This window comes from Hevea brasiliensis, chromosome 4, assembly GCF_030052815.1.
Source record: "Hevea brasiliensis isolate MT/VB/25A 57/8 chromosome 4, ASM3005281v1, whole genome shotgun sequence".
Classification (NCBI taxonomy): domain Eukaryota; kingdom Viridiplantae; phylum Streptophyta; class Magnoliopsida; order Malpighiales; family Euphorbiaceae; genus Hevea; species Hevea brasiliensis.
Window position 1 is genome coordinate 115,926,637 of NC_079496.1, and position 53,771 is coordinate 115,980,407.

The 53,771-nt window shown below is 31.3% G+C and overlaps 5 protein-coding genes, 1 long non-coding RNA gene and 1 pseudogene across 14 annotated transcripts; 4 read left to right on the plus strand and 3 right to left on the minus strand.

The window, feature by feature from the left end:
- Positions 1-8,459: 8,459 nt before the first annotated feature.
- On the minus strand, positions 8,460-13,003 carry LOC131179359 (replication protein A 32 kDa subunit A-like). 2 transcript variants are annotated; one of them, XR_009148405.1, is made up of 11 exons: positions 12,767-13,003; positions 12,312-12,422; positions 12,097-12,194; positions 11,823-11,864; positions 11,617-11,694; positions 11,183-11,261; positions 10,976-11,083; positions 10,813-10,892; positions 8,803-8,871; positions 8,590-8,718; positions 8,460-8,489 (listed from the first exon to the last, which is right to left on the minus strand). XR_009148405.1 is itself a non-coding variant. In XM_058146166.1 (10 exons), the coding sequence occupies exons 1-10, from the start codon at positions 12,974-12,976 to the stop codon at positions 8,643-8,645; spliced, it is 951 nt and encodes a 316-aa protein (XP_058002149.1). In that variant the 5' UTR covers positions 12,977-13,003; the 3' UTR covers positions 8,460-8,642. The 2 variants fall into 2 exon arrangements, 1 of the variants encoding a protein (XP_058002149.1); XM_058146166.1 differs by having other exon boundaries at positions 8,460-8,718.
- A 2,462-nt stretch (positions 13,004-15,465) lies between these two features.
- On the minus strand, positions 15,466-19,982 carry LOC110657272 (uncharacterized). Of its 2 annotated transcripts, none has more exons than XM_058144792.1 (7): positions 19,830-19,982; positions 18,458-19,366; positions 17,785-17,845; positions 17,441-17,556; positions 17,099-17,189; positions 16,947-16,994; positions 15,466-16,005 (listed from the first exon to the last, which is right to left on the minus strand). In XM_058144792.1, the coding sequence occupies exons 2-7, from the start codon at positions 19,336-19,338 to the stop codon at positions 15,961-15,963; spliced, it is 1,242 nt and encodes a 413-aa protein (XP_058000775.1). In that variant the 5' UTR covers positions 19,339-19,366; positions 19,830-19,982; the 3' UTR covers positions 15,466-15,960. The 2 variants fall into 2 exon arrangements, with proteins under 2 accessions (XP_058000775.1, XP_058000774.1); XM_058144791.1 differs by having other exon boundaries at positions 18,458-19,414.
- A 2,322-nt stretch (positions 19,983-22,304) lies between these two features.
- LOC110657315 (pentatricopeptide repeat-containing protein At5g24830-like) lies at positions 22,305-23,587 on the plus strand (annotated as a pseudogene).
- Positions 23,588-24,035: 448 nt separating this feature from the next.
- LOC110657316 (uncharacterized) lies at positions 24,036-27,109 on the plus strand. The gene is made up of 2 exons (XR_009148406.1): positions 24,036-26,098; positions 26,218-27,109. It is a non-coding gene; the product is annotated as an uncharacterized LOC110657316 (long non-coding RNA).
- Positions 27,110-28,372: 1,263 nt separating this feature from the next.
- LOC110657314 (RNA-binding KH domain-containing protein PEPPER) lies at positions 28,373-32,828 on the plus strand. The gene is made up of 6 exons (XM_021814470.2): positions 28,373-28,867; positions 30,529-30,793; positions 30,910-31,058; positions 31,139-31,405; positions 31,743-31,937; positions 32,389-32,828. The coding sequence occupies exons 1-6, from the start codon at positions 28,586-28,588 to the stop codon at positions 32,584-32,586; spliced, it is 1,356 nt and encodes a 451-aa protein (XP_021670162.2). The 5' UTR covers positions 28,373-28,585; the 3' UTR covers positions 32,587-32,828.
- Positions 32,829-41,928: 9,100 nt separating this feature from the next.
- On the plus strand, positions 41,929-44,240 carry LOC110657312 (NAC domain-containing protein 92-like). Of its 5 annotated transcripts, none has more exons than XM_021814467.2 (4): positions 41,929-42,030; positions 42,392-42,596; positions 42,893-43,164; positions 43,472-44,240. In XM_021814467.2, the coding sequence occupies exons 1-4, from the start codon at positions 42,028-42,030 to the stop codon at positions 44,012-44,014; spliced, it is 1,023 nt and encodes a 340-aa protein (XP_021670159.2). In that variant the 5' UTR covers positions 41,929-42,027; the 3' UTR covers positions 44,015-44,240. The 5 variants fall into 5 exon arrangements, with proteins under 5 accessions (XP_021670159.2, XP_058002150.1, XP_058002151.1 ...); XM_058146167.1 differs by having other exon boundaries at positions 41,965-42,063; XM_058146168.1 differs by having other exon boundaries at positions 41,965-42,063; positions 43,475-44,240.
- A 1,847-nt stretch (positions 44,241-46,087) lies between these two features.
- LOC110657311 (uncharacterized) lies at positions 46,088-52,133 on the minus strand. 3 transcript variants are annotated; one of them, XM_021814464.2, is made up of 15 exons: positions 51,840-52,133; positions 51,110-51,237; positions 50,907-50,978; positions 50,713-50,826; positions 49,582-49,650; positions 49,437-49,493; positions 49,176-49,229; positions 49,040-49,102; positions 48,806-48,868; positions 48,340-48,504; positions 48,108-48,263; positions 47,821-47,901; positions 47,641-47,702; positions 47,386-47,516; positions 46,088-46,366 (listed from the first exon to the last, which is right to left on the minus strand). In XM_021814464.2, exons 1-14 carry the CDS (start codon positions 52,012-52,014, stop codon positions 47,435-47,437), a joined length of 1,341 nt encoding a protein of 446 aa, XP_021670156.2. In that variant the 5' UTR covers positions 52,015-52,133; the 3' UTR covers positions 46,088-46,366; positions 47,386-47,434. The 3 variants fall into 3 exon arrangements, with proteins under 3 accessions (XP_021670156.2, XP_058002154.1, XP_021670157.2); XM_058146171.1 differs by having other exon boundaries at positions 47,424-47,516; positions 48,195-48,263; positions 51,840-52,114; XM_021814465.2 differs by having other exon boundaries at positions 47,424-47,516; positions 51,840-52,110.
- Positions 52,134-53,771: the final 1,638 nt, after the last annotated feature.

Consider the following 53,771-nt stretch of genomic DNA (forward strand, 5'->3'; position numbering starts at 1 on the left):
TCTCACCAATCCTAAAACCTTTCAAGGCAAAATATTAGCTTATACTTGAAAAGAGAGATGATTAGGCATACGTTGACTTAAACCTCCTTATTTTAAACCTTTAGCCTTTTCTCCTCATTAAAATTAACTCTTACAAACCCCTTTAATCCTACATTACACCTGAATTTTCTTTAAAATGTTTATTGTTACCTAGCCAATGAACCAAATACTATCACCCTTTTATGAGAATAATTATGCATAATATTTAGTATACTCAACTCAACTCAACTAAGTCTTTATCCCAAAAATTTATTAGGGTCGGCTATATGGATTATCTTTCTTCACTCTAAACGATTTTAGGTTAAATCCTCGGAAATGTGTAGTGCTTCTAGGTCATATTGTACTACTCTCCTTCAAGTCAGTTTAGGTCTACCCCTTCTTTTCTTTCTATCCTCTAACCCAATGTGTTCTACTTGTCTAGCTGGAGCCTTCATATGTCTACGCTTCACATGACCAAACCAGCTCAACTCCCTTCTTTCAACTTATCCTCAATTGGCACCACTCCTACATTTTCTCTAATACTCTCATCACGGACTTTATCTAATCTAGTATGCCCACTCATCTATCTTAACATTCTCATCTCCGCAACCCTTATCTTAGATACATACGACTTCTTCATTGCTCAATACTCACTACCATATAATATGACCGGTCGTATGACTGTATGGTAAAATAATATTTAGTACACTATCCAAAAAAAAAAAAAGAAGAAAAAGAGAGAAAAGACAAAATAAAAAGGAGATGTCTATCTTATGTAAAAGCGCTAGTACATATTTGCTTTTCATTGTTGTTATTCAAATTGAATGAAATCCACCCAAGTATTAAAGAAAATGAGATTAGGAGTGATATTTTTAGGGACAGTTATAAAAAGAAGATACAAGATGCAAATATTAAAGTATCAAAGTAGTCCCTTTATTTTATGCACTTTATAAAAAATTCTCATTGTGTATTTTTCTCATCTTTAAAAAAAATTAAAAAATGAAAAAAAGAAAAGAAATAAATAAATAAATAAGAAGTATACCTTATGTTTTCAAGATTGAAAATATTCACATGCTTTAAATCTTTTTTACTCCTTTTCTTGTTAGCCTCATTTTGAGCCCTATAGCCCAATTACATCCCTAAAAGTTTTTTAATCTCTTGATTGTACTTGCTACATTAGTAGAGATAGGGATAAGAAGTTTGCTTATGGGATTGGAAATTTATTTATTCTTTCATCAAGTTTCATTATTCTATATAAAGACACTTTAACTATTGATTATCCTAGAGTTCTTTTTTAGCATGACTTTCTTTTTTTGATTAGTCAGTTTAAGATTTTTAGTTGATTAATTGACTTGAGGCTAAACGGTGAAAGTATGAGTAAGTATTAGATTCTTTGCATTTTATATAATGGGTATATAAATTATTAGTATGGCTAGAGATGAGTTAGATCACTCTAATAAGTAATTTTCATATTTTTTGGACAAAACACTCCAAAGTTACATTGTATTTTAAGTTTGGGAATAGTGATCTTCCCATCCCTCTCTCTCTCTCTCTCTCTCTCTCTCTCTCTCTCTCTCTCTCGTTCTGTATTTGAAAGGAAAGAGTCGCTATCGGCTGCTGCGTTTCCAAATAAAAAGGACATGCAATTGTTCTAGCATAGGTGTGCTAGCACGTTTATCTCTCTCTCTCTCTCTCTCTCTTGTTCTGTATTTGAAAGGAAAGAGTCGCTATCGGCTGCTGCGTTTCCAAATAAAAGGACATGCAATTGTTCTAGCATGGGTGTGCTAGCACGTTTAATGTGGACATGGATCAGAACCACCGGTCCTTGGATCAATAATAGCAAGTGTTTGTCGGAAGGATCTAGGACGTGAAGCGTTGGAAGACCGCAAATACGACAATTTTTTTTTTGTTTAATTATAATTAAATATATTTAATACATCATAATGTAATTAATTTTTTTTATTAAATCTCAATTATTTGTATATTTTTAAATTTAATTAAATTTTTTCTTATCATAATCGACTATATTTCAGATATTAACTGAAATTTTAACCAAATTTCAAAATTAATTTGAAGTAGTGTATCTCAATTAAACGCTTTACTCAATTTAAAAAAAAAAAAAATATATATATATATATAATAAATTATTTATTAAAAATATAATAATATATAAAATTCCAATATAATAATTAAAAATTATTTAACAACGGATCTCCAATTATTTTTTACAATCAAGTTTTTACAATTTTTATTACTGAAAATGTCCTTTCAAAAAAAAAATATATATATATATATATATACACACACACTTTAAAAAATAAATTTGCCCACTAGTTTTATTAATATAAAAATGAAAAAATAAAATCACTAAAAATGAGAGAAGAAAAAAAAAATGCGACAGTTAAAAAAAAATATTCTGTAAATATAATATGAGAGAGGAAGATATAAAAGTTAAAAAAGAAAGAGTTAGTAAGTAAAAGGTACATCTTTTAGAGTTTTTATAAGATAGATTTAATTTTTAAAAAAAAAATTATTATTTATTTTAAAAAATTAAAATAGTAAGTGTCTACTATAAAGTGTCAAATAAGTCTGAATTTATTAAATATAACAATATTTTAAAAATTTTGATAGATCAAAAATTATTTTGTTGAATCATATAAATAATTTTATGCATAACATATATAGGAAAGTTTTATAAAAAGGAAAAAATTAGAGTTCTCAACATATGGATTCACCCATGAAAATTAATGATTTCCTTACCTATATTAAGATGTATAAACACTCCAACAATAGAAAATTATATAAATATATTTTTAAGTATGATTTTAACTGAATGATAATTATCAATTAATTAGATACATTATCTTACTAAGAATTGCTCGATGAAAAATACAATTAAATTATTTGAATATAAATTCATGAAACTTAAAAGGCACATCATTGAAAAAAAAATTTACAATAATTTCTCTATAATTTATTAACCAATAATTCAGAAAAGAACATGCAAAAACCCATATCATAACAGTAATTACAAGTTCGATCTTTTCAAAACCTCCTCGTAAAAGGTCTTTAAAGTAAAACCATTGAGGTAGTTAGATAATTATATGTTTATTGTTTTAAAATATCTCTGTTATTTCGTAACAATACAATAAATTTTATGCAAATAATATTTATATTTAATATTTCATAATTGTTCAAAAAAATAATTACATATTTATAGATTTTTGTATAAAATTTAAAAAATAAATTGATTTAATAAATATCAAAAAAATTTAATTTTAAATACTTAAAATTTAATTAATTTTATTTATTTATTTATTTATTTATTACATTAATAAATATTATAATTAATTAATTTTTTTAATGAGCAAACTATTCACCCACTGATCATAATTTGGTCTCTCTATCTTGTGAACTTCTGAACCAGATTTAGGGAGTGTTTGGTTCACATGTTGAATACAATTGATAGCTGATAGGTAACTGATATGGTAACCATCAGTTACATTTTGTATCAGCTCTATTTTTAGAACTATTTTTTATTAGCTGATAGCTAATTTTATTTTATTTTTTATTTTGATCTTATTATCCTTTTTTATTTAACTCAAAAATTAATATTATTAATATTTTTATATTTTTTCATTTATAATTTTAACATTTTAATTAACACATTTCAACTTTATTAAAATATTTTTTATTAATAACATAAAATGTAAAATATTTATTTATATCTAAAAACTTAAAATTAATTATAAGCTTTTTCTTTATCAACAATAATAATTACTTTATTATTTTATCTATATTTTTAAATTATTTAATTATTTTTTTAAAAATTTAATTATTTTCTTATTTCAATAATAAAATAAATAATATAATATAATAGATTAATAATTATATTTTTATTTTAATAATATAATAAATGATACAATATATTAATTTGATAATTATATATTTAATTTAATAATAAAATAAATAATATAATATAATAAATTTATAAATTTATATTTATTTTAATAATAAAATAAATCATATAATAAATAATGGTCATTTCACATATCAACAGCAACAACTAAATATAGTTTTACCAAACACTCAACATGAATCAGCTATCATCAGCTACCAGCTATCAGCTATCAACTAATAGTAACAGCTATCAACTAACAGTTATCGGCTGTATTCAACAGTTAAACCAAACAAGTCCTTAATAATACCGGTAAGTTCTATTAGTAAGCTTTAGAGCACATGTTTGAGTTTGACAATTGTTAACTATGATTTTTAAATTAGTCGCATGATTAAAGGCCTAAGCAGTTTATTATATTTGATAATAGTAAACTCTTTTTTAGTAAATTTGGTTTTATATAAGAATAAATTTAGTAATAATCATATTAAATATTTATAATGAAATTTGTATATTCATTTATATATATTTTAATTAATTATATATTTAAATATCAGTATAAATATTCTATCTACAAATAATTAATTTTGTTTTTATATAAAATTAAGTTTATATTAAGCACATCCAATAAGAACTATTTAATTCTTGTTTTTGTAAATGATGCTTCCGTGAGACTCGAAAAATCAGCTCAAGTGTCAAGCCAACCTGAAAACAGAGAAAATGGTGAGATTAATAGTCTATTAGCTAGCTATTTCGATGCTCAAGTTAGAGATTTTGTGCCAGTAGAGAATGTAATAATGAAAGTTTCAATAAATAATTTGGCTGAGTAAGTATACCTGATTAATATCTATTATTTATATTTATATTTTGAAGGCTAAATAACCGTTGTAGCTATCTATAAGAATCACAGATATTTGACTAATATCTCGATATTTTCTCTTAAAGATTCAACCTTATTATTGACTAATATTACTGATGCTTGGTATAATTGGTGCTTGGTCTAATAGGTGAGTGTTTAAACTTACTTTGTCATCATTGTTTGTGTTTGTTTGGCCTAACTAACTCGAGCACCCTTTTACTTGGTCTAAGATACTTGAGCTATTTTTTACTCAGTCTGAGTTGTCCAGACCTTACATGCTCGATACAGTTAACCTGAGGCGTGTGATAGCCAATTTGGCTCCCTAGTGATGACTTTTCTTTTTTGCTTTGATTTTTTGATTGGGTATTGACATTTTGACTGTCACGTTAAATTTTTTGACCAAATAGTAATTTTTTGACATGATTTTAGACAAATAATATTAGTAAAACTGCCAAAAAAAAATTTATAAATGTACCAAATCAATAAATAAATGATTGTTAGATATGAGTAAGTATATAACCATCAGTAAATCGATGAATTAAGTACTTAAAATACATGTTAATTACTATTGGTAAAAGGTATATGATATAATTAATTTTTTTCAAAATAATATATTTAATGTATGGCATTGTAGGGTGTATTTGATGTATTAAAAAATAGTGCATCTATTAATCACAAAGAAGCAATTGTTCTTTAAATGTATGAGTGAGACTTGCTTTTATTGTGAGTCAGGATAAGGATGCACATATATATCAAAGTATTTAATAATATGTGAACTCAAAATTAATTATTTATATTGAGATGTGTATAAAATTAATTAAATATATATATATATATATATTTATATAATGCATTCATGCAAGCAAATGTTAGCTATTAAAAGGTTAAAAAAATCAAGGCATGTTGCCAAACGAATAGCTGTGTGTTCAGTAGCAGAACCAAAAATTGACATTAGGGGGGCGAGTGAAAATTTAATAATTTTGCTTTCTCTTACAAAAAGAATAGTAATCACTTTTAATTGAAATTAAGAAAATAGCTTATAAATTTTAAGAATTTCTTTTTTTAAAATACACATAAATAATTTTATTTTTACTCATAATGTTAACTTTTTAATTTTACTAACTTCAATTATTATTAGTTCACCATTCAAACTATAAAGTAACGATTTTATAAATTCATAATTTATGCACGAATATAATTATCAAAATAAAACACAAGTTATTATAACTTAATAATCATAAAATTTTGCTTCCATCTATACTAAATACCCTATAAATGAAATTATCAATTTTAATTATGAAATAAAATGAAAAAAAAAAAGAGAATAGTAATAGTTAATGAATGAGAAAGAAAGTTGAGTTTTGAGTCTTGAATCTGGAAATCATGAACTTATAGAATATATATATATAAGTAACTATGATTTATTATTTTGATCGACTAAAATATTTATTTAATTAAGAGTTTAAATTATGAAATGTGCTAAATTATGATTATGACAAAAATTAGATTTAAGTATGATAAATGAATTAAACCAAGAGTGCGGCACTAATCTAATTAAGAAGGGCACAATGAATACACAAAAATAAAATCTAAAAAGCTCTTGAACTTTCTTTTTTTTTTTTTTTTTTTTTTGGGGGGGGGGGGGGGGGGGGGGCAATGACCCCTATTGGCGCACCCCCTAATTCCGGCATTGCGTTTGACTATGTTCGTCTAACTGTCATAGCCGTTTTTCTCCCTCCGAGCTAACATTTCCGCAACCCCCATTTTACACTCTTGAAAGTTGGTTGCCTAAGCTCAATCCAAATCAGAAATTATTTATTCATGAGTTTAATTCAATGACTGAAATGAAATTTTAAATTTAAATCTTAATTAAAATTAATTACATTAAAATAAAAGAAAATTTATTCAGCACTTTTAAGCATATATTTATTTTTCTTGTAAGATTTATTCTATATATATTTTAATAAGATATATATATATATATATATATATATTTTTAATACAACTGAAATATTTTATAAATTGACCAAATCAAGTACTTTACAACAATTACTCTTCAATTTTGTCATAAGCTAAACAAAGTGTCAAATGTTGTTTAGGACAAACCGAGTCAATCAACTAATTATGTACGATATATTTTAAACCTTTGCATGTTAACGTCAATATTGCTCCCGACAGGTTAATAATTTAATATCATGATGGAGAAAGGTTAATTTTGTGCTTATTATACAATAACATTTTAGGCTTATTACCTTATCGATAACAGTGATAATTAAATAATAGAGTTAAAGATTGAGTTGTGAAAATACATTAAATACTACATAATGTTTAAATTTTAAAATTCATTCATTTAGTCTTTTAAATTAAATTATCTTTTACTATATGGTATTAGAGTCTAATATATATATATGTACTTTAATTTATACCTGTACATCATATTAATCACTACATATTAATAATGTCTGTTTAACATTGCATTTAAAAGTTCAAAACTGTTTTTCTGAATAAAAATATTATTTTAAATGCTGTTAAAAAATAATTTAAAAAAAAATTATTTTATAATTTTAATATTTTTATAATTAAAATTTATCAAATTTAATTTTAAATTATTTTTAATACTCTCTAATTAGTATATCTAAAAAAAATTATTTTTTCAACAGCAATACTAAATATGCCCTAAACATGTTAATCTAATTAATCATGTTTTTGGACACTACCACTCAATAATTCAATTACATCAAATATTAATAAAATTTAACACGTATTAAAAACATTTATTAGAAAAATATTTCACATATTGAAAAGCACAAAATTAAAACTTAATATGTAATATTTGATTCTCGTCATTTATTAATTTAAACTTTGAATTAATTGAAGTGTACTTTCTTATAAATAAAATATAATTATTATTTTATTTTGCTAATGAAAAGTTGTTGGATTATAGAGAAAATAAAATGCGTTGAAATTTAGATGAAAGAAGAGATTTCTGAGGGCCACTTGAAATTTGGGTACAGGAATGGGCACTGTCCCTCCTTCATAACTTTATGGAACCCAAGCAGCCATGACGCTAGAGTTATTAACAAATAATTTACATTTAAGGAAAAAAAAAAAAAGCGACATTATTTTTTAAAAAGTTTTTCAGCTAAATTATTTATGAGACCTGATGCTGCCTAGTCTAACTTATCTTCTATCGTCATAATTAAGCGTCCGAAAAAGAGAGTAATAGAGAATTTAGCTATTAAATTATATAACATTTATCCATCACATAAAGTATCCAAATTTTCTACATTTTGACTAATTATTAAGATTTTAAATAAAAAAATTAAATTAACAATTTATAGTTATTGTCTGAAATTTAAATGAATTAATTAAATTGATAAAAATTAATTTGACTCTTAACTTGTTACATACTAATTCCTGATATTTATTCATCTTTAATTTTACTTAGGCTAATTCAAAATGATAAATTAAAAAAAATAAAAATATATGAAAAGAAATAGTTGAACATGCTAACTTAATCGAGCCTAAACTAATCATGAATTAAGCTGAAAGCAAAACATCTCAATGGTATGGAAAAAGAAGAGAACAGTCGAGCCAAATTCCTACTGCGAGTCATCTCCACAAATAAATGTGGACCACTTCCATGATTTAGCACGCTAACAGTATAAGCAACGTGAACACGCAAAATGTTGAACTTTGGACTGTCAATTCCATGATCTGAAAGGACAAAACAATGCATAACATGTGCTTTAGTTCAGGGATCTGATAAATATCTACAATTTTTCACTAGTCTCCAACAGCAAGTACTATTCATTACATAATCATGTCACCAGAAGCAGTCATATCCCAGGCAACAATTTAACAAATTTGTCAGGTTGCTTTGTAGTGAAATTCATCGATTGTAGAGTAAATCAGGCCTTCATCTTCAAGTGACCTAATAGATCCCCTGGCAAACACAACACAGTAGATAGTACAAGAAATTTCTTAATGACAATAGTTGGAGGAAGAGGCAAGTAGAGAGAGAGAATACTTTATCTTCTCCATGGGAAGCCTTAGCTGCTGGCAAAGTTCATCGATGTGTGTGCCTTTTTCTTGCCCCCTGTAAACAGAACAAAATTCCGAAAGTTTGGTACTCATATGGCAAGTGACTGACAAGCTAATGTCAAGTGAAAAAAAATAATTGCAACGAACGTTCAGAAAATCGGTTAGCACCATAATAAAGTACGAAGAGTTAGAAGTAACAAATTTAAAACACTGCAGCACAGAAAATAACTCCAATGCAGTCCACAAATACAATCTCTCCTGCCCATAAGTCAAGTGCGGTATTATGAATGAATTGAGTTAATTGCACCTCCATTAATTTAAGTGATTATTCTGTTTCAATCACTAAAATAAAATCTCTCAAATATTAATTTTATTTTACAAAGTTTCTTAAACAAGCAATAATAGATTACAAAGTAAAAAATAATAAATATATTATTTTTATCTTTTTCAAAAAGAAAATCACTATATTTATCCTCTTTTCCTTTTCTTTCGCTTTATCACACATTTTAATTGCTAATAGTTAAATTAATGGATATTTATTCACTAATAAAATTATTTTATTTTATAAAATTAATATTTATTAAATTTATTAATTAAAATTATTTATTAATTTTTTATTTGATATTAGTTTACAACATGAGTATGGAGTGAAAACTAGAAACCATAATCAAAATTACTTATGGAGTGTCATTATAGTTTAATTACGAAACTAACATTAATTTTTAAAAATTATTTTATTTTGTTTTAAAATAAACTAAAATTATAACCTAATTAAATTAAGGCTTGAATTTAATTATTTTAGAGTTGGCCCTTGAATTAAATTATTTAATAGAAAATTAAATTTTAGCAAATAGTATTTTAAAATTAAATGGTTAAATAAAATTATTTATTATGAGCTCAAATAAAGTTTAATAAAATTTAAATTAACAAAAAAATAACAAATAGAAAAATATAAATTCATAAATAATTTAGTAAATAATCATTTTATTAAAAATAAAATAATTTTATTGTTAAAATTTATGTCAATTAATTTGATCATGAGAGAAAAAAAAAGAAAAGAAAAGAGGTAAAATGATTTTTTCTAAAAAAAGGAATAAAATAATTTTTATTTTCTAATGAATTTTTTAAAATAAAATTAAAAAACTTTATTATGATAAATTAAAAATAAATAATTGAAATGAAATAATAATTTAAGATGGAGGACACCTACGGTTTGATACCAAACTTATTAAAAGAAACAGGCATTGAAACCTATATATTAACTTACTTGTATACAAGCCATCTTACAAAGAAAAATAGAATTTTGTGCATCAACAACTTTGTCAAAGGTCTTAGGGCCTGTTTAGCATTGCTATTGAAATTGCTGTTAAAAAAATCATTTTTTGAAATATATTAGCTAGAGATCATTAAAAAATAATTTAAATTAAATTTGATAAGTTTTAATTATAAAAATACTAAAATAATAAAATAACTTTTTTCAATAGTATTTAAAATAGTACTTTTATTAAAAAAAAATAATTTTGGACTTCTAAATGCAATGTAAAACAAGCACTTAGACTAATTGATGTAAAATAATAACAAACCAAATGATTAAGAGATACAAATTCTAAGAAGAAATATAAATTTAAATTAATTATCCTATTATAATAATAAACTTTCCAAATAAAATATTTAAAAGATATATTTATAGTAAAATAACTAATCCTACTAATATTAGGATTAGAAAAATTCCAAATTAACTTAATTTCCTAAATAAGATAAAATACTCACTTTCCAATATAACTCCATAAACATTTCTAATTAATAATAGAATTTCTAAACAATATAAATCCAAATTTCCTAATTCTACAATAAATATAATTTCATCTTCCTAGATTACACCACTAATAATATTTCTACTCAATTTACCTCACAAACCACAAGGCAAAACAGCCATTGTTGAACTTGAAAGAGAGATGCATTAATGTGAAAGATAATTATTTTATGCAAAACTCACATGCTTGAAGATTGTTGCAAATATTCAAGAACTAGCTGATCACAGTCCTTTAGTCCATCGACGCTATATTGCTTGGATAACTGAGGAAACAGGATAAGATTGTAATGGCAAACACATACAAAGAAGGGAAATGGAAAATAAACTTTGCCCAGTAGTCTCATACTTGGATAGATGTGGATGTCTGATTTCCATTTGATCCACTGCGCACAGGTGTGTTCACAGATGATTCAACCATGTGAGGCTGAATTGAGGCACCTCCTTGCAGCTTCAACTAGTGCAAAACACAATCAATCAATACCAAAATATAACATATGCTCATAATCCGATTTTCAATTAGTGAACACATTTACCAGCTCTAAATAATCAGTACCTGCAATTTGGAATTCTGCAGATGGGTGTGTATGCAATCAATGAAGTGGAAAGTAACCTCATCAAAGTTTGTCACAGGCCTGCAAAGCACAGCAAATCCGAAGCCATAGAAAACTTACACATGCTTAAATGCAAAGTACAAGCAAGAGAAATGGAAGCCAATTGCGTTTTAAAAGTATACACATCCAAATCACATAATCATGTGTTGGAGTGTTGGTCCTATCAATTCCAGAAGTCATATCTGGTTTGCACACATACATGTATATAAAAAGTCTCTCTCCAAATCTTAAGCATGATGAGTTTTGTATGAAATACACAATGCTTAAAAATACTGCCCCTGATGCGATAATTTATGATATACACTATTAAAGAGAAAGCAAGTGATAAATAGGCATGCAATAATGATACAAAATAGAGAATTTTTTAAGCTCATACCTCACAGAGAAAGCAAGCAACTGCCTTACACCGTGGAAACTTCTCAAGTGCCCATTAATGCGAACGTACATCCCGTCTCTATTACAGAGTGGATTGCAGTAAAAATCCAAAATATCTCAATGTTATAGACCTTTTTATTAGTAAAAATAAGGCATAAATTTGTCAGTCCAAACAGTTCACCAAGGGAAGTGAGAAAGAAGACTCACTGTATATTCTGCATTTCGGTTGTGTCAAAATTCTCATTCACCCTGTTCAAAGTATTAAACGTGTTAAAATTATATTTCAAAAACATAGAACAGAGCCAAGATCTAAATTACTACTGGAATTTTTCAGTTTTATATATTCTTTGTCCTCAACATTTGAGTTGGCTTAAATTCTAAAAAGCAATCCACGGGGCGATAGAGAAGGTGGGAGGTATTAAAAGCCCAAATTTGATAACAATCTTCTATTAATAGATAGAATCACAGAAACACATAATACCATCTTCTACAACCAATTCGGCCTGTCCCATCGTCCACAATGAAACCAACATCGGTAACCTTTTCGGCTTTATCAAACACCATTCCAACCACCGTAACCTAGGCCAACATGAAGTGAAAAATACTCCTCAAAAAATCTTCCTTGAAAAGGAAAACAGAGGTTGTTTTCATTTAGAATTAAAAAAAAAAATAATGAGAATATCTGAAAATTCATACATTAGTAACATCCACGCCATCGATCACAAAACTTGATTTCTCATCACCAGAGTGAGAAGCTTGACTTATCTGCTTCACTGTCGCCGGAACCAAACCCTGGGAATCGCGACTCTGGAGCCAAACAAAATCGATTAGAAAAGGAACCTAGAAAATAAAACCCCCATCGAAGGCCAAGAAAAGAAGTAATGAATCAATCTGAAAGCACAAATAGACAAATAGATCTTCCATTTCAAATAAAGAAGACAGCAGTTTTTGACTGGAGTGAGCCTTTCTTTTCTTTTTCTTCTACTATTATTTTATCTCCCCTAAATCTGATAAGCCAACAGTAGAGCATTACTTCTTCATCTATAGATTTGGTTTGTTTTGCTCCTTTTTTTTTAGTTTTCCTAAACTTTCTGACCAGCCAAACAGAGAATAAGAATTGTAAAGACGGCTATAGAGGTCCTATGACTTACTTTCGCAGGAGATGGAGCCGAATCGGTGAGCTGAGTTGACTGGGAGGGCATAAATCCACCGCCGGAGAAGGCGGAAGTGACATCGAATTGGGTGCTGGAAAACATCTCGGAAACCCTAGAATCAAAAATTAGAGGGAAATAATATTCAAAAAGGAAGACGGGAGCGAGTTGTGAGGAATTGAGGACTGTATCGGACAAGTTTCCCGCCATTTTGGTTTTACTTTTCCCGCTTCTTCCCCGCGCGTCATTTTGGAAATGAATTCCATCAGATTTTGTTGAATTTAATTCCTCATTTTAGATGTTTGATAAAAAAAAATTATAAATTTCTATTTTAAAAAATCAAACATTATAAATTTCAATTTTACAAGCTCCATTATGTTTTAAAATTTAGGCTTTTTTTTTTCAAAATAATTTATACTTTTAAAAAAATGAAAATATTTTTTTTTTAATTATAATATTAAATTAATTATATATATGTATAAATATTATCATATTTTAATAAAACTATTAAAATTAAAAAAATAAAAAATGACTTTCTTATCTAAAAAAAAAAAGAAGAAAGTCATTTTACTTGACTTAATTTTTTTACATTAAATAGAAAAATATTTTTTTATTTATCTATTTTTTTAAATGTGGAAAGAAATAAAGTATTAATATAAATACATTTTATAAAATAACTATAATGATATTATTTTTATTTCTCGCTCATTTTGAGTATAGAACTCTAATCCTTTGTTTAAATTGAGAGAAATGGAGAAAAAAGAAAAAAAAAATGTAATTATGGATAATAAACAGGGAAAATAAATGAGAATAAATGAAGAGAAATGAAAGGAAATTAAAATTTCCAATTTCCCTTCATGAATTCAAAATATTTCTTTTCAATTTAAAGTAAAATAAAGAGAATTAAGTATCATTTATATTAAAATTACTTATACATTCTTAACATCATATAATAATAAAATCATAAATTATTTTCATCTATTTTAGCAAAGTATCCAAATAATAAAAAAATAAATTTTTTAATTTTTTCATTATTTCTCTTCTTTAATTTCTCTTTAATTCTCTTGCACAATTAAGGATCCAAAAGGTAAAGGATTCATAAAGATTTAGAAATTGCCCAAGTCATTGACTTTTCGCTGTAGAATGGTTAAGATCGACAATTAGATAGTTTGACATGCAATTTTTGAGGCTGTTTGTGATTTAAGCCATAGAGTTTCGTTTATCATCTTCTTTATTTGCTCGCTTTTTGAAAAAAGACTGAAGTATTCAAATTAAACATGTGTACCGTGACGCTAATTATTATCCTAATTTTATTAATCATCACATCTAGAAGAGTTTTACTTAATTAGACCGAAACTGATAGATTATGCTATGGACCAGCCAAAATCAAAATTTTAAAATTGAAAATGTAGCTGTTGAATTTAATCAAAACTTGAACCAAGAGAACCCTAAATGGCTAGTTTACCCTAAATGGCTAGTTTACGAAGGTTCTTGTTAAACAAATAGAATACATTAGATAAAGAAAGAAAAAAAGAGATAGACCTAAATTAACTTAAAAAGAATAGTACAATATAATCTAGAAGTATTATATATTTCTGAAAATTTAACCCAAAATCATTTAGAGTAGAGAAAGAAAATTTATATAGCCGATCTTAAATTTTTGAGATAAAAATTTAGTTGAGTTGAGTTAATTTCTTTTTTTCTAAGAAAATAAATAACGTTAGTTAATTCTAAAATATTCATATCTTGACTTGTAAAAATTTCATGAAACTTGTTTAATTATTTTTATTAATAACTACGTGGTTTTCTATGCAAAATTGCTTTATCTTATTTATCAGTATTCATTATTTAGATTGTAATTTGAGATAGGATTTGTTAATTTGTATTAATTTTGAATGTTCTAATATTGAACCTGATAAGCATAAAAAAAGGCATAGACTTCTAATAATCAATTATAATATATTAAAATTTTATGAGTTATGTTATTTCAAATATCTTACTTTCATTTTCAGAAATTCTTTAATGTTATTATTTCTATGAATTTAAATGATAATAATACTTATAGTATTAAATGTTATTAAAAATAACATAAGTATTATGAGAGCTTGAATTTATTTTATGTTTTGTTAACCTAACAATTGGTTCATATGTATTTTCGGATGAACTTTTTTCTATTTTATTATTAAAAATAATTTTAAAAAAGTAAAATAAATGAATTTAAATTATTGAATTATATTAAATATGAATTATATGATATTTAATTAAATTTTATTTTTTAAATTATATCATATCAAATATAAAAATTATTTTCAAATAAATTATAATTTACTTGAAATAAATTCTATCTTATAACTCATTTGAATCAAATTAATACTGTATTTTTATTTGATTAATTAAGAATTTCAATAATTACAAACAATTTCAATTCCATTTTACCCTTTTTTTTTTTTACCTTTCAAACAAATCCATTAAAATTTTTATATTCATATTATTTAAAACAATATTTTTTTTTTACCAAAAAAGAGAAAACTTCCGAACTAATCTCAAACGTGCAAAAAGATATTAAAAAAAAAAAAGGCACTTTTGGGATTTAATTAATTTATTAGTTCAAAATGTAATCGTGGCAACGTAAAATAAATGGATAACGCAAGAAAAAGGAAAATCTGCCAGTGTGGTGATGTATAAACCAATACTGAAAAAGCACGTATGCAATGTATAACTTCAAATTATTCTTTTGGTGCATTTTTCCAGAAAGAAATTCTGACGCTAACCAGTGAAGGACAACCAGGGAATAAATTAGTGTGGATGAGCAAAATGCTATACCTCCTAGTCGTCGCTTGACTTCCAGATTGAGTTTCACCAGCTTTGGTCAGGGGGCAAAATCTCCAGCTAGCCATGTAGAACAGGGCTCGACATCCCAGTTGTTTGGACCAGAAATGAGGCCAATGGTGTACAGAAAATTATCGAAAAAATTACATGTTACAACATCGATTATACTTGAAAATTCTCCACACAAACTGATAAATAACAAATGCCAAAACTTGTCCATTGTAGGGAAGAACGGAAACTTTGATGGTGTATGAAAATTGGACAAACATAATGATTGGTTATTAGAGGAACCTTCTGATTTATGCCTTAGTTGCCAACGGTATGTATGTATGCTTACAAGAGTGTTGAAATATCACCACCATTTTCTAACCACGAAAATCAATCTTTTTAGTCGCAAGGCGAGATTTCAGCTGCACAGTAATTATTTGTGGCAGATGCAACATTAAAAAATATGACAATAAAAAAAAAAACTGATAAAAGCAAATAGTGAGGTCTGAAAATCAAGCTAAAGAATTTTTAATTCCAGGCTCAATATTCTAATCCAGAAAAGATCAAAAGCAAAGGAGAATTTAATCATGTATGTAGCAATACTAGTCAACATGTTCATTCATTAAGATTTAAGAGTAACGCTAACACTTCAGTTCCAAAAATTAAATAATGCAGTGACCATTTTACACCTAGGTTATCACTGTAATCAAAAGACATTGTGTGACGTAGGATTAGGAATCATGACCTCATAAATGTTCCTATAGCTATATGCCACAGAATGGGAAGCAAGCTACAAACTTCCTCCTTCCCTTTTGGTCCAATAACAAGGCTACACTACGGTGGTAGACATCCCCTCCAAACTCCAAAACCCAAATTCTTTAAGAGAAACCACAAATTAAGGAAGAGAAAAGCAAGTTCTAAATGTATCAGATTTGGAAATCCTAATTTCTGCTGAATAAACACGTTTATATTCAAGCCTCCATAACTTTTCAGCATGATCTGTAAAAAGGTACAATTTAGTTGGTGATCATTCCTCAAGAAATCAGGTAAAGAGTCCAAAAGCACTCTCGAAAAGTGTATGTCTATCATTGAAAGAAAAATATTGAGTACTTGGAGGTTCCAACATTGAAATAGGAGCAGAGGATCAAATTTCAAAGTTCACAGGATTAACCAACGCAACAGAAGACCAGCTATCCCATAATGAGTTTTTGACAATTCAATGCTCATAAAATACTTTCACAATCACTTAAACCAAAGGGAATGGGAAGACTTAATTAATGCAACTTAGAAAGCGGCAAATCCACATTTACTTTCTCCTTAACATACTGCATTACTTAATATGAATCATAAAACGAGGGCACACCTGCTCTATATACTTCAATTGCAATAAAACTTCACTTGTTTCCAACTCCTGGAAAAACAAAAGAAACTGCATGAATACTCATTATCATTGGATAACATTGAAAAATCTTTGTATACAATAATAAAGAGAGCGAAAGAATAAGAAGTGTTCACCTGAGGAACAGCGCAGTCCGAATTGGATGGATCCCAAAGAACAGAGCAAGAACAATCCCAATCATGAGTTTGGACTTCGGAAAGAGGTGCCCTGTAACCTCATCAACTTCAATTTAAGCTTAATAGACTGGAGTAAAAAAACAAGACATATCTAGAGACATTAATTGATCAAATAAATCAGACAAAAAGGTGGTCTAAAACTTGATTATTCCCTACGCCAATTCAGTAAACCTTATCTAAGTGGCTGTATAGCCACAATCTTAAACCTCGTAGGAATTAGGAACTTTCACGCAAAAACATGAATGGTAACATAATACATAGATATCTGTTTCAAGAAATTACCGACGCCATTTCCCACATATGGTTCCTTCTGCATATTCTCCTGTACCATCATATAAGACTTCTTGACATTGGAGCCAATTACTAATAGCACCCAGATACTTGTCCGCAGGGCATCCCTGAGAAAATGAATAATTTTCACTGCAAGGCTCAATAATCCAACCCCCCCCCAACAACCCCCCCCCCCCCCCACCCCCCCCAAAAAAAAAATAATAATAATAATAATATTGCGCCCCGAGCACACACAATAGAAAAGACTAGGAACACACACTTTCTTCATCTTTGTTGGCGAAAAAAGAAAGAAAAACACTACTAAACCATGTTTAAACTTTAAACAGATCCCTTACATGTAAGCCAACAATCTCTGCTGGATCCAGTTCCAGTGGCTCACCAATGGAATCAAAATCCCTGCAGGAACATAAATTTAAAAAGATGAGACGACATACATCCTCTGCTCATTTCCCCAAATAAGAAATTTGAAGCAAGTGTTAAAGGAAGGTAAGAAACATGGCCATAACTAACTTGGAAATTTTGCCGCATAAAATATTCTTTTAGTGGCAATCTCCATTATAAGCAAACTAAGAATCTTAAGCAGCAGTACATTTTCTAAGTTATTTTAACGTTGGACAAAGTCTTCATTGAGCTTTAACCATCCAAGATCTCCATTGGTTTGAAGTAAGTTCCTAGATCCAATGCCCTAGAGTCAATCATAATTTTGGCTCCTATATCTAACAAAGTTTTGTCTTTTCAATGACACAAAAACCTGATCAATCGGTCGTTCGGAAAAAATGATGAACTGCTACCTTCATATAAAGCTTGTCTTCAAATTTTTTTTATCTCAATTGATCACTAATAATACCATCTGTAGGCTTAAAGATTTTACTAAAAAAAAGCAGTACATCAGCCATAGGTATGCAACCAATCATGCAAAGAAAGGAACTTTCAAAAAGGAACAAATGAATAAATGGGAAATTTTAGACAAACAACAAATCTAAGTTGGGCAACATAGATAAAGCTTACTTGGACATTTGATCAGACCATTCAGGAACTGTTGCTTGAAAACAACCACCAATTCTAGGACGAGATGTATATGGCTCAGGGTATTTTAACATGAGCGCTATTGGACCCCACTTAAATTCAGGAATTCCATTGCAACAACTGATGCTTTGTGATTTCATAAAGGAAGCCTCTAGTGAAACTTTGCCAGCTAGCTTTGAACAAGATTGACAAAACCATTCGTCAGTGGGTGACATCTTTGTCTTTGGATTGCAGCAAGGTGCATGAAATGCCTTTTCACAATGATCACAAAGCAACATATTTAGTGTATTATCTAAATTAACGCATAGCTCACAGGATTGGAAACTGTCGCTCCCCTTATTATTTCTTACAATTTTAGTGGGAACACTTGCACTCTTACACCAATCTCCCACAAGCAGCCCATGACTTCTGAGAACAGAAATGCATAGTTCTCTTATTTGGATGTCTTCACCTATCACCAACTCATCACTGTGGCATTCGCTGCCAATGCCTTCCTCGCATTTTTCACCAGAAATGATAGAAGATTCAACGCTATCATCAATTCCAGAAACAATATCTGTCTTTATATGACCACACTTGAATGTGTTAGTGGGTGCTTCATCAGTTTCTGGCTCAACTGGGAATACTATAGCAGACTTTTTCTGAAGTTTTCTTCGCTTGCACCTCCCATTTGATTCTGGAGTTGCATAAGAGCTGCTGGTATTCAATGGATTTGAAGCATCCTGAGGGAATTCGCTGCGTTCTGAACAAACCTTCCAGGCTTTTGCAGCCACCCACCCAGGTAACATATCTTTTTCCCAATGAATAGAGGCAAAACGTAGAGCAGATTCAATAGAACTTGGAACCAAATTTTGTAGCAGCATATTCACCAGCTCTGGCGTTCACAATAAGCTGATTATAGTAATTTACCAAGTTAAACACAAGCACCACCAAATACCACTGCGAAAAATTATATATATATATGAAAATAATTAATAAATGCACAAAAAAGGGTTCTTTATAAATCCAACTTATATCAGCTGAGTTTAACAACATTAGATTAAATATTTAAATCTATATTTGTAAAATCGAGCTTACATACCCATAAATAATCACTATTAAAGACAGTAATTAATTACAGTGCACTATAGCAGTCTATTTACTAAGAAAAATGGATTATAATTGAAGGATCTTAATCATATTTCTCAGACTTGTGCTTGTAATTTAATTGCAATTATGATAATTAAGTGAAAACAATGTGGCGAAGAAATCAGATTAAAATACATGCATGATTATGGCGGAGAAATCCAAATAAAACTAAAATCGCAGATAACGAAGAAGGAGCAAATGAGGAATGTAGAATATGAAACCTCACCGGAAGGCGGCAGAGACGAGAGGATAAATCAGAAATCGAATCAATCTCTTGGTCGGTCACGGCGGAGACGATAAGAGAAATAGGTAATGGACTCAATCTCTTGGTCCATTGCTCTTCTGCAGTTGTAAATTTGGAGGAATTTGAAATTATTTAAGTCCCTCCAAAATTTAAATCCTTTCCCTATTTTTATTTGCTTTCTGATTTTTTTTTTTTTCGATGTTATTGGCTTGCCGCCAAAAACGTATTTTGACTAGTGAAACCTTTTTTTTTTCAAAGATAAGATTCATTACAAATAAATCAACCTCTTAAAAGAAAAAAATAAATAAATAAACATATTAAATTCTTATCGAAATGCAAATAAGCTCATTTTTTATTTTTATTTTTTATTAACTAAATTAATTCATAATTTTATATTTAAGTTTAAATAGCTTTAAGTTTAAATAGCTTAATTTTTTGTCAAAAAATATAAAATAATCATTTATTATTATTATTATTATTATTGAGAATCAATGTTGATTTTGGCTGTGGGAAAAACGTAAAAATCTTCACAGCATTGCGCCTCCACCTATTTGCATGTAAGCTAAACCATTAACTAGGAGGAGAAAAACATTGTTATTCGTAACAAAAGCTAAGTCTGAATTAGCAAGCCCATTAAAAATAGCACCACTAAGCACTAGAGAATCAACCCAACCAACAATAGAACCTCAATAACTCAAAACCAGGGCCAACGATCACAGCCACAAAAAGGATGACACTGACATAACTCAATAACTTCTCATTCTCTTGTAGCTTTCCAGGTCAACCATCCATCTATCAGAGTGGCTCTATGACCTTGGAGATGTTGAACGTCTTACTAATGAAGGGAACCCTCCTACCAGGCCAAAAACAGCCATAAACCAATAAGGTAAACATAATCTAGACAAAACCCACTCACCCTGTCTTCATCTTCTTAACAATGTGCTCAAGACTTGCAATCAAAACAATCTAAAAACAAATATTTACACATGACCTGCACAGTGAAGAGGTTATAACCCACTGTCAAAGTCAGAGAAGGAGTCTTCCCTTACGTATTTCAATTTTACATATACAAATTTTAAGACATTAAAATATATTTTTAAATTATTTTTATAACAATACTTAAAAATACTTTTCCATATATATTTATAAGAGCATTTAATGGTAGCTTGAAGATTGACTTAAAAATCTTCACAGCGTTGTTGGCCTGCCTCCCTGCATGTAAGTTGGACCAGTAACTGGGAAGGGAAAAATGTTGTTTACCACAACAGATCGAAGCTCGGTATGAGCTGGACTACTAACCAGGAAGAGAAAAAATGTTGTCTTGCATGTAAGCTGGACCACTAACTGGAAAAGGTGGAAATGGATCGGATATTTACAGATTTTTAATTTAATTTGATCCTAGATGGATTTGAATTTACTGGTTAGTATACATATTGAGTGATACATTTAGTATTTATTATTTAAATATATGTATATAATTTGTTAATTAAATATAAAAGTATATTCACAATTTTATTTATAAATTTTAGAATTTTATATTTTAAAATGATAATTTGAATGATTATTAAAATTTAAAATGATAATTTATTAATAAAAAAAAACTGTTTTATAGAAATGATCAATTCAATATGTAAAATTAAATGAATTTGAATGTTATATAAGTAGTTGAAATTATGTTTGAGATGGATATGATTTGTGAATTTTAATCGAATTATAATACCATAAAATTCAAATATCAATAGCCTTTTGTCTTTAATCAAATAAAAAATGATTAGTCTAATTTCAGGCCTCAGAGAAGAGAAGAGAAGAGAAGAGAGTCACGTGGGCTGACAAATAAGAACGGAGACTTGCTCAGTTGCTCCGCCTCGTAGAGTAGATGGGTTTTTGGCTTCGGCCATCAAGGAGGATTCATCCGAGTCAGTGAAAGAAAGAGGATCGTTGCCGGCCGTGAGTTAATTTCCCATTTCAATATTTTGTCTCATCGCAGTGTTTCTTTTTTCTTTTTCTTTCTTTTTTTTTTTTTTCCTTGTATGTGATTGGGTTATTTGTTATTTCAGCTATTAATTGAATCATTGACATCATTGCATATTTTTCTTCTTCGATTCTTAGGCCGAACCATCGACATTTATTATAGATTTTGACATACTTTTAGGCTCCATTTGGATAGATATAGATTTTAAATGATGAGTTATTTGAATTTGGCATCATGTTGAAAAACTTAAATCCAAATCCACATTCATTTCGAATGTACACCTATCCAAATTTTGTTGATTTTCATGCTTTCTTTTGTTCAATGGATCCTGACTTTTTCTTGCATTTATCTGATTTGGTGAACCTCCTAGTAGGTGTGACAGTCTTGTGTTCAGTTCTTCGTTCAACCATCTCATGCAAACTCTTACTCAATCTTGCCGGTTGAAAACTCAAGATTGGTTAGTGATTCAATGATGAAGGTGATTTGGATGCTATGCTTGAGGACAGTTTGGAGCGCTTGAAATCAATGAGGTCAGCCTTTTATTTTTAGATGTTTTTGAACGTGCAATTGAAATTTAATAAAAAGCTTAAACTAGAACAATTGCTTCATCAGAAATGTGGGACCTGTATCTGTAGTGTAAACATAATATATATAAAAATTTATCATTCTTATTTGATCAATTGTTTTATGGAAGTCCCCATTGATACTTATTCATGAATTATGATACTCTGTTGTTTTTTGGATTTAAATTTTTTGCAAGGAAGGCATACATCTCTGAAAGTAGGCCTTTCAGGATGCTTTACCAATGTTAGTTGTGCAGCGCATATAGCTATAATCCAGGATTTATGTTTGGTGGGCAAATTGGGAGCAGCTTTATGGCTGAGAAGAAAAATGGTACAGATAGGTTTTGTTCCTAACGTGATCACACACAATTATTTGGTGAATGGATTGTGCAAAACTGGAGACTTGGAGAAGGCGGCTGATTGGCTTATTAGAGAGATGTTAGAAATAGGTCCCTCTACCAACTGTGCCACTTTCATAAAGGGTTATTTTCTCATAAATAACATTGATAAAGCTCTTTTTATTTTCTCTACCATGAATAATAATGGTATCTGGCCAAATATGGTTGCTCTAAACATACTTGTGCATGCACTCTTCAAGAGAGGGCTTTTGGAGGACGCCAAAAAACTTCTTAATAGTTATTAGACGATGATGATAGAAAAGCAAGATCGGATTTAATTACATCAACCATACTTATGGATGGTTGTATCAAGAATGGAGATATGGTTCATGCCATTGTTATACAGGTTGCCACGTCCTAAAAGAATATCCTAAGGGATGTTATTGCCTGTAATGTCCTTATCCATTGATTATGTTTGACCCAAGACATGAAACTTGCATATAGCTATTCTTGTGAAATGATGAAAAGAGGCACCTGTGAAAACTGTATAAGGCTTTTTATATCCTTGATGTAATGTTGAGAATGGGAGTTGCACCTGATTAGATATCATACAAAGTTCTGATTCATGAACTGTGCACTCAGGAAGATCTTTTTAAGGCTAATGAGTACCTTCACTGTATGATAGAAAAGTCAATGACACCAAAGCCACAAGTGTGGAACCTTATAATTGATGGTTCTAGGAAATGTGGAGATGCTGATAAACTCAACTCAACTCAACTAATCCTTTATCCCAAAAATTTGGAGCCGGCTATATGGATTCTCTTTCTCCACTCTAAACGACTTTGGGTTAAATCCTCGAAAATGTGTAATGCTCGAGGTCATGTTGTACTACTCTTCTCCAAGTCAGTTTAGGTCTACCATTTCTTTTCTTTCTATCCTTTAACCTAATGTGCTCTATTTGTCTAATTGAAGCCTCCGTATGTCTACGCTTCATATGACCAAACCACCTTAATCTCCCTTCTCTCAACTTATCCTCAATTGGCACCACTCCTACCTTTTCTCTAATACTCTCATTATGGACTTTATCTAGTCTAGTATGACAACTCATTCACTTTAACATTCTCATCTCCGCAACTCTTATCTTAGACATATACGACTCCTTCAGTGCCTAACACTCACTACCATATAACATGGCCGGTTATATAGTTGTACCATAAAATTTTTCTTTCAACTTATTGGGAATTTTGCGATCAAATAAAACTCCCGTGGCACGTCTCTACTTCAACCATTCAGTTTTAATCCTATGACGAACATCCTTCTCACATCCCACATCTACTTGAAGGACTGAGCCGAGATATTTAAAGTGATTACTTTGGTATAGTACCACTCCATCTAAACTAACTCCTTCCCTATCACCAGTTCGGCCTTCACTGAACTTGCAATGCATGTATTATGTCTTCATTCTACTTAACTTAAAACCCTTTGGCTTTAGAGTACTTCTCCAAAGTTCTAGCTTTCTATTGACTCCTTCTCGCGTCTCATCTGTAAGAACTATATCATCCACAAACATCATGCACCAATGGATACTTTCTTGTATATGTTTCGTCATTTCATTTAAAATTAATGTAAATCTAAAATTAATGTAAGTGGAGATGCTGATAATGCATTTTATATTAGAGATCAATTGTTGTCTTTTGGGGTTTTACAAAATTTATTTACCTATAATGCATTGATTCATGCACATGTAAAAGTACATAACATTGTTGGTGCAGACTCTCAAAAAGGAGATGGTTTGGTCTGGTCTTTTTCCTGATGAGTTTACTTACAATCTTTTGATCCATGCAGCTTGTAATGTTGGGCACATTCATTTTGCACTTAACTTGTATAATAAAATGCTGATATGAACCAGATATAATAACTTACACTGAACTCATTGGAGGTCATTGTGTGAGGGGTAAGATGGAGGAGGCTGTGGATCTTTTTTCCAAATTACAAAATTCTGGTCTTACAATTGATCATGTTCCAGTTCAGATACTTATCAAAAAGTACTGCATAATGAGGGAGACTGATATGGCATTTGACCTCTTTCAAAATTGGTTGACAAGGAAAAGAAAAAGTCTTTCATTGTGCCACAGTTATGCAGGGTCAGACTCAGAGCTGAATTACTGGTTTTCATGCTAGAGCAGAATTTAAATTGCAAGTCATGGTCCTTGTATTTGAATATCTGAAAATTAATTGACGGCCGCTGCTTTCTGTTTGAGGAAACTTTGAACCTTGCATATGATTTTTCTGAAGGTATGTATCTCTTTTGATGTTTTATGATTTTTTGGAGTGTCATTGTCCTATTCTTTGAGATCACTGGAATGCCTACTACCATATGTGAACACAATGCTCTTCTATAATTTTCCTGTATAGTGCAACTCTCCTGAGAATCTAATTTTTTAACCTGGAAGATTTTGTATTGTTCACTACATGCTATAGCGTAGGCAATGACTTTAATAGGTGCTTTGTCATAGTACTGACTGCTGTGGTTAGTTACTAGATAATAAGGTGTGATAATCAGTGAATCTTAGTTGAGTTAATAGTACATTGTTGGACTTTCTTTGGTTCATTTGTTTTATTTGAGTCCAGCATGATTTATATGAGGTTGACTTGGTCTGTGCGATGATCGAGTTACTTGGGTTCCATTGGTGTGACTAGTTTGATAATGTGATTAATATTAAAACTTCTCTATTTTTACTTTCACATACAATGATGTGTCTTGGATATGAGTTGGACCCATAAGTTGTTTCTAGCTTCCTGCTTTCATCTTAGACAGTGAGAGATCAATAGAGAGATTTTATAGTCACCTCCACCCCACAAAAAAAGAATTGGATATGGGGGGCTAGGATGTATTGAATCAATTTTTGATGCTGTTTAACTGGTATGCTTTCATGTGCTTAGTGAACTGAGGTACATCTGGAACTCAGGGATTTAGTGCAGTGCATCCATTTGCTTTCAAGATCAGTAAGTAATAGAGTTCACCAGTTGGAGGCTGGAGCTAAGTACCTTGGTTTAGAGCATTGAATACAAGCAATTGCAGTTACATGCTCTAGGAAGTGAAGTACATCCTATTTCAAGTGTCAATTACTTTTGAGAAGCACAAGATATTTAACCAAGTTATTATATCAGGTTCTTATTGATTTGCGTTCATCAAAATCAGTGCTTTGGTTTGATATAGTTTCCAAATCTCGATATTGCAGGACCCTACTCAGCAACTGTTACCATCTTCAATGCAGTGAGAATGTGCCATAAGAACCCAAATGCCTCCTTGGGCTGAACTATTCAGTTCTCAATGTGCAACTCCTCTTTTTGTGTCTGTGGAAAGAGCCTTGGCAGGTGAGGATTCAAGTGATCTGTGTCATTTTTAGCTTTTTATTTTTTATTGAGTTATGCATATGCCTTTACTAATAAATGGATTTATCTGGAATATTTTGTACGTTTTTGCCTTATAACAGGGATGTCTTGTATACTTTCCCCTAGTGCCTGAGCAATGATATTGGATTGAACAGAAAAAAAAAAGGGACAAGATACAAAGAATACGATAGTTGTATATTTGTGCGAGTTGTTTTAACAATGGAAGTTCTGTTTTCTGTTGTTCATGACACCGTGTAATTAAGATTGAACTTGTGCAAATAGATTAGTTTGAGCCTTCGAGCTTTGAATCTAGTGCTTGTCTGTGATGAAATGGTATACTGTTGTTTTGCTAGAGTTGACAAAGATGACTGCCAGTGCCAATCCCTACAACTTCATGTCAGACACAAGTTGAATGATCTTGTGTGGCCAAGATCTTAGGCCTTGTGGATAACAAAATGATATGCTGCAATATCAAGCATATTATCAAATACATAATTCATGGACTGCATAGCAGGCTGGTAGAGAAATGTGTCAAGTCTAAAGTTTGTTCTCTTTCTTTGTGTCTGTGTGGATAGCTTGGAAAAGGGATTGGATACATGAAAATCATGGTCTAAAACAAGAGACCATCGGTGCATATGTTTTGGAAAGGAGAGCAGTTGATAAATAAGATTTGAAATGCATTTCACAAAGTCTGATGTATCTTTTTATGGGTGTAGGGACTGAGAATTTTCTTAAAGAAGATTAGTCTTGAAATATAAATCTACACATGGAAGCAAAACGAAGGAACTTTCGGCTCTTAAGAAGAAAGATCAGCAAGAGTAAACGTGATTTTGGGCAGTTGTGTGATGGATTCGTCGGTGCCATGGACTGCGTTGTTGATTAACTTCTTATGATTGCCTATAACGGCCGTTTGATTATCTGAAATCTCTCCTCTTGTACTATCCAAAAAAAAAAATGATCTATTTAAAAAAAATTGCCACATTTGTTTTTTCAGTTTAGCTCTTCACCTCCAACAATTTGTAGCTGAAAGGTTTCCAGCTAATAAAATCTTTTGAGACTTAGGATTTGTTTGGGATTTGTTTGGTAGTTTCATTAGGAATAGTAAAGTACCGAGAGTGTTCGAAAATACTCATCTGATTGAATTTCTTTTTTGAATAAATTTGAATAATATATAATTGAATTATATTTATATTTAAAAAATAATAATCATATTAGATTTTAAATTTTATGTACCGGGTATCTTATTTATATAAATAATTAATTAAATTTGTTTATATAATTAATTAATTAAATAAAATGAATAATATTTATAAGTTTTATGAGATTAATTATAAATAATTAATTTTTTATAATATATTTTTTAAAATAAATAAAATTTAACTATTTTATAAGATTATTAAATTTTACAATATATACTTTTATGTAAATTCTTAGTTATACAAGGTTATTAAAGAATTGTTTTTTTATAGGCTTTTCTTGAAATAAATCATATGTAAAAAAAGAATTTAATTTAATTTATATAAAATTATATAACTTTTAACCTGTTGTATTAATAATTTTTTTTTCAATTAAAATAATTATTTTCTTTCACAAATTGTCTTTTCAAGCACGAAAATTAACTAAAAAGTAGTAATTATATTGAATTCTTATAAATTTTAATGTTGAAATAGGCTGATAAATATTTTATTTGGAGTTTAAACATTAAAAGCATATTTTGTAGCGAGAAAAATAAAGAGAAAGAGAAAAATAACAATTCATTTATTTTATTGAAAGGAAAATTGAATAAGGAAAAATTAATTATCCAGTACCCAAGTTCTAAGAAGGAAAGGGGAAAGAAAAATAATTGTAAATATTTGTGTGAAAAATGCTCAAAAAGTATTTTGTCATTTTGTTTTTTAATCAAATTGAGAGAAAAAGATAGAAAAATTATGTTATTTTTTTATTTTCTCTTTATATTTTTTTAATAATTATTTTTTAATATAATTTATTCATTTAATATAGACATAATTATAAGGATATAATAATTTTATACTTTTCTATCTATAAAAATAAATAAATCTTTTTTTATAAAAAAATATTTATAATATAATAATAATAATAATTTTCCTTTCTAAAACTATTTTACTTTCCTTAAAATTCTACCACTTTTACTTTTTTCCGGAACTACTTTTACTTTTGTCCTACAAATGATTTAAAGGCATAATTATAAATTTTCATTTAGATGGGAAAAATAAATTATAGTTTTAAAATTAGATCCTTGTAGAAGATGGACCCAAGGCCAAGGGCACTGAATCGTGAGAAGCCCTGAGCTGTGCTAGTCTCTGCCTCACGCTCACATCACAAAAGCTAAAGCAGTGACACTAGTTTATGGTTATTCTATTTTCCGTGACACAGAAGACGCCTCTTTCAGGGTTTCGAGACATTTCCTCTTTGTTAATCCCTTTTATCTAGTTTCTCATACCAACTGAAATGTCCTCGCCGCCCACTACCACCTTCATCTCTGACCCACCAGAAATGGATGAGGCGGATGCACCACCACAATCAGAGTGTGCACAGCTCAAGCAATTACAGTCAGAAACACAGCCAAAGTGGCCAGGATGGCCCGGAGATAACGTCTTTAGGCTCATTGTGCCTGTTGTTAAAGTAGGAAGCATCATTGGGCGAAAGGGAGAGCTCGTGAAGAAGATGTGTGACGAAACACGGGCACGGATTCGCATCCTCGAAGGCCCCCTAGGCATTCCTGATCGTGTTGTTAGTGTCTTTTGCTTTATCTCCTCCCCTACCCAACTATTGTCTTTGCATCAGTATCTATGCCTTTTTCTCTAGGTTTTTGGCTAATGCCAAACTGCCATAGCCAGAAAATTTGTTCTTGTGCTCTTTTATTTTGTATATATATGCTATTTTAATTTTTCTTGTTTGGATTGGGATTTCTAAGCTTTCTTAATGCTTATAGCAAAATGGTTGTCTGGTAAATCTAGGACTATTAAGTCGTCCTTTGGATTTCAATTTTACATGCCAAAACACAAACCCTAAGTTCTGGCTTTTAGTTATTGCCTGAATTGGGACCTTTATTAATGTACTTTTGCTTGAAACAAATGAAATTTTTATTTGGTGTTAAATAGCTGTCTGAAATTGTGGGTTGTTATGAACTTTGTTCAAACTTGAGCCAGCTTTGGGTATCATATTTTATTTATGGTTGAAATTGGCTTGGATCAGTTGTATTCGGCTTATTTCATAAAAAATGAAGCTTGATGTTGTTTAACCCCAATAAGATATGCTACATACACCTTTTTCCTGAGCCTAGACCGCCTCCAAATGAAATGCCCTTAGTGAGTCTTGTTTGCACGTTTGGCCTAAATGGGACAAAGTTGCCTTTTTTTAGACAGTCCAGTTCTTGATATGTGCTTTAGTTGTTTGCATATACTATTAAGAGTTCCTCATATGATTTCATGAAAGTGGTCTATAGTTTCAGTAAAGATGCACCATAGGAGGTTTTCGCATATTTATTGAAGTGTGAATGCTTATCTTTCCATGGTTTGTTAAGTGTTTCTTGTGTCCAATTAAATTCTGTAAGAACCAGATACTACATGACTTGTCTCACAAATTCTCATTCATTTCAACCAGTCACTCTTCTGTGATTCTGCAATTTCATATGGTCCAACAGAATACATCAGTTTCAAACTCTCAACCTATAAGCTGCTCTTTTATTAGTGAAACTGGAGTCTTGTTTGTCAGCTTAGCCTAAATGGGACAAAGTTGTTATTTTTTACAGTCTAGTTCTTGATATGCGCTCTAGCTGTTGTTTGCATATATATTAAGAGATACTTATATGAATTCATGAGGGCACTCTTTAGTATCAGTAAAGATGCACTATAGGAGGTTTTCTTATACTTATTGAAGTGTGAATGCTTATCTTTTCATGAGTTATTAAGTGTTTCTAGTGTCCAATTAAATTCTGTATGAACCAGAGAGGACTTGTATGACAAATTCTCTTTCATCTTGACCAAGTCACTCTCCTGTGATTTTGTAATTTCACAAGGTCCAACAGATTTCAAATCTCAATCTATAAGCTGCTCTGTTATGAGTGAAACTAGTCCTTTCACTTCTTTGCTTACCACTTATGCTGTGTTAAGCATAACATGGTCCTTTCTGTGGTTCAATGACTGGAGTGGGTTTCGAAACATCCATGCAATCTTATTATGGTTGAGTATGGTGAAGTCTTATCATGGAAGTCTTTCAACTAATTATTATCCTTGTGTTCCTGTTTTTTTGTATGACTGATTGCAATGATTTCATGCCTTCAGGTAGTAACTGAGCTAGATCAATTAATTTCTGTTGCAATTTTCTTTTTTGTTGAGTAACAATTGTACTCCCTGGTTGGCCTGTAGTGATTTTCATATTTTTACTTGTAGGTTTTGATATCTGGAAAAGAAGAACCAGAAGCAGCACTATCTCCTGCGATGGATGCTGTATTAAGAGTGTACAAACGTGTTAGTGGTCTATCTGCTGGTGAGGCTGACAGTATAGGTTCAGCTGTTGCTGTTGCTGGTGCTGCATTTTGCTCCATACGATTACTGGTTGCTTCTTCACAGGCGATCAACTTAATCGGGAAACAGGGATCTACAATCAAATCAATACAGGAAAATACTGGTGCTGTTGTACGTGTTTTGGCAGAAGGTTTGCTCCTAGTCTGTTGTCATCTTTTTTAGTTGAGCAATTGATTATAGTATTTACCATGCCTTTTTTTGCCTTATGAAAATGGCATAAGTGTAATGCCTACATTTTTCTTGTAGAGGAAGCGCCTTCATATGCTACTTCAGATGAGAGAATTGTCGAGATACATGGTGAAGCTCTAAAGGTTTTAAAAGCATTAGAAGCAGTAATAGGACACCTGAGAAAGTTCTTGGTTGATCATAGTGTCATTCCTGTATTTGAGAAAACTGTGAGTTTATTAAGATGTCATTGGCTTGCAGTTGTTTGTTGCGATTAAAGAATCTTGAATTAATTCATACTTTGTTGCAGTACAATGCAACAATTTCCCAGGAACGCTCTGCTGATTCCAGGGCTGACAAAACTCAGCCCTCACTCCATTCAGCTCCTGCTCCTCAGATTGGGATCAGTTCTGACTATTCCCTTTCCTTGAAGAGGGATCCTTCAATATATGATCGTGAAACCCATCTTGACCCAAAAATCCCACAATCTGGACTGTCACTTTATGGACAAGATTCAGCACTTGGTGGATTACGCTCAACAGGACTTGGTCGTGCCACTGCTCCTATGGTTACCCAGGTTGGTTTATACTTTGGGAGTTTAACTTGACTAGACTAGATGGAGCAAACTGATTCTGGTCAAGGGATCAGGCTTCTTTTTCTTTGATAGGAAGAGATGTTAGGATATGTGGCTTAACAAATTCATGGAGAAGTTTTTAATCAGCAATTCAGCATCAATTTTCTTCACACCCCAGCTGCCCCCCCAACACACCACCCCCCCCCCACCAAAAAAAAAAAAAAAAGGAATGTTGATCACTTGTATATCCTGCCTTTTGAGGCATAATTTATTTCACTCTTATATCATCTGTCCTTGCCATATTATGTTGTGACTTGACAATCATTATTAACTATTTTAGATGACGCAAACTATGCAAGTACCTCTATCATATGCCGAGGACATCATTGGGGTTGGTGGATCAAATATTGCCTACATTCGACGTACTAGTGGAGCAATTCTCACAATACAAGAGAGTAGAGGTTTACCTGATGAGATTACTGTGGAAATTAAGGGCACCACTTCTCAGGTTCAGATGGCTCAACAGCTTATACAGGTGATCTTCTTCAATAATGAGATGGGGCATTTTTGCTACCAGTCACGTTCTTCTTTTGTGTCACTGTGCTGGTCTGCAGCTGTCTGGATATGCATGTTTAGGACCTCGAGTTTGCTTATGACAGTTCTTTTCTTTCCCATTCCCACTCTTAGGTTGACCTATTAATTTGAAGCTAGGTTCCCTTTTTCTCCAGGAAAAGGTAAAAAGCAAAAAATAAAAACACTCATTATACTTGGATCTTAACAAGTTGGTGATATTACTTTCTGTATGATATGTAACCTAATCGATTAATTCAATTATTGTTGTTTTTTTATCAACTGGTATTATGTTTGTGTGCTAAATGTTCTGATTTGCATTGAACCTGTGATTATAATGTCAAGATTGAAATAGATTAGTGGTGTTGTGAGGTAGCTTTTGTTTAACCATACAAATTGGGCATTCTTATTTGTAGGAGTTCATTAGCAATCGGAAGGAACCGACACCAACTGTATATGGGAAGATGGACACGGGATATAGTTCATATTCACAAGTAGCGGACACCAGCTACCCTTCGTCTTCTTTTGCATCACATCTAGGAGGGTATGGATCTTCAAGCTTTGGAGGATATGGATCCCCCACTGGGGGAGGTTATAGCAGCTACAGATTTTGAATGCCTATCTGGAATGCCCCTGTAGAACATATGTTTTGGTAATAGGAATTTGAATCGAGTTTTTGATGTATGATCCTAATATATATATATATATATATATATATATATATATGGAAACCTGGCTGATTCTTAGAAAACTACGTGAACAAAAGGGGAGAAATCTCTCTCTGGAACATGGTCAAATGGATTCATTTCCTTTCTTATTTTAATGTAACTTGAATGTGGTCCTGTGGCTTGCTTTACATGATCGACTTTCCTTAAAATGAAGAGGGCAAACTGACGCTAGCATTTCCCTCGAGTGAATTGCATAATATGAATGGGCTAAACAGCTTCAATAAGACCATCTAAAATGGTCATTTACATGCTTTTGAATTGATGGATCTACAGTACCCATCCCACTGAACTAGAGTTGTGCAAAGTGTGTCTCTTGTCTTGTAAAGTATCTTCCTTCCGTTTTTGTGTTTTGATGCTGTGTCGGTAGGCAATGGACTGGGATTGGATTGTAGGGTTTTTCAGTTTCAAATTTGGTTTATAGCATGTTATTGTTGAAACTGTTGGTAAAAAAAATTATTTTTTAATAAATTAGTTAAAAAATAAAAAGTAATAATTAAAAATTAAATATAATAAATTTTAATTATGAGAATATTAAAATAATAAAATAATATTTTTTAAATTACTTTTTTGAGGAAAGTGAGATTCAAACTTCACATCTCTCCCTTGTATTTAGTTTGAAGACTGAGATGGTGATCAACTACAAACTAGACTAATCCAGTCAGTTAAAAGCTTCCTTAGATGGGGTGTAGGCAAACTAGGCTTGTTTTGGAGGCCTGAGTGACGAGTTCATCTGGTGAAATTCTCAACATTAAGCCCAATTAGTTTGACATGTTGTGGACGTAGCAAGGAAGATGGTATAGCAGATGAGATGAAATGAGAGCTATTGGTTAATAAAAAGTCTCTGAGAGGAGAAATTATAAATTAAGATAATTTATATAGAGTGATAAATCAATGGAGTATTTAATTTAATTAATTTTTTTATATTAATTGTCATATTTATAAATAAAAAAATTTAATTACTTTTTATTTAAAAAATTATTTTTTAAAAAAATAAATATAATTATATGAAAATTATTTGAATTCTTTTCTTGTAAATGGAATGAAGCCTTAATAATCATGTCACGACCCAACCTATGGGCCGGACCGGCACTAGGACCTGGGCCAGCCTAAAGCCCCCGAGGCCCGTAGTAAGCCTTAACTATTCATTTACCCAACTCTAAGGCCCATTTGGACCCAATTTCAAGAAACCAACCGGACAGAGTCCGGCCATAAAATGGACCTACCAACGGGGAGTTTTTGACTCACCCGACCTGTAAACACAATAAACAATCCATTGGGGAGCTCAGCTCACCCTCCACATACTCATATCATCATAATGATAAATGGGAGCTCAGCTCCCTCATCCAGTCCATCAAACATGCATATAATAATTTTACAGGTCCACAATAATAATTTAGTTTACAGACCTAAATCAAATAAACATTTCTAACACATGCAGAAATTCTAGGAGTAAATAAAATTACACAAATATTGATAAACAACCTGCGAGGAAAGGAAACAGGTTAACCTCAAAAATATCCTCCTGTGGCCTGAAAAAATATTGAACAGGAGTGAGCGTTCGACTCAGAGAGTAAAATATCAATTTTAACCATAATCTCTATAACTATCTAAAACTAATGCACCCTGTAGAGTGAAATGCAACATCAACAACATTTTCATATCATAACATCAAAAAGGTAAGTTTGGAGCACTCACGCACCCTGTAACATCAATCATAATATATGGGAGCTGATCCCCTATACAGCTCTCTTAAATCCAACCTGGTGCCAGCGAAGAACTCAGCTCGGACTTCCACTTAATAACCAAATCGGGGTCCCAGCGAACAACTCAAGCCGTGTCTACCCCGAAGGACCGGGTCCCAGCGAAGATCTCAAGCCGTGTCTACCCGTCCTATCCATAGTCCACACCACATCACACGCACGCCAACGCACGCACACTGCTCCAAATTACCAGACAACATCCATGGCACGCTAACAGTTATGAATGCAACATAAATCGTGCCTAGAGTTTAACTACATAAATATATGTATATAAGTGATGCATGGGCATGCTTGAACATATAATAATATCGAAATTACAATTAAAATTAATATTTTACTCACAGACTTGACGATGGTCACTGAGGCGGCTGGGCGGAGGAAGAAGGCTGTCCCGGCTCACCTGACAATTTTATTACAATCATTTAATAAATTTGACTCAATGCAAACAAAGAAAAAGACCAATACGTCCTAAGTCGTGCCGAAAATCCGGCAGAGTCTCCCCTATACCTAGGACCTACCCAACCTGCAAAAGGGCTCAAAACACACTTCTATATTCACAATCCATATGTCCACAACTCAATCCCATCACACAGCCCCTCCTGGGCCCATCAAATCAATCATCCATCACAATATGTAAAATTTCAATTTAGTCCTTATAATTGACCATTTTTGCAAAAACTGCACAAATCAGCTCTAAAAATTTTAACACTTTGCCCCGCGGTCCTTAGCAATATTACTAAGCGATTGCAAAAAGAATCATAATTTTCTAAGCTACCACGAATATTTTATGGATTTTTAATCCTATTTAAGCACTAGAAAATTACGTAAAAACAAGGTTCGGGTTTACCTTTGCCGATTCCGATTTCGGGGACGCGCTCGGGTCGTCTGACAATGGGGGGGGTAGCCAAAATCTCGGTGCAATTCGGAGACTTTTCCAGAATCGGTCCGTTCGCCGAATTTCGCATCTTGGCCAATTGTCGAATTTCCGCGAATCGAGGATACCTACACGAAGCCCATAACACGGGGGTTAGTACATAAATTTTTCAGAATTTTCTAAGCTCATTAAATGCTCGGAAAAACACTGCGAAGTTCCGTGGGACCCACCGAAAAACGGTGTCGGAAAAATTTGAAATTTATGTCGCCGCGAAGCTCTCGACGAGTGGAGCGTGCTGGTACCCTCGGTTTTCTCGTGGGATTCACGGTTTTCGAGAAATCTAGCCCAAAAGTCGAAATGGGCTAAAAACTTCCCGAGCAAAAATTGGACAAACCGCTCGATGGATTTTGGCGTTCTTGGTGTCTATGGAAAGCTCTCGCCGAGTAGATGATTTTAGACACAAGATCCGGTCCAATTGGTGGCCGGATCGGCCGGATTTTGGCCGGGGAAGCCGGAACGCTGCGCCCGCGAGGGAGGGAATTCGCGCGCGGTTTCCGGCCATTTGGGGCGGCGGCCGGATGGCTGGGTGGTGGCGCCGGTCAGCTGGGGTGGCAGGGGGAGGTTGCTGGCCGGCGGCAGGGGCAGGAGGAGAGAGAAAAGAGAGAGAGAGAGAAGGGGAGGAGGTCGACGCTCGCGGGAAAGGAAAGAAGAAGAAGGAAAAGGCCGATCCGATCTGGTCCGGTTCGATTCGGTCGGTCCGATTCAAGATACAAAATTTTGAATTTTTTACTCTGCCTTGGGACAGAAAACGAGGTCCAAAAATTCCGAAAAAATTTCAGAAAACTCAGAAAAATACGTAAACTCCAAATATATTTTTAGTTTTGCCACGTGGTCTTTAAATTAATTTTTAAAAATCATCAAAGTTTATATTTTCGAAAAATCGAACCCAATTTTTAAAATCCGAAAAATCTCAAAAAGATTCCTAAAATTTAAATAAAATTAAAATACCAAAAATGCTCATAAATTTAAAATTTTTGGGGTGTTACAAATCATTTATCCAAAGACGTATTAATTAGTTTTCATATTTATAAACAAACTCATGGAATTTGTCTCCATCGTATCCCTTTAGGCCGCGACACCTGAACAGTGTAAGAAGCTTCACGCTTGGAAGCCATCCTAAAGGTTTTCTTTCTTTAGTGGGGCTAGTTACATGTCTTGCAATTTTAATTTATATAAATATATAAAAACGAATATATTCTTTTTAGAATTAAATACACACAATTTATATTTTAAAAAACATCACTAATACGAATTTAGAACACGCTTAAGATGAGTATCAACGAATTTAAATTGTTCAAATATCCTTCAAAAAAAGGAATTTAGTAATCTATCACATATATATATAGAGAGAGTACGTAAAAAACGTAAATAATATGGCAAGAATTTATTTTAATAAACTGAAACACCCAGTCCTTATTATACTGCGTGGGGATGGCCTCATTGAAAGAACAAAGCCTTGGATAATATGCACTCTTCTAACCTAACGTAATATTTTTATACAAGGACTAGCTTTGTTAGTACAGTGTGCTTTAAGTTATGAACAAGAAATGCATACGCTCAGGATTAATCTTGCTTAGAATTGTAGAATTAGTAATTAATCTTCTGCAACAAAAAAGGACAAGAAACGTACATATATATTTCTTCTCTATTATTATATATTGGCATGCAACTTCCCTTTTGAATATATTGCATTTGCACCCCTTTTGGAAACAAATTTATCGCAGCACTCTTTCCTTCTCATTCAAAATCTCTTTGTATTTGACAAAACACACATTTTATTTCCTTACAGACGTAACAATCTATATATGAGATTAAGCACCACTCCTTTATTAATTATATTTTTGAAGTGCTTGACAAGTAGCATGCCAGCCCCCAGTCATGAATCTGCAACTATTCTTAGGGTTTCTGCAGACTCTTCATGACAAATGCTTTTCAACTACTTCACCTTTAAAATCACAAAGTCATTGCTGAATTATTTTGAAATGCGATTTTCATTCAAAAAGTTTCGAGACACGCATTTTTTAGTCGTCTTTATGAAGCGACTAAATAGTCTTTATTAAATTTTTTGTATTATTTGTACAAATGAACACGAAATCTTAATTAACAATTTCGTAATAACAAAATGATTTTAAACTTTAATTATATGTCAAATGTTAATGTATTGCCTGACTTATAATCCCATTATTAACATAACGGATCCATTGATAACGAACACGTTAACTATGATGGCTATGCAATAGTTTCAATCTCTAAATCCAACCTTCAAAACTCTTTCATTTCCAAAAATATAATTACGCATGAAATTAAAAATTAAAATTTTTTTTTTCTGGCAAGTGGAAAACGAATAGGCTAGCCAAACTGCTCTTGTCTTCACTTATAACTTGTTATATTGACAAACATCTAACAACTACTTCAAATCCATCTGATCTTGACATATTAGTAACATAATTGAAACATCAAATTAATCCTCTTTGTGATAATTCACTAGGAGGAGATGATCTAGCTAACCTACTGGTGTTTAATTATTGGCTCAAAGCAAATTTTACTGAACAAATAAAATTGCTCAAAGCTGAGAGCTCACGAACTAGACCCTTGCCAGCAGCATCCCCATCACACCCAGACCTAAAGATTCAGAAAACAAAACAGGACCAGCACTAATCCGGAAACTCCTAGTCCACAAAATAACAAAAGTAAGCAAAAACAAAAAAAACTCAAAAGCCAATGATTTTTTAAAATGTTTAACTTCTATATATCTTCCTGAAGTCTATATCTTTAGCTCTGTAATACTTGATAGTAGTCATTTAGTCTCTAATTAAAACTATAAAATCTTGGATTTGAGCTTCAATCGGAGTCAAATGAATTTTTAAAAAAACTTATATATTTTTGAAAATGAGATTATATGAGTACTGATACAATTATTTTTCCCATTTCAAATATATGATTCTCAAAAAAAATAATTATAGATCAATCAAGTACATTCAATTCAATCATGTATTTTCCTCCCGGTTATATTAATTAACTCTAAAATTAGCTGTTTGTTTTTTGAGGATTAGGTCTTCTTTGGCAACAGGCAGACGTGATCAAGACCCTATAATGAAATTATATGGTTGAAGTGTTTGATAAGTAAATTAAAGATGGTGATGGATGTCTACCACTGTATAATTGATTAACTTCTGATCTCGTTGCTAAATAATTCAAATTAAGCTAAGCCTCTCAATCTTGGCAAAATCATAACTAACCCACCTTTAGATGAGATGAGTTAAATACATAAAAAATACAATTATTTATAACAAATTTTCCCTCACACATAACCTACTTAAATATCACGTAAAGTTATTAATTACTGTCTGTGCCCAAGGATAGAATTAGTTATTTAACCTAATTTACTGGTAAAACCTTCTCTATCTTGATTGTAAAGCTGTGACAGTCACAGATATCAGATGCAATAATTTATTTATTCTAACTTCTATGCCATTGTTCTTGATCTATGGCATGTAAGAATTGAGAAGTTGTGCATTGTGACGGGAAAATGAAAACATGATAAATAGAGAAAAATAAAAAAAATGAAGACACAAGATTTTATGTGCCTCGATTGTAAAGTTTATATTCATGGTAAGACATGAGATAAAATTACATTATGATAAAGAAGGAACAAGTTACTCTTCAAACCCATTAAATTTATCCAAACTCTTACAATCTATTAAATAAATGGGCATATTTTATAATATTTATATGGCCTAATATTCAGAAAAAATCCAAAACTTTACACGTTTGTGTAATTATAGTTAAAACTTTTTTTTTTTTATCAATTTTAGCCTAATTTAAAAGTTTAGTATTTATTATGACCTAGTCAAAATTGAAAATTTGGGGGTGCTAACGTGGCAAAAAATATTATTTTTTAATATATTGTTGCTAGCGTGGTAGGTGACGTGGCAAATTATTATTATTTTATATATTGTTGCTGACATGACATAATTTTAATAATTAAAAAAATTTAAAACTTTTTAACTTTTGTTAATTATAGCCAATTTTTTAAGTTTATTTTATTTATAGCCAATTAACTAATTTTGATCTAACTTAGTTAAAAATTAATATTTTATTATCTAATAAAATTGTAAATATATATATATATATATGTTATTTAGTGTATATATATATATATATATATATATATATATATATATATATATATATATATATATGTTATTTAGTATAATAGAAAAAAATAATTTTCCCCTCATTCTCCCCTTGTATTTTTTTTATTTATTTGAAAATTAAAAATTCATATAAAAATGTCAATAATAACAATATTCATCATTTTAGCAAATAATAATAATAATAAGCATGTGGTTGAATGTCTATATATTATTGGATGATAGTGGGTAGGAGGAGGGAGATGGAGAGAGAGATATTATTTAAAGGGAGAAAAGTGGGTGACGAGTGTGTGTGTGTGTATATATATATATATATATATACACACACACACTCGTCACCCACTTTTCAATGAATAGGATAAGAGAGACATGAGTGGAGGGATATTTTTAATTTTAAATAAATAAAAATTTATCTATTTTCATAAATACTAAAAAAGGGAAAGATAGAGGAATATTATTTTTGTTGTTATGCTAAATAATATAAATATTCATTTTTAATAATTGTATTAAGTAACAAAATATTAATTTTTATAAAATTAGATAAAAGTTAGTCAATTGGTTATAAATGAAATAAACTTATAGAATTAGTTATAATTGACAAAAATCGAAAAGTTATAGATTTTTTTAATTATTAAAGATATATAACGTCAATAACAACATATAAAATAATACGTCAGCATCCCAAAATCTTAAATTTTGATCAGGTTATATTAAATACTAAACTTTTAAATTAAGTTAAAATTAGCAAAAAAAAATTGACTATAATTATAAAAACACGTAAAATTTTAGATATTTTATAATATTTAACTTATTTATATTGATCATATTACGAGAGTGTTGCCCTACGTACCCCTCAACAAGAATAGTGGTGAATTTTTCATGTTAAGTCATAAATCGGACAATGAAAAACATATTCAAATTTCTAGCGATATAATGACAGTGTGCATGCATGCGGAGGAGGAAAACATCATATGCCAAATTCAGAAATTAAATATGAAAAAGATTTTAAGTTGCAACCAATTGAAACGTCATATTTCACAAATATAATTAGAAAGGCATATATAGTTGCCTTTCAAGTTTTGAAAACCATCCAGTCTTGTACATACAGTTGCAGAGAACTGATTCTAGATTGGTTATGCAATCTCCCAAACTTAATTATTTCTAGTGGTAAGTACTACAAGAATGAAGAATGGCTATATATATAATATGGGCCAAATAAGAAATTCATTACCATAACAAAGATTGATCGCCAAAAAAGAAGCATCTATAGAAAGAAGGAATGCATCATCCTATACTTTTTATGTACATGTTCCATTGCTCATTTTCAGCAAAAGAAAAGCCTAGCTTTCTGGTTTCAGAATTCTTCACCATTTAAGTTGCAATTCGGAGTAACATAATTTTTAGAAAGAAATAATCAATCACTATAATAAAATAATAAATTCCGAATAATATAAGAAGCAATAGATAACAAAGATAATAATTATTTAGATTAGTCGAGGGGAACCCTCTCTCCCTCTTGCTCTCCTCTTCTTGGTTAGTTCCCTATTATGGTTGTTTGCTTTCGAGTTTTGACTATTTCCTCGTCTTAGTATTGGAAGAAGGGAGCCATGTAGTTTCGAGGTTTGCTGATGTGGCATGAATTGATTGGTCGGTAGGATTTTCCCTGAATTCAAAGGGATGAGGGCCCACAATCACATGGCGTGGAGTTGGTCTGAATGTTAAGTGTAAAAGGGGTTTACGTGCAGCAGTAGTCATCAACATGGTGTGATGACCTTTGTCTTATTTGCATGTCCAAATAATCCTTCATATATATTATATATTATCATTTTGTCAAATATAACAACACTCTTTTGTCAAAAAAAAAAAAAACAACATTATTATTATATTTTCAGACATCTGTAATCTTCTTTTTACCCTTTTTTTTTCCTTTTGATATAGGATTTTATTTGGATTGGAAAATGTTAAAAAAAAAAAGTTGAAAACTTAAAAATTTATAAATTCAATCTTTAAATGAGAATTTTAAGAATAATTTCATATTTTTTAAAGTAAATGATAATTAATATAAATTTATTTATTTATATTAAAAATTTTAATTAATAAATAAAAACAACCATAACTCAAAAAATATATAAAATAAATAAAAACGTAATATTATATAAGAGGGTTTCGCGACTAATTTTATATCTCCAATGTAAAAACATATCTAAAATTTGATGCCCTAGCACAAGAGGAGGCCAAAATGGCCATTTTATAATGAATGATAATATTATTATCTTAATATCTGCACAGTAATTTGGAGCAACCATGGATTCTAAACAAGGATTTCTTCAAAGACTTTCCATGTTCATAAAAGCATATATAGGACGTTGCCTTGTTGTCCCTTGTATGAGAAGATCCATATTAGGTGAGAGCTTGAAAGATACTCCCTCATCATCATTTCTTTTCTTCCTATCAGCTTAAATTCCCAGATTTCTTGTGCATGGTAAGTAAGAAAAGGCTTCATCACCTCTTACAGGTTCATTTTCACCCATTTTTTTTTATCAAAAACTGATATATGAAAAAGCAACACAACCTAATCGAAGAATTTTAATCTTGCCCATGCAAGTAAGCTAGCAACTACTTCTCAAACGTTAAAGCTTAATTAGACCCCAGAAGAGTTTCGTTTTGGATTGTCATGGGAAGATACTTTGTTTCATGCAGCTAGGGTTTGTTTGCTAATTAAATCAAACCCTAACCAGAGACCAAATATGGAAGCTTTCCTTTTTCACCTTCTTTAATGAGTTTAAGGGTTTTGTTATTTTTTATTTTGAGCAATTCATTTATGCCCTTTTTTTGTAGTACAGATGCATACGGGTGAGAAAGGAAAGAAGGAGAAAGTCATGGAAGGAGATGCAAAGGAGGAAACTTTGCCTCCAGGGTTTCGGTTTCACCCTACAGACGAAGAACTCATCACTTACTATCTTGTGAACAAGATCTCGGATGCTAATTTCACAGGGAAAGCAATTGCTGATGTTGATCTCAACAAGTGCGAGCCATGGGATCTTCCAGGTTTTCTTTTCTTATCTTTTCTTCTCTTTTTTTCCTCATCATCAACACACACACACACACACACATATAGGCTTTGATCCAATTCTTAGACGTAGAAATCATCAAAATCAAAGCCTTCAGTCATCCAAAGAAAGTTATAGCCTTTCCTTTGCAATTACACAATTTTTTTTTGTCCTGAGATATGATATATGGATCTGTTCCATTTTTCTATCTTCTCAACAAACCTAGGTTAAGTTTCTTATCTAATTTGACTATATATAGATAAAGGGTATAGATTTTCTTTTTCTCTGAAATAGGGAAGGCAAAGATGGGAGAAAAAGAGTGGTACTTCTTCAGCCTTCGAGATCGGAAATACCCTACTGGTGTGAGAACAAATCGAGCTACAAATAGCGGTTACTGGAAGACCACAGGAAAAGACAAGGAGATCTTCAACAGTGTCACATCAGAGTTAGTTGGGATGAAGAAGACATTGGTTTTCTATAGAGGGAGAGCTCCTAGAGGAGAGAAGACCAACTGGGTCATGCATGAATATCGTATCCACTCCAAATCTGGATTCAGAACTGGCAAGGTATCATTATATATAAACCCTGCTATTTGATCCAAACTTTAAGAACTGCCTACTAGCGATTTTGTTTTTTGATTTCCTCTCCCAATCATGTCTCAACCCTTTTTATTGGGGGATGAGATCAGCTAAAGCTTAAGATAATATTTGTCTTCTAAATTTTTTGCATTTGAGAATCGCAGCCAGCTCTAGCTGGTGAAGCATGCAACAAAGCAACGCTCCATCTTATAGATTGCGAACTGAAAAACTTATTTTGATTATTACTTGAAAGAATCAGTAATATATGGAAAAAAAAAAAACTTTGTGAATCCAGCAGGACGAATGGGTGGTGTGCCGTGTTTTCCAGAAAAGCGCAGGCGCTAAAAAGTACCCCTCAACCCAATCAAGAGCAGTGAATCCCTACAACCTTGAAATGGGACCCAGCGTTATACCCTCACAAATGATGCAGGCTGCAGAGAACTATCAGTTCTCCGTTGGAAGAAATTACATGAATCAAGCAGAACTGGCAGAACTCACCAGGGCATTCAGAGCTGGTGGATCAAATAGTGTAAATCTACCAGTTCAATCTCAAATGAACTACCCACTTGGAGTTGGAGGTGGGTGCTTCACCATTTCAGGGTTGAATATCAATCTAGGAGGGGCACCAACACAGCCCGTTTATAGGCCAATGCAGCCTCCTCCTCCACCACCTTCAGTCATGAACCAGCAAGATATTACTTCTTCCATGATGAACAGTACTCCTTTCGCTGCAGAAGGTGGCTACGGTGCAGAAACCAATAACGCAAGTGGGCCAAGCAGCAGATTTATGGGCGTGGAACATTGCATGGATTTAGACAACTACTGGCCTTCTTACTGAGGAAGAGGGAATGAGACGATGATCGAGCTAATAGACATGTTTGTTAACGTAGATTATATAGATAAATTATGTCGAGTTCTAAGTCCTTTGAATTATTTGTCATGTGTAATGTTAGGGATGATGGGTAAAAATACCCAGCAGTAATGAGTATTTTTTTTTTTTTTTTATAACGAGGGAAACTCAAATTCAAAATTTTATGCTTTAAAATAATATTTTATATTAAGGATTTGACATCCCAAAAACCTCCTTTTTTTTTCATTTTTCATTTTTTTTTATTTTAATTAGAAAGGATACATAATTTTATTCAATAATAGACATTTAATTCTCGTTTCAGTCATCCATCTTTGAGAGATGTGGGAGTAGAAAACAAAAAAATACCCCCAAATTTATAGTAATAGTCTTTTTTTTATAAGCAATATATTTTAATGGTTACTGGAATATATATATAAATTCATGACTTAAAAATAAATTTATTATGTATTTTAATTATATAGATTCACCATTCAACACTTAAACGAGAATCTTTTATATCTACATTTTTATAAGGAAAGAGTACAATTTTTTCATGCTTGCAGTTGACAGGTATTTTTAAGGGCTCGTGGCTCTAAATTATTATTATTATTATTATTATTATTATTATTATTATTATTATTATTATTATTATTGTAACATAAGGTGTTTCTTCACAGATAAATCCATTTTGCAATAGTTTCTTCAAGCGATTGCTTGCTACTGCTGAAAGAGAGAGAGAGAGATGCTATCTATCCTCCAATGTCAAAAGAATCTCCAACGGTTTCCCTCTTCGAATCGATGTAGATGAGAAGCATATCGATTTTAACCCACATTTCTCTCCAATATGGACTGTAAGGCCCTCGGTCGATGCAGTAAGAACCATGGGCCCCGCTGAGCTCCCTGAGGAGGGTTGAGAAGTTATGGTGCTTGATTCCACGACGCCCTCTTGGAATTTCATCTTTGAGGAGGGGGCTATGAAATTGTGTTTATAGCTTTTTTTGTTTTTTCTTTGCACGTATCAAAATTTGGTATTCTCCATTGGGATCTTCTTTGATTTGCAGATGTGGAGGTGGGCATTAAAACAAATTTTATGATAAAATCTTAGTTCGTTAGATGATTCAGCCATTTGGGTTTCTTGGAATCTTAGTTCTCTGGTTCTTTAAAGACGGGAGGGACAATCTGAAGATTAAGAGAGAACAAAATCACCACAGCAGTCAGCACGCGACAAAAGGACCAAATCAATCGCATAAGTTAAAATGCTTTGTTCTATGTGTATATATATATATATTCATCTATTTCCTTATGTAAGCAGTAACATCACCACAGCAAGCGACGACGAGACGAATCAATCATATGTTTCCATTTTTCTTGTAAGGGAAATATGCTTTGTATACTTATAAAAAGAAAAGCCCACCAATTATAGATTCTCATTATTTAATTTAAATTGAATAAATTAAATTAAACTATCTTAATTTAATAATTCAATTCGATTTTAAAAAAAATTCACCTCATTTTAATCTAATTTTATATAATAAAAATTTTAATTATTTTAATATCTAATTTTATATAATAAAAATTTCAATTATTTTAATTTAACATAATTTTAAAGAAAAAAAAATAATTAAATCAAATCAAACTAAATAATTTTATTAATTTTTAAATTAATTTATTTTTATAAAAAATTTATAAATTATATTTAATTTTATATATATAAATGATTTAATTTCATTAATTAATAATTATAAAATTCAAATCAAAATCAAAATAAGACTAAATAATTTTAAAATCAATTCTAAATTAAAAAATCAATCAACCGAACCAAACTTAAATAGTATAATTCAGATCAATTAGATTTTTCATTCATTTTCATTCAATTCGATTTGATCCGAATACTTACCCTCGCTCTGCTATTGCCAAATATCAATCCCCTTTTCGATTCGGCATACCATAAAATCCACAGTAAATTATTTCCCATAAATTCCAGACCACTAAACCATTGCTGCTGGTTCGAAATACCTCCACACACACGTTATAAGCATTTGTTTAACGAAACTACCGAGGTGTTTAACAGTTATTTCAACTGTAAATTTAGAATAAACCCAGTAAAAAATACCCATAAATTACAACAACTCATCTCTAACATCATTAACATTAACTACACCATATTGATATTACATCTAAAAATTCTCAGGATGTTTCAATCTGTGGTGTGAGTTCTAAAACATTTTTCACGGCGACTAAATGAGAAAATATGCAGGAGCTCCAAAAACATGAAACTTCTTGACCAGGAATGACCTTTGTAGACCAAGAGCCCATGCAAGAGGCAAAACTACCTACCATCTGCAACAAACAAAAATAAACTCTCGAATTGAATCAAATATCTAGCTAGTACCAAGCTACACAGGCATTGCATTTTGGTATTGAATACAATGAAAATTCTGGGTAAATGCATTCACAGCAGGATCACTAATTCATAATGCAACAGATAGCACTACAAACCTCCCTAAAATAACATAGCCAAACATGCATTCTACTCTACGAATGTACTGAGTCATGGCTTCCATGCCTCCTGCATTTTCATTGGGAAAATGGGTAAGGGGTCTAGAGGTAAGGAGGGAATGGGAACCTCATAACATTGCCAAATCAGTACAAATATAGCAGCATCGTGCATCTCTGATCTTCGGACATTCCAAAAAAGAAGCAAAAGCACGACATCAATCCAAACCTTAAACTCCCCCTCCTCTCTCTCTCTTTTTCACACCCCACCCCGGGCGCTCTTTTCCTCCTCTCTCCCTCTCCCCCTCTCTCTCCACCCCTTGAACCTCATTGTGCAGGTTGTTAATATGTTTTTTATTGCAAACAAAGGACAAAAGAAAAATAGAGGGAAAGAATATAAAATAGTAGATGACATTAGCATGCATAGTTATTAAAGGCTCAAAGCGCACTAAGGCACCAAGGGGTCCTGGAGCCTAGGCCCAAGGCGCAAGCACACGCTTGAGCGAGATGAGGAGCAAAAAAAAAAAAAAAAATATGAATATTCCATCAAACTTCAAATAACATAAAACTAAAAATAATAATAACAAATAAGCATTCAAGTACTAAATTATTAAAGCTTTAATAGTCTTTTAATCTTTCATAACTAAAGTTATGAAATTATACTACAAGGAATGGAAATGAGCATCCTAGCGATATTTTAGAAGTTCAAATCAGGTAAATGTAAACCAACAACTAGATCCAAGGCCATTGGTAGTCGATTCATGTTGCTTTAAATGGCTATTGCATGAAAAACAATTAATTGTGCTTGCATCAAATGCACCATTGATAATATTTACTGTAAAAGCAATTATAACAAAGCATACCACAAATATTTCCCAAAAGAAAAGAACCAGCAGACAACCTCGTGGCACTCTACTTGTCCGGATGCCCCCGTTTAGCCTTACGACGAGCGTGACTAGTGTTAGCGTTTCGAGTATGTCTCTTTGCCTTTTTGCTGCAATGTAAGGTAAACAAAAATAAGTCGCAAATGAAATTAGCTAAAAATCTAGTAATGTAATCGTAGATATTTTTGGACAATAGAAAGTTCACCAAATTGAATAATCGACTAAGAAACTGACCGGCAAAAAGTTGAACAAATTCTGGACAAAATGATGATAGGTAACGCCAACAAGGCAGAGGCCTACAACATTCAAAGACCAATAAGTTGGTTAGTTCAACTCAGGTGGCTTCCAATATATAATTTTTTATTACAACTATTCAACAAACAAATACTGACAATCACAACCAATAATTCATACCGTAAACCAGATCAACTCCTTTGTTGCAAGAGGTCTTGTCAGCTCATGCTTATTTAGAGTTTCTTGTACAGTGCCTTGCACCTAAAAAAAACATATAGGAGAACAGCTTAACTATGCTGAAATACCTTTTTCAGGGGTGAATAGTACAAAACAAACCTGACTTCATATTATTACCCACAAATAGTCGCAAGAAAGAAAATAAAAAAGCCAATATTTCATCTTACTAACATACAAGTACAACTTAACATTACATAGCAACAGTGACACTTAAACACCAGCATGGACACCTGATGGTGGTATGTGGTTGCCGACTCTAAAAATTTCCCATATGCATGAACTGCCTGCTTCGTGTAGGGCTTCAAAACCACCCTAACCTTATCAACATGGGGTTTTGTCATAGTGGCAACCTGATCAATATATGGCTTACTGAACTTCTTAGCTTCCTGTGAAGAAATTAAGCATTTCAGATGGAACTTAAGAGGGCAGATATAATACAATGTTCAATGAAATAACTTAAACCTGAAAGTACGGATCAACAAATTCTTGCACTTTAATGATGTGAGGAGTTATTGTAGTCTTTGACACTTCATAAGCTTCAAAAGTTTTTGCAGTCAGTGATTGCACATGTGGTTCAACCTGAGTAGCCATCAGCAACCATTGCTCCTTCACAGCTGGGACCCATTTCTTCAAGCAACAGTTCAAACAACAATAAGAACACAATAATCAACCACTGTTCCAATAATCAACCACTGTTCCATTAAAGGATAACTCTCAGCAAAAAGCTAAACTAACAGAAAGTAAATAGCTTTAAACCCTTTATTCCTCTATTTGTAATAACCAAGTTTCAGTAAGCTCGTAGCAAGAACATGTTCTAGAACATCTGACAAAAGGAAAATAAGCAATTGCATTGAAAATCACGGCTTCCATTATCTGCATAAACAATGGAAGTCGGCAGAAACTTAAAGAATAAAGAAATAGAGCTTACAGTTTTAATTGTTTCCATGTGGGGTTTGGCCCATTTTTCAACATCAGCTTTTTTCTCCAGGGCCTAAAACAAATTTCAAAACTTCCCTTTAGTGATAGACATTCTATTCTAGAAGCTGATCATGCACTTGAGCCATAGTATTCCACTATGGGACAACGCTTGTGTAGTAAACATTCTACAGAAAATAGCATGAAAAGGGTAAAAAACCATGATTTTGCAGCCACAAGATAATACCTTTTGAATTACCAATTCCATGGCGGGCTTTCCATGTTCATTCCAATGTGTCTGGACCAAAGACTGCAAAAATACAATATCATTATGCCATAGAAGAAGATTTTTCTGTGCAAAATAACAAACTGCATCAATGTACCTGACAATGGACTAATTGTACAGCAAGCCAAGGCGGAAGCCATGCACCATGAACCTGAGCATTGGACACCAAACTCCAAAATCAATTAATCTCATCTGGATTTTTACATGAGAATGAATAGAACTTATTTTACAATCAAATGAAGAGATAAGATGCATTCAAATTTGATGTAAGATATTCAAAATAGCACAACATATCTAAAGATGAATACGAATATAAAGGATGCACAGCACAAGAAACTAAACCATGTTAACTTATTACCTCACTTAACTGCTGGGTTTTTGAAGAAGCTTCAAACTTTGCCTTCATCATTTCTTCCTGCAAAATTAATTTGCGATAAAAAGCACATAAGAGCCATCATTAAAAAAATTAGATGTACTGCAAATTTCGTAAATAGCATAAATACCTCAGCAACTTTAAGAGCACGCTCTGTCTTCCGGAGTTTGCTCTTCTGTTCATCGCTAACCTTTTGAAGCTGTAAAATGAAAATGTTGTATATTACTGCATATCATCCCAGTATATGAAATACAAAGCAAATCTCAAGCCATAAATATACCAAAAGCCTCAAAACAATAAAACAGAATGTGCAACAATATATTGAATATAAAATATTAGCCCAAAAAAGGGATGAAAAAAGAGATGTAATAGCCCAATTGCATAACTAAAATTAAATTCAGTAGCAGACGGCACACAAATGAGGGCAGTCAACAGGCTTAAAGGCACAAATGTGCATGCAGAAATAAGAATGTAAAAAACCAGTTTCTTTCAAAAAACAATAGCAAAGGTAGGAATTTCGTATTGCAAAGCCGAAGAGAATTAAATAATAATAATAATAATAATACTGTTATCAAATTGAAATTGCTTCCGATGGCATAAAATTCTTTGATTATTGTATAATTAATAGCTTTCACCTCAAAACTAAGCAAATTTTTAGCTCAAAATTTCATAATAAGAAATGATTTTGTTTACGTAAGAAAAAGAATTAATGAAGTGCTAATTTTGACTGCTGGATCCCTGAGGGATTTAAGGCTTAATTGAGTTGAGTTTTCGTGTTATTATAAAGTAGCCTCCTTATCTGTACTTTCAACAGTATGCACCACATTTTTGAACATAGCATGTCGTGTAGGAAGGTTGTTAACTGTAGTAGGACTTTAAAGAGAAAATCTATCAACTTATTCGGCCCCCTATTTTCTAGGTTTAAAAAGATTAAATTTATTACATTTACTCCCTCTCAAAAAGCTATAACAAACAGGTTTTCCCAACATTGACCGTGCTTCAGAATCAAAAGTGTAAAGAACTTCCTGTATAACTTTTGCTATTGAAGAAGGAATTTTACCGAGTTCAAAAAAAAAAATTAATAAATAAAAAGACTGTAGCATAAACTCATAAAAACTATAATCAGATGCCTTTAATAGACAGACAGAAATGAGTACTTCAGTGATGCTGCCAGATGATATTGAGATCAAGGAAGTATTGGATAAAGGCTGCCATAGCAAAATTAGTGATTTTCTAAACTCCTGTTGAACAAATAACTTACGTTCTCTAGTTTCAAATTTAATTCACCTATCTTCTTTTCAGCTTCACTGGCTTTTGCTTCCAGGGCATCCTTCTGCTTCTGTTGTGTTTCCAATTCCTTTTTAAGTTTGTCGACCTGCATTGAGAAGTAGCATTTTACAACTGTCCAGCACTTCTTTCAAAATTAGTATTTCATCTGTTTAGAATTATTTCAACCTGCTTCTCCAGTTCACTTGCCCGCGCATGAGCCTTTCCCACCTGCTCTGCAGTGTCTAATTTCTCCCTTTTCTATTTAGCAAAATAAATAAATAAAAATTTTGACGTAGCATGTGGATCTCATTTCCAGAGTTAAAAAGAATGAACATGAGCTAAACGTTCTTTCGTTTGCACTTTGCATGTTAATTTTGTAGAATGCTTACCTGAAGGGAAGATATTTCATTCTTCAAGGACACAATACTATCTGACTTTTCTTGAATGATTCTCTCCTTCTGCGCAATTAAGTCATCTTTGCCCTTCAATTCTTGAGTTTTCTCATCAATGCGGGATTCTTCATATTCCAATAATCAACGCAAATTGACAAAAATAGAACCGACGACGTACAGTTAGAACCTTCCTTAATTAAAAAAATTCCATAATTGGGAAGTTAAAAGGTAAATATTTTGTGGACACAGTTTCACACAGTTTTTACAGTTAATTTCCTTTATTTAGATTAGTACTACATGCCCTGCCAATCTTATACTGCCCCACTGCGTCCAGCTTGATGTGGCAAACTGATAATATTGTAAAATTCACTGTGGGTAAAAGAATTGTACGTGAAAAATAAAATGTTGAATAAATACCATTTTTCTACAACAATACATCATTAGCCTCTCTCAAGTCATAGATAAAATCTAAGTTGAACTCACAGCCATATTCCATGATTTTGAAATATCATTCTCATGTACTGAAAAAACTTGAACAAAGAGCAAAATTAGAATACTGTAAAATAGCACTAATGGAAGAGAGGAAGGGACACAGGAAGTTAAGCAGCACAGAGTCTTCACATATTCAGAATAGTATAAAAAAAATCGAAAATTCAAACTTGCTATTCCTTTTCTCTCCAACAATGGTTTCGATTGAAATAAAGCAAGGTATGAGAAGCAAACGAACCAAGATCATGGATCTTAGACTTGAGTTGGTCAAGTTCTATCTTCAAATAGGAGGAATCACCGGCGTCTGATCCAAGTACTTGAGCATCGGCTTCAATTGAAACATCCGGCCTAACGGCGGAGAAAACTAGGGCAAAAAAGAGAGAAAAAACCAGGAGTTTTGAGGCGATCGCCATGACACCGAAACCTAATCTCGCTGAAACCCACAGAAAGGGAAAGAAAATTGATATATCCGGTAGATAATTCAAACAATGGCCGGATACTGGCAAAAGATTATTTAAGCGAATAGATATTTAGTGGAGGAATAGACACGTGTCGGTTAGGGATGGACAAAAAGAAGATGTAGGTAGTGATGGAAACTGACAGATAGCGGTTTGCGGGGAGGAGTATAGAGAAATAAATAATAAAAAAAAAAATGGGAAAGTTACATTTGTAATGTTAGGTGCACAAATCAAGGGGGCGGGTAGGTGATAGAAAAAGGTTTTGATTTGAATCAACAAAAAGATGGTGGAGTGGACTCTCACACTTCTTCCCTTTGGGTTGCTCCAATTAAAAGGCTGCAAACATTTAGATTATTATTAATTGTGAAGGCTACAACCCACCAATCACCTAATTCATCAAGGAAAATTTTCCTTCTCATAAAAAGGTTAATTTAATATAATTTTGATATAAAATAAAAATAAATTTAATAATAATTACAATAAATTTTTATATAATTAATTAAAATATAATATATATAAATTTATATATAAACACTTAATTCAATAATTATTGAATTCATTTTTGTATAAATTTAAATTTATAATAATCACATCCTATTAAATATTAATTGCATTTATTTTCAAGTTTTTATGGTGTAAATTTGTCAACAATATAATTTGCTCAACATTAATAACAATTAATAGAAACTTTTCAAATGAAGTATAAATGATTCCAACCACTTCTCCATTTTTTTTTTCCATTTAATAAAGCATTTTCTTACTTATCATTTTTTCATATTGTTATTATAATTGATAATGGAAAAAAAACACTTTTTAAATATATTAATTATAAATATTAAAAATTATTTAAAATATAAATTAATATGCTTTAACTAAGAATAGTTAAACAATATAACGTATTATTTTAAATAGTTATTCAATTAAAAATTTTATAATTCATTATAATTTAAAATAAATGTAACATATTCTCATAAAAAATACAAACACATGCAATTAAAATTTTATATTTAGATATAATCTTCGTCGATAGTAATTAATATTTTGTCATTTCGAACAATTAAATAAACATATCTAATATTTAAAATATTAAATATTAATAAAAAAACAAATTGTACTACCATCATCCATTGATAAAAATCATTATCTATAGTTGCAAATCTAAAGCCTCCGACTAAAATTAATTTTGAATTGTTAAATAATTTATTTAAATATTATAAAAAAATAAACAAAAGTATGCTCGAAAATAAGATTTTAGTAATGGAAGAACAATACTCTAATATTCGGAAAAGAGCCTCAAATATGTTTATAAAAACATAAATTTAAGGAAAAAAATTAAAATTTATTTTAAATGGGTACAAATCTAAAAGTTTATTATAAAATAAATAAAGAAAATTAATATGGGAGTAGCCATCAATAGCCATCTAATAAATAAATCTAAAGGAAAAATAAAAATAGGAAAAGAGAGTCAAATAATTTATTTTAAAAATATTTAAAATGTTTTTGTAAATACTACTCCTTTAACCTTGAAATTTCTTTAAAAAAAAAAAGAGAAATTAATGTCAAACAACAATTACAGCCTCATTTTATATTGAGTTTTAAGATTTAAAAAGCACAATTAAAAAAAATGTAAGTTTTAAATATTGTTAAAAAAAGCCATTCAAAAAATTTATTTTACAGTTTAATATTCTTAATATTACAATATATCAAATTTA

What these genes read in the sequence shown, in the direction of transcription:
- LOC131179359 (XM_058146166.1), bottom strand. Translation starts at nt 12,976, where the DNA reads ATGGCGGGAAACTTGTCCGATACAGTCCTCAATTCCTCACAACTCGCT. An exon ending in CGGCTCCATCTCCTGCGAAA is followed by an intron (nt 12,423 to 12,766) that starts GTAAGTCATAGG and finishes GTTTGGCTCCAG; the next exon opens with AGTCGCGATTCCCAGGGTTT. An exon ending in AGACATCCACATCTATCCAA is followed by an intron (nt 10,893 to 10,975) that starts GTATGAGACTAC and finishes CTGTTTCCTCAG; the next exon opens with TTATCCAAGCAATATAGCGT.
- LOC110657314 (XM_021814470.2), top strand. Translation starts at nt 28,586, where the DNA reads ATGTCCTCGCCGCCCACTACCACCTTCATCTCTGACCCACCAGAAATG. An exon ending in CTGCTCCTATGGTTACCCAG is followed by an intron (nt 31,406 to 31,742) that starts GTTGGTTTATAC and finishes TAACTATTTTAG; the next exon opens with ATGACGCAAACTATGCAAGT. An exon ending in TGGCTCAACAGCTTATACAG is followed by an intron (nt 31,938 to 32,388) that starts GTGATCTTCTTC and finishes TCTTATTTGTAG; the next exon opens with GAGTTCATTAGCAATCGGAA.
- LOC110657311 (XM_021814464.2), bottom strand. Translation starts at nt 52,014, where the DNA reads ATGGCGATCGCCTCAAAACTCCTGGTTTTTTCTCTCTTTTTTGCCCTA. An exon ending in AAACCCAGCAGTTAAGTGAG is followed by an intron (nt 49,230 to 49,436) that starts GTAATAAGTTAA and finishes TCCAATGCTCAG; the next exon opens with GTTCATGGTGCATGGCTTCC. An exon ending in ATTTGTTCAACTTTTTGCCG is followed by an intron (nt 47,517 to 47,640) that starts GTCAGTTTCTTA and finishes CTTACATTGCAG; the next exon opens with CAAAAAGGCAAAGAGACATA.
- LOC110657312 (XM_058146167.1), top strand. Translation starts at nt 42,028, where the DNA reads ATGGTAAGTAAGAAAAGGCTTCATCACCTCTTACAG. An exon ending in CGAGCCATGGGATCTTCCAG is followed by an intron (nt 42,597 to 42,892) that starts GTTTTCTTTTCT and finishes TCTCTGAAATAG; the next exon opens with GGAAGGCAAAGATGGGAGAA. An exon ending in CTGGATTCAGAACTGGCAAG is followed by an intron (nt 43,165 to 43,471) that starts GTATCATTATAT and finishes TTGTGAATCCAG; the next exon opens with CAGGACGAATGGGTGGTGTG.
- LOC110657272 (XM_058144792.1), bottom strand. Translation starts at nt 19,338, where the DNA reads ATGCTGCTACAAAATTTGGTTCCAAGTTCTATTGAATCTGCTCTACGT. An exon ending in TGGTCTGATCAAATGTCCAA is followed by an intron (nt 17,846 to 18,457) that starts GTAAGCTTTATC and finishes ATGTTCCTGCAG; the next exon opens with GGATTTTGATTCCATTGGTG. An exon ending in CGGACTGCGCTGTTCCTCAG is followed by an intron (nt 16,995 to 17,098) that starts GTGAACACTTCT and finishes TTGTTTTTCCAG; the next exon opens with GAGTTGGAAACAAGTGAAGT.